Source organism: Lygodium microphyllum, chromosome 8 (genome assembly GCF_053477565.2).
Source record: "Lygodium microphyllum isolate KBCC chromosome 8, Lygodium_microphyllum_v1.1.10, whole genome shotgun sequence".
Lineage (NCBI taxonomy): Eukaryota > Viridiplantae > Streptophyta > Polypodiopsida > Schizaeales > Lygodiaceae > Lygodium > Lygodium microphyllum.
In genome coordinates this window covers 106,908,619-106,980,707 of record NC_141142.1, presented here as the reverse complement: position 1 = coordinate 106,980,707, position 72,089 = coordinate 106,908,619, and the positions used below count along the sequence as shown (strand labels likewise).

The window sequence follows — 72,089 nt, the reverse complement described above, 5'->3', positions numbered from 1 at the left end:
GGCACATCTAGACATTTCACATCAATGATATATCTTATCGCTTCATGAATAGATATTCTCATATATCATAGTGCATTCCAAGAAAGAGAATATAGTCATTAGAACACACATGGATGTGAGTATAATCCAAGTCTTCAAAAGAAGTCTCATATTGCCTTGCTTGGTGCCTTGAAGTTGTCAATCTATTATGACTTGGCAATATCTTTGACAAAATTCTACATACAAAGTGAAAGCTCACTTGAGTACTGCATTCAAACTTGAATTGCTCCATCCATATTTTATAGGTCTAGCAACTCAAGTACATGCATCTCGATAGCTAGGTGTACTTTCTTCTCCTCTTGTTCCCTCTTCCGAGCCTCTTCCACACTCGTATAGAAATTCTCCTTCTTTTATATGAGTAGTAATGAACCTCTCCTCTTGTGTTAGCTTTTATTTTCTACAAAAACAATACTTGTAATTGTAGCTAAATTGTAAATTACATGATGTGATGGCTTTGGTCGAATAGAGAATCTATCATTGTTAGCCCAGGGGGGTGCGAATTATAGAACGTGTAAGATACCATGTGAGTTCAAAAGAAAGGGTGTTTTATTTAGTAAAACTTACTAAATTATATTTATAAAAGGGTTTTTTAATACAACTTAAAAAAATCCATAAGTTCAATGAAGTAAAATGGGTCACTTTAAGTTATTAATACCCTTTAAATGCACATTATATACATGATTTCTTATACATGCACCCTTGAGGTTGTTAGTTTGTGTTTTGCCAAAATTTTGTCATAGGTTTGTTTATTTGTCACTCCCCTATATATACAAGTTCTTGCACACATACATTACCTATTATGGTGATGATGATAAACACTCTCAAAGACATTTGAAAGTCTACCAACAAGATTCATCTAAATAAGAAGAAGAAGATATACATGTGCTAGAAGAGTTTAAGAATATTAGAAATACACAAGCTTAATGGATTAAACTTTAGATGCTTACAAACTCAACCTTTCATGATGCTTGTCCTCTTGATCCAAAATTTAGTGACCCGTGCTATTTCATCTAGATTCACCATGCCTCTTTGTGTTGATAACTATAGATTCCTTTTGCCACATGCTTCTTTGTTTTCTTCAACTCCCCCTTGTGAGTTGTAGTAGGTTGACCTTATGGAGAAATCATGTGCTCTATCCCTCTCTTTTTGGCTAAGGTATGCCTCATCAACAATGAGCTTGTATTGCCAAGGATTGTTGGCACCTTACGAGAGATGTAAAGCCAAAATTTGGCTTCCAACAACCATTTGTGTTTTATAATGTGAAAAAGACTATTGTTTGGTCAATCTTGTTCTTATTTTGTATTTAGATCATATAGTTTCTCATGTCAAGCTTTATTATTTGTTGTAGTTCTCTACCCATTCCATTGTTCATTATGTGTAAATTCCAAATATATATACACCTGCAACCATTTTCTTAATTCACAAAACATGTTTATTTGCCTGCTTGTAGCCCTACATCCCTTGCATTGCTATTATAAAATTCTTTTTTATTAATTAGGGAAAATAAGCGTTGCTTCTCCGATACAAAACTCCAAGTTTTCTTTATGTGCTAGTGAAGATCATTGACATAACATCAATTACTCCATGTTCATGAGAAAAGTGGAGAAGAGAGGAAAGGTAGATGTTTGTGAGAAGGAATAGTTAACAAGGAAGCAATTGATTTTAGAAAGTAGTAGAATGTTTAAAAATGTGTGTGTCTTGGTACAATCTTTCAAAGTGTTTATTGCAATCCAAAAATCTATGTGTACTTGATCCAATGGAAGATCATACTAGATTTTGTAGTGATGAATGGATAACCATTTTGAGTCTTTATATTAAATAAGAAGTGCATGTTATTATTATTTTAGAATGTGCATATGGGGTCCCTGGAGAGTGTCTCTATAGTATTAGCTTACAGGCACATATGTGTGTCCTCCTTTTATATTATACCCTAATGCAGGTCTTCATCATGTCTCTAAGAAACTCAAACTATAGGAAATGGCTAGTATGGTTTGTGTGGGCACACAAGTTGTGCTCGATACTATAGAGTAATAATCCAAATAGATACTCAATGGAGCCAATTAAACAAATAATGTCTAAAGTTATCAAAATAGATCACCGAAATCTTGTTGATATCAAAAGGCACAATATGCACTTGTTGCAAAACTTTCTAACATTAGTATAAGCTCAAGAGTAGTTGCAACAACATAACTACAAGAAACCCTTACAACAAAGTGTGAAATTGGCTTTGCGAGCACCTATAGTATGGCATGACTCTGCTTTAGACCATGTTTACTCATATGTCCAAAGTAATAGCCACATTACACCTACATATGACATCATTCAAAATAACTCAAATCACTCAAAACAACCACATAGCATTATAAAAGTGTTTTGCTTTTGTTGGCATAGAAAAAGATTTCCTTGTGTGTCATATATGCTTACTATGTGGTGTAACAAGGCACCACCAAGAATTTAGAGTGGCTACGCACCACATACTAAAACCCCACCCAGAGTATGGGCATGCACTTATTGAAATTGGGCATGGACATAGGCACAATACCTTCATATACTATATAAAAGGGCACAATTTGCAAAAAAAGTGAAAATTAATAAACATATAATTTTTTAAATTGGTTGCACATGCAAAAAGTGCACCCTTGCCTACCACATTATAAAATGGGCGAGAGAGACTCCTGGTGGTGGATGAGGGAGCTCACCGATTTACCAGGTAAAGAACAGGTTGTGTCCACTCCAGTGTGTAAAGGAGAGCATACACCCAAGCCTTCAATAAGTATTTTGATTGGTTAAAGCTTACAAAGTGGGCATCCATCATTTGGTGTGTAACCAACTTTACAATACGGAAGAAAGGCATACCTATTTCTTATAGTCGGGTAGGTCAAGCTTCCCATTCATCTGCTTCAAGTTACTCGTATTTAGTTGAGACATACATTGGAACATAATTGGGTTTTTTTTTTTCATATACATGCTTATGGTTGATAGGTGGCACAACAAGGCATCACCAAAAACATGCATGATGTGTGATCGTACAGCAAGAGATCACCAAAAACATGGAGAATGGGGCTAGCAAGGAAAGGTGATAATGGATAGGTTTGTAAACGTGGAAGATGATATGGAAGGAGTGTGGTAAAGTGAAAGGGATGGGAGGGTGGGCGTGTGACTAAAGAGGGAGCGCGCGGGCGAGTCGGGGGTGGGAGGCTGGCCAACACACGCCGCCGCCGGCTCTCCCACAGCCTCTATCTCTCTCTCTCTCTCTCTCTCTCTCAGCCACACCATCTTCTTCTCTCTCATACTATCGCATTAGCATCACTTGGGATATCACCTCGCCCTATAAGAGCTGAACCGCCCATGCTGCCTGCCTCCAACAGGTAACTCGAATGCAGACACGCAGTACACACAGACGGAGAGAGAGAGAGAGTGTGTGTGTGTGTGTGTGTGAGTCAGTCACTCAGTCAGTCAGTCAGTCAGTGATCAGTCGGCCATGGCCCGGCGCCGACGTCCTCCTTGCGAATTTGCGCATGATGGGACGACTGCTCTAATTGCAGTCATGCGGCCCCGGTGGAAGTCCGGCGATGGCGATGATGACGATGACCCCCCCGACTATGCCCCTGCTGCTAACCGTCGTCATCATCGTCACCTTCTGCAACAGGAAAGACTATTCCTTTTATCTCCATCCTCACTCATGTAACAACATCCACTTCACACTAAGTATCCTACTCTTCTTCTTCACCTCCTTCTCCTCCTCACCCTCTTTTGCTAAGTTTCTTACCTTCCCCTCCTTCCTGCCACTTGATCACTACTTTCCACACAGCATTGTGGTTCTAGAGAAGGGATATACCTCTCCTTCTCCCAAGTTTGCTTTGCACCTTATCTCTCCTTCCTATACCTAGATCTCTACTTTCCATGTGGCACAATCAGGTTAAACTAGGCTCCTTCATGATATAGATAGAAGAGCAATGTTGCCCAAAGGGTATTTCAAAATATGCAATCAACACAGCAAAAGCATCTTGCCCATAGTCTCATGCCCCAAGCCTCCATTTTGCAGAGTTATTTGCATCCACGCTCCATTTTGCCAAGTAACCTCCATTTTGCATCCACATCCTAGCATAGAAAATTCCTACTTATCTTGAAGTGGGTATCCACACCACAAGTAGATTATTGCTTACCTTAATGCTGATGCATCCAACCATTGCGGCTAGCTAAGTCTCATCTCCCCAGCTACACATTCCAATCCAAACTAGCAACTACAACATCCTTCCGAACAATGGGAAATGTATATCTTGCTTTTTGTACCTAGAAAGCTTACTCCATGAAACTTTTTATGGATAATGTACGTCCAACTTTCTACTACTACTGTTGTAGTTTTAGTAGGCATGATGAGCCATGATAGCATGAGGTACATTTGTGTCTATTTTCCTTCTCCTTGCTTATTTTGTAAAGAACACATATTTGAGCTAAATGTCTCCTTTGTTATTCAATTAGCTACTAATATAAATAATGCATATATTCAATTGAAAATATTAAGTGTTGGGACTCTTGCACAATGTGATGGGTTTCTTATCGTATTAATTTCTCCAAAGTGTAATGTGATGGACTCTCAAAGTACACAAAGTCATTGTCAAGTTATGTGATGACTAACTTGTAGAATAAACAAGTATAATGTATATTGTAGCAAAATGACATCATAAATCAATTAAAATCTCCAAGTATATCCAAAAAATTATCTATTTTTTGTGGAATATCAAAGATCAACCAACATGGAGTAGCATTCAATCAAATGAAACCCAAAGAAGCAACCTTCCATGGGGAAAAAGGGAGAATGAGAAACATTTGTGACAATGAAGACAATATGATTAACATCTTGGCAAGCAAGATCAAAATTGAACTACCATCCATGGTTAAGGTAGTGTAGACAATAAGGTGAACATGAGTCTTGGCAAGGACTGTGGAATTTATCTACCATCAATGGTGTAAACACGAAGAGGGATGGCAAAATGTTGCCACATAAGAACATGGTTGCATGTGCAAGTGGCCATAAACATTTCCATAACTCAATCTTGGGAAGTTTTGTTTTTCAACTCTATAAATTTTATAATGTATACTTCATTAACCAGTGGAAATTTTCCATATAGATATACTTAGTAACTTCCTACATTAGGTGTGTTTGAATCGCGTATCAACAATTCCATGATATACATATTTTAGGTAACTCATAGAACTCCTAATGTGAAAAAAAGATTCATTTTAGTGAAGGGCATCTATGAATATGCTTTTGTTTCTTAGAATTTAACCAACCTCTCCATATGAAAACCCATATAAAGGCATCCCCTATGCAGGTATAGGTCACACTAGTTGTTGTAAAAATATCATCTATTCACCTATGTGACATAATATAGTTGAAAATGTCTTTGCCCTAGGAATAAAAGACAAATCATTTGAGGTTGATTGATTTTTAGGATTGACTATTCTACCTAATAGTATATTTATGCCACCCACAAGGCCAAGCTTATGAGTACTCCTTCACAATATGTGGTCCATAGCCCTAGGGCCAAGCATGAGCTCTTTAAAAATAACATTCACAAGATGGGCCAAGAGTGTCCTCTTTAATAGCAAGTTCATAGGCCCAATATCTCAATTTTGAGACAAAATTGTTTCTCAATGCATACATCTCAATATATGCATAGAATACGCTTAAGCTAGGCTAGAGCATCGGCTAGAGATTTAGAGGTCACAATGATCAAAAGTATACATGTACATCTCAATTTTGAGAAAATTGTGCATCTTGCCCTCTTAATGTGGGCTAAGGGTGTCCTCTTTAATAATAAGCTTACAATCCTTAGTTGTGCCAACTCAATTACTCTTTTAGATTTAACAAACAATCTCAAGAAACATTACCATGGAAATGGGTGCTTAGAGATGATGTAAACTAGAAAAAATCCATATAATGGCATCCTCTGTGTAGGTTACAATAATTAAAAACATATTGTTTATTCACTCACATGACATGACATACTACAAAATTTGACTATCCTAGGGAGTAAAACCATATCATTTGAGGTCCATTAATTTTTAGGATTAGTTGTTCTACTTAATAGAATGCTTTTTCTAGTCATAGGGCCATCCATAAGACCAAGTTTAAGACTCCTTGATAGTATGTTAGCATGACTTATTTACTAATAATGTTTCCAATATGGGTATGAGTCTCAAGAGATACTACCAAGAGCCATGCATAAGGCCAAGTTTAAGACTCCTTCATAGTATGTTAGCATGACTTCTTTACTAATAATGTTTCCAATATGGGCATGAGTCTCAAGAGACACTACCAAGGAAGTGGGCGCTTAGTGACAACATACATTTTTCATCAATTTTTAAAATCCTCACTTAAATTATTCTAACCATGGATTTTATGAGGGAGCCATCACTTAAGCATCAATTAGACCGTCACTAAACATATCACTCAAGGAACACAATATTCAAATATTTTTCTTTTATGAGAGAACCATCACTTAGACCATTGTTAAACATGTCACTTAAGCAATGATATTTTTAGTGTAGTAGTCAATGGTGTTTGCAAACTAAGTTCATGTTTCATACTACAATGCCCATAGTCCATGAGCTAAGATCACAATTAAAGAGCAACTCACTATGTGTGTGTGTGTGTGTGTGTGTGTGTGTGTGTGTGTGTGTGTGTGTGTGTGTGTGTGTGTGTGTGTGTGTGTGTGTGTGTGAGGGAGGGAGGGAGGGAGGGAGAATTAGGGAAAATATGGACTCAAAAAGGGCCCTTTAGCTTAGGAGTTACTAAGTTTCCTAATTGCAAGAGATTTGATAGTGGACCAATAGGAGAGGGGGTGGTGTGTACATTTTTTTCACTTCCTTTTATCCATTAGGCCTACCAATTATAGGCTTATCCCCCTATGTTCCCTTTAAACCCGCCCCCCCTTACCACCCCCATGTGTCAAGTTGGTCCCACATAGCATCCAAAAAGGTGGCCCAAAATTTGAAAATTTTCCTCATCTCCAAAAAGGGATCCCCCCCCCCCCCCCCAAAAAAAAGAAAAAAAAAATCATATATAATAAAAAACTGCATTTTTTAGTTCATTTCTACAAGAAATGCTTCCAATTTAGTCAATCTCTCAACTCATTCCACAAATCTTCTCATCTAATTTCTCCTTCTATGCTAACACTGCCATAGCCACACAATCATCTTTTACACTTCCCCCAACTTCTTCATTTCTTTCATCTCCACTTCTACCACTATTCTAAAGTATTGTTACTTGCATTCCTCTCCTAAGTAGCAGTCTTCTCAAATCTATTCCAATGGCTTTTAGATGTCAAGAAATGTAGTCTTGTGATCCCCTCAATGCTTAATGATGATTGGAAATTCATTACAATATCTTTTAGGCCAGAAGACTTTCTTTTATAAGTTCATGTTGCTAAAATTTAGGAGAGCTTCAAGATCAAGGGGCCTTTCATGGTTGGGTCAATTCATAATTTTTATTATAATTTCAAATACAATAATACACATAATTGTTTCTCCATGTTTATTTGTAAAAATATAAGTGAGTATTTTTTAAATTCTGACTTTGTAGAAGCATGGGATGAGGTGGATGGGGTGCACAAAGATGACATCTTTTTGTATAGAGTGATGTCCCTAATGTTACCTTTCATTACTTGATTGCACATTCATCATTATGCATGTGCTTCTATTACCAACACTAGAGGAAAAAGGCAAGCCCCTTTAGAGTCCACTAAAAGACACGAGACAAGTTTCAACATTCAAATTCATACACCAAGTGGAACATTTGAGTCGGTCTCACAATGAGTGATTATTGGACCTTGCTAAATCTTGGGGACATTTTGTACTAATGGGAAGCATAAGCATGTAGGAGAGCTTTGACTTTCAAATTGTTCATAAGAATGTGAGCCCATTTAATATTAGTATTGTTTTGTTTATGTTGGAATGATTATATCATTGAAACTCATAAAATAATTTTTTTTCAAGTGGTAAAAAGAATAGAGAAAAATCATATGGTATCAAGTGCTTTGTAATAGAAATTATATATAAAAAATTCACGATGAATAGATAAATAGTTTTTATTTTTTTTATTTTAATATGTACTTTTTATTCATTAATGTTATATATTTTGAATAATTCTTTACTTTTTATCTACCTTTAAAAATATTTTTAAAAATCAAGTCAATTGCCTATATAACTCAAAAAAAGTAGCCCTCATTTTCACTTTCTAACTCCAGTCTTTTGTCCCAATATCAAATATCATGGTATCATCTTGTGACATGTTCCAAGCTTATAGCATCCTATCTAATACATGAATGCCTACCTTCGAGAGTTTGCTATAGTCCTTGAACATTCCATTGAGAGGACTAGGTGCCTTGCGATCTTCTTAAGTACATCAACAACATGTGGTCTGTCACAAACAACTAGATCATTTTTGTGAAAATTTCACCTCTGCCTACTTCAAGAATCTCACCCCTATGCAAGTCTAGGGCATACAAAATTGATCAACATGGCACTAACTTCCTCTCTTCGATGGCCATATTTGTGTTACTACCCAATGAAGGTGAGTACCCCCCTCTAGTTACATTGAGTGCTAAAGAGTAGGTGGGAGGGTTGCTAAAAGATGCCCTTGACGCAAATCCTTTACCACTAGGAAAGGCAAAAGAAAAAGCCAAGGCTACATAAGAAGAAAAAGCTCTAGACCTTATGGTCAATAGAGCTATAATGGCCATGGAGGCTAGCATGGGAAGCAACTTGGATGAATGAGGACACCCAATGCAGACTATCACATTGACAACATGAGCAAATTCATCAATGACAATCAAATTGTGCTTCTTGGAGACAAGGAGAAATCTTTTGGAGTGAGGAAGGATGCTTGCCGTCCTTGTGCTTTTTGTTGGGGTGGAGGTTGGGACCAAGGTTGGGTTTGCTTGGTAAGGACTAGTTTTGCAGCAACAATGAGGCCTAGAGGAGGAGGAGAAGGTAAGACAAGATTCTTTCAATGGTGCATATAAATACAAGAAAAAAGGAAAATGGTGAGAGAAGAAAAAGAAGTGAGAAAGAGAAATGATACCTCATGCTTCTTCCATAGCACATAGACAAGTAGAAGAGAAAGAGAAATGATGAGAATGAAAATGAAGGAACAAAAAAAAAAAGCAAACAAAAATAGCAAAATATATGTGAATGTAAAAAAGTGCAAGAATTGAATTTTGAAAAATTAAACTTTTTTTTGAGTTCCTAGTCAAACCTTTTGGTAATGGGTGTATCAAATACAAAAAAAGGAAATAAAGATAAAAGAGAGAGGTGCTACTATTATTTAAAGCTAATTCATGCATAAAATTGGAAAAAAATGAGCAATTAGTAAGATGTCCTTCCTTCCCTATTTTTACCTAGTTAGGATGTGATTACTAATTATTCAAAATCCTTATAGGGCCCTTTGGCATCAAAGTTGATGGTAATGAGTTCTTCCCTTCAATAAGAAACTTCTAAATCGTGTATTTAAGTATATTTTCAAAGATATAGTGACAAGTGTTGGGGGTTAAAGGCCACTTGTGCCTAGCTACCTATATTTATTGTATAGAAACCCACACACATGCATACTGTAAGTAGCAGGCGCCCATCATTGTCACTTTATTATTATTCTTTTAGTTACAAATTTCATAAGGGAAGGCACATCATATTGTGACTATCAAAGTTCCCACATATCAGTCTCTCTTCTTCTTGCTACTGGAACCTCCATAGCTCTTGTGCTCTTCTTGCTTTCACCCATGCTTCCACCTTCTGCTCACCTTTTAACTAGTATTAGAGCTAGCATTTGAGGAGCTTCTTCATCAATTTTGCTTCAGCCCTACAAAGTCCTACAACTTAAAGGTTACATGGCAACTCAATCCTCTTCTTCTCGAGGTAATCATTGAGGCTTGAATTCTCTATGCTTACCCAAGATCTCAATGGGGATGCATTGAGCAATACAATGTGCTCCTTGAGCTTTAGCCTAGCCAGCAAGGCCCTTAGCCTAATGTGGCATGATTGTGCATGCATCCTCCTCCCCTTTTCCTATTTTTGACTCTTACTACAACTCCTAGACCGGTTTAACATTTGAATAAATACTTGAAACTCATTCCAACATTGATTGGTTGCATTTGGTCACTTCTTGAAAGTGAAATACTTCAACCATTAATGGTGAAATAGAGCAAACATGTTGTAAATACTCAATGGCAACATGTATTGAGCTCTCTATTCCTTATGTGATGCTTGGATATTATGGTAATGCCTTGAGGTGCTTATTGGATTTCTTTGAGCTCGAATAGCTTAGTTTGTGTAGGGTTTTACTATTGTATACTATTTGGGCAGCAAGCATTTAACTAGGAAACTCTATGTATTGAAGCCCTACATGCTTCTTGGGTGTGTCACATGCTTATGTGAATCCTTGGACCAATGTATGTGCTAGGATATGACTATGATGACATTTCACGCATGGCTTTGAACTACATTGGAAGTATTTGGGTACTTGCCACTTGATTCAGTATTTATTTACTTGTGGCTTTGAGACATATTGAATTATATGCTCCCGAATGTACATAATGTATCTTGCTTACCTAGATGTCATATACTTGATGAATTGAGCCTTGTTGTACTCTTTTACATTCAAGATTCACTTCAAGTAGGAGCACCTTGGATCTTTTATACAAAGTTTGGTTCTTTGAGACAGTGGAACTCTAGCTTCATGTATATGCTCTCTTGTATGCTATTGAAATCAGTTACTCCCACTTGTGGGCTGATTTGACTTCATATGCTTTGGACACTAGCACTTATCTCTATTAGTAGTTTGTCAGTGATATATACATGTGTATTGCCTATGTACTAAGCCTCATTAGTCTTTGTTCAACCAGTTGTGTATTTGATTGATCTTTGCAGTTGCTCTTGAGATCTCTCATATAAACTATGTCTATGCCTATGGGACATATTGCTTATTGACACTTTGAGTTCGTGACAATCTTTGGTACACTGGTGTTCTTTGCCTATTCACTCCTAGTTGTATTCTGTATATCCCGACCACTATCCACATATCCCTGATAGTGGGTGCTTGCTTTCTTATCTATTTGCCCACAAGTGGATTGATATACACTATTGTATTTATTATAGTAGTACTATAATTACTATTTTAAGCATTTTTCCCACCCTTTTGCATTTAATTGATTATAGTTTGTGGATAATTATAGACTCGTTTATCCCCACCCTTTCCGATCAATTTTGGGGTTGTTTTGTTGTGATTACAACAGCCCTTACTCTTATCTTTTGCAAAAATTTGTAGTCATTATCGTAGATTCTCATGCATCAGTTGATAGTGCTATTTTCAACACTGAAAAGCTTGATGGCAATAATCTCCAATATTGGAAGACATAAATATGGCAAGTTCAAAAGAGCAGCATCAACCATTGAAGGTAGAGAGCATATAGCCAAATCTTTATCATATAGAGTGAGGATTGGGTAAGACTTGATGAGCTATGCAATTCCACTACAATTTTGTCATTATCAAAGAATGTGTATTTCAATGTCATTAACATTGAGGGTGGTGCTTATGCATTCTGAAAAAAGAATTTTAATTTTTACCATAAGCAATGTCCTACATCTCAATTATATTGGTTAAAGAAGCTTCTAGACCTTCGTGTGAAGGAGGACACACTTATGTCTACTCATTTGAATGAGTGCCACTCTATTTTCAACCAGCTTATATTACAAGACATCAAGTTTGAGGATGACATCAAGTCTTTGTTCTTACTTGTCACATTGCATGAGTCATCATTTGAATGAGGTCCACTCTATTTTTAGCTAGTTTATATTGCAGAACATCAAGTTTGAGGATAATATCAAGTCTTTGTTCTTGCCTCTCACACTACCTAAGTGATGGGATATTTTTTGTATTGTTATGAGCGCTAACCCCCTTGAGGGTGGTTTTAAATGAAGTGATGTAGAGAGTGCTCTACTGTTGACAGAAGAAGTAAACAAGAAGAACATTGATATAGCTTGCACTTCTCATGCATTGACTATTAGAGGCAGGAATGGTGGAAATGGCAATAACAACTGTGGTAGAGACTCACAGTCCAATAGGGGTAAATCTCAATATTGTCGAAAATCTCATAGTAAGTCCCATGGATGTAAGTCATCTTTGACATGTCATTATTGTGGGAAACATGATCATATTAGGCTATAGTGCAGGTTGTAGTACCATAAGATGCGCAATGATATATGCAATGAGAAAGGCAAAGGGAAAATATAGGAAAACACAAAGTCCATTGAGATTGTATCTAAGTCTTGTGTGAAGATAGAGATAAATGCATTGGAGTACAATTCTAATTATTACATTTTTGTAGCTTCATCTCTTGATGCTACTCGATTGACCAATGCATTGCCTACTTATTCTCATTGTTGGCTTCTTGATTCAATGACTTATTTCCATGTTAATTTGCATTGCCATTGGTTTCATAGCCATCGTACTATTACGAGTTTTGTTAGATTGGGAAATGATATTACATTGGATATTAATGGCATAGGTGATATTAGACTATAGTTTGGTACTAGTTCTTCATTTGTGCTTAAGATGTATGTCATGTTTCAACTTGAGATAAAAAGCTTTATTTCAACCAGACAATTGGATGATGACTGGTGCCATGCATTATTTGGTGATTCTTCATGGAAGATCACCCATGGTAGTTTGGTTTTTGCTAGAGGTGCCAAGTTTGGCAGCCTCTACCCTTTGCTTGTTTCTGGGTCGATTAACCATGTGGGTGAGCCTTTGGCTCTTGTACATGCAAATATTTGTGGATCCATGCCCTCTCATTCCTTGAGTGGCGTAAAGTAGTTTGTTACATTCATAGATGATTTTTAGTGTAAGGTTTAGGAATATCCTGTAAAGTGAAAATTGGATGTCTTACCTATGTTTCAATGCATTCTTGCCATGGTTGAGAATTAGTTTGGGTATAGCCTAAATGCTTATGGTCTGTAACGATGGGGGTGAATATGTCTTAAAGGCTTTTGAGTAGCTATGTGATGAGAGGGGTACTAAGCATCAGTTGATCACCCAATACACCCCACCCCAAAATAGCATTGCAAAGTGCATGAATAAGACTATTTAGGAAAGAGTCTGTAGTATGCTTAGTCAAGTAAGCTTACTATAGCACACACTTTCGGGCTGAGGCAGTTACTCCTACTATGCATTTCATTAATAGATCTCCATGCACTACTCTTGGTTGTAGAGATGCAGAGGAGGTATGGTCCAGGAGACCTCCCTGGCATGCATACTTGTGAGTCTTTGGATGTGAGGCTTTAAATCATATTCCAAAAAAAAAGTGTAATAAGTTGAATCCGAAGTCTGTCAAATGTATCTTTCTTGGATATGGGGATCTAGGTGAGATAGCCTATCATCTTTGGGATTTGTTAGCTTGAAAGGTTATATACAGCCATGATGTTATCTTTTATGAGGATAAGATACATATACGACTAGAGTATGTGCTTGAGATACACATGGTGATTTGTTCAAAGGGAGTAGCCTACCATAGTGCAACCTATTGCAGTTTATGATGTAGTGGTCAAAGATCCATATGATGTACAAGATCGTGATGTTGGATAGAGAGGATAGGCCATACATGTCCCACCGCCAATTCTGAGATGCTCTACTAGAGTTTCATGTCCTCCTAATTGCTGTGAGCCCTCTATGGCTTATGTCATGGTGATAGACTCTACTAAGCCAAATACTTGTGAGGAGGCTATATGCAAAAAGTGAAAGGGAAGTGGAACCTAGGAGGAAGAAGCTTGGTAGTGAGAGCTATGGCAGATGGAGAGCAAGAGCAAGAGAGAGAGTGAAACTCAAAGTGGGAACTCCAACAAGCACGATGTGTGGCCACAAGCCTTCCTTTATTCAAACTATCACTAACAGAATAAAGAATAAGTGACTGTGATGGGTGCCCGCCACACCTGCAATGTGCAGTGGCGGGTATTCTCAGTGTAGTAATACATGGGTGGCTAGGCGGAGACACCTTTACCGCCAACAACCTCCCACTTAAAGGCGAATCTGCCCCAGTGAGAGAGAAAAAAGAAAAGACAGTACAACATGTACACATATACAACAAGATAATAAAAAAGACGTTATCTCATCCAATGCCCATCAATCTCCCGAGGAAGGCAAAGCCCTCAGTAGTGAGACTCTTCGTGACCAAGTATGCAGACTTCTGCTCAGTCCGGAATCTTGACAAGGTCAACAGACCTGTCTTCAATGACCTTGCAAATGAAGTGATACCTCATCTCAATATGTTTCATCTTCGCATGGAAGACCGGATCTTGGCCAACTAAATGGCACTCATAGATTCCGAATGCAATGTAGGCATAGCAGCTGTCATACCAAGGTTTGCAATCAAATGGCCTAACCAGATAGCCTCCTTGCAAGCCTTTGTGGCTGCAATATACTTGGCCTCTATAGTAGAAAGAGCCGTACACTTTTGCGCCCTGGACATCCAAGAGATAGCCCCTCCAGAATAAGTGAACACATAGCCACAAGTGGACTTCCTACTATCTACATGTCCTACATAATCAGAGTCAGTGTACCCCATGACTCCTATATCTTGGTTGCCATAGCAAATACACATATCTATTGTTCCCTTCAAGTACCTCATGATACCCTTCACGGCATCCCAATGTTACTTGCCAGGTGTAGGCATATAACGTGCCACAACCCCAACTGCAAAAGCAATATCTAGATGGGTGGCTATTATGGCATACATAAGACTGCCCACAGCTGATGCATAGGGAATCTTGGCCATCTCGGCCCTCTACTCATTTGTCTGTGGACAATCAGCCTGTGAAACCTTCACATGAGAAGGTAATGGATAGCCAATAGGCTTAACTGTCTGCGGGTGGCTATCATGGCATACATAAGACTGCCCACAGCTGATGCATAGGGAATCTTGGCCATCTCAGCCTTCTACTCATCTGTCTATGGATAATCAGCCTATGAAACCTTCACATGAGAAGGTAATGGATAGCCAATAGGCTTAACATCCTGCATGCGAAAGCGCTCAAGGACTTTATGAATGCACTCCTTCTGTGATAGATAGAGTAGTCCCTGAGATCTATCATGCATAATGCGCATACCAAGTATATGAGAGACATGTCCCAGATCTTTCATCTCAAAGCTCTTCTTGAGCTGAGCCTTTAGAGCATCTACCTCCCTCTATGACACACATAGAGTAGTCCCTAAGATCTATCATGCTTAATGTGCATACCAAGTATATGAGAGGCCTGTCCTGGATCTTTCATCTCAAAGCTCTTCTTGAGTTGAACCTTTAGAGCATCTAGCTCCTCATGAGCTGTCCCTGCTAAAAGCATGCCATCCACATAGAGTACCAAAATCAGTAAAGAACCGTCACGAGCTTTCTTCGTGTACAAGCACAGATCCATAGCATTGCAGTTGTAGCCCTGTGATTGCATAAATGCATCAAACTTATGGTACCATTCCCTAGGTGCCTACTTCAAGCCACATAGACCCTTCTTTAGCTTGCACACTAGGTGTTCCCTATCAAGGTCTGCAAAGCCCTTAGGCTGCTCCATGTAAATCTCATCATGCAAGTCCCTATGTAAAAAAGTCGTCTTGACATCCATCTGATACAAGTCCAAGTCAAGCTGTGCAACCAAGGCCACGACTAAGTGTAGGATAATCATCTTGACCATAAGAGAAAAGACTTCATCAAAGTCAACACCATGCTCCTGCTTAAAACCCTTAGCAACCAATCGAGCCTTGTGTTGAGATGGCAAGCTCAATACGTGCAGACATTGATGATGGACCGCCTGGCTAGATGAGTCCGCACATCTACACTTAGCACATTGGTGGTCATTATGATACTCACATGGCCACTGACTTATCAATTATTATATTTAGTTTGTTACATCTACCTACAGCTGGCAAAGATATAATGCCAGTCGATTAGTGTAGTCGGTTATGTACTGTTTGACTTAGAAGGACACTTTTCTTTATGATGTATCTTATCTATATTTTTTGTACATTGTATAGTGTGTGGAAGAAGAAGAAGAAACCAACAAGAAAACGTTTAGGCCTCCACCTCTCTTCCTATGTTCTTGAGTGAGCTTCCTCTTGTGTGTACAGTGTGTGTATATAGTATTATCAATCACGCAATTATTGACATGGTATCAGAGCCGTGCCACTGAGAGAGGCTAATTTTGAAGGTTGAAGTGAAGGAGAAGAAGCAAGGTTCAAGCAAGCAAGAAACGGATAAGAAGCTCTCACATTCTTCCACTCTCTCTCTTGGATAGTGCCTGTGGAGGCATCGGAAGCAGGGTAGAGCAAAAATCTTAGATTGCTGTGATATTTTGGGCATCTGAGGCCATTTCAGGCCCTGTTTTAGAGCCGCAAGGTTGTGGACAACAATTTCAGGGTACACTGTGATTTCGGCTATATTGACCGAAAGTGGGTACGCAAGTTACAGATTACAAATCTGTAATTTTTTAGGTGTTTACAGGAAGCAAACATAAGGTTTATCTGCAAACAGGTTGTAGATTACATGTACTATTGAGGAATTCAGTGAAAAAGGTTGCTTGTGTATTGATGTGCACGTGTTGTGAAAGATTGCAGAAGACTAGCTTATTGTATTGTATCCTTGTTTGTGATAAGGGCAGAGAACAGTGGAAATCCCATTATTGAGAAGCTCGACAAGAACAACTACCCTTCATGGAAGTTTCTGTGACAAACTTCCTCATTGGAAAGGGCCTTTATGAGTTTGTTTCAAGTGAAGAAAAGGAGCAGGAGCTGGGTATCCCTTCGACTGCATATGAGTTAAAAGCATGGAAAGAGTGGAATGCGAAAGACAAAAAGGTGATGTACTAGCTATTTGCAGTCATTGATAATACTATGTTGGGACATATCATGAATGCAGAAACTTCACATGTAGCTTGGACAATTTTTGAGAGCATGTTTTCAGTAAATACAAAGGCATAAAAGATTCAACTCAAGTAAGAGTTGAATGCCTTGAAGAAAGGAAAAATGTCTGTCAATGAGTATGTGTTGAAGGTGAGGAGCATTGCAGATGCTTTAGCAGCGATTGATGCAATGCCGGATGATGATGATTTAGTTTCATCCACTTTGAGTGGCCTTAACAATGAGAAGGCATGGAAATCATTTGTTACTTCAGTATATGTACGGAAGCCATTTCCAGATTTTGATGAGCTAATCTCTCTCATGATTACTGAAGAGATCAATATGTAGGGTGATTCGTTTGAAAGAAATGGTGAATAGGTCCAAGCATTTTACTCGAGTTCAGGAAGGGGACGTGGTAGAACTCTTTGAGAGGTCATGGTATGGGACATGCTGGCGATAACCAGCAAAACAGGTTCAATCAACAGTTTGGTGAAATGCAGGTTTCTGGAGGCAGAGGAAACTTTAGGGGCAAGGGGATCTCTAGAGGAAGAGGTGGATGGCAGAACAGAGGCTCTGGAAATTCTGCTATTGTTTGCCATTATTGTGGCAAAACAGGACATATTGTAGCCAATTGTTATGCTAAGAAGGATGATATTTGCAGTGGTAAATTGCAGCAAGGAATCTATGCATCGTCTCCACGACAGAATGAAGACAAAAATGAGCGTCTATTTGTTATGCAGCATATGATGAATGCAATTACAGGAAAGGGGACACATGATTTTCAATGGTATGTCGATTCAGGTGCATCTAATCATATGACCGGTCATATTGAATGGTTTGGAGAGATGCAGGACTTACAAAACCCAGGTTATGTGCAGACGGGTGATGATTCATGCCACCCAATTTCACACATTGGAAAGGTTCCCTTGTCCTTGTATGATGGCCAGACAAAGAGTCTGACAGATGTATTACATGTGCCATCAATTACAAAGAATCTAGTGTCTATTGGACAAACGGTAGAGCAGGGGTTGCATGTCCGATTCAATGCAAAAGGTTGTTTTGTAGAAGACTTGAATGATAAGTGTAAGTTGGTTGCAAAAGGAAGTAGAGTTGGCTAAATATTCACTTTAGATGCTGGAATTCCTGCAATGGATGCTGCTATGTATGCTAAAGGAAAAGGAGTAGTTGCAGATATTGAAATATGGCATAAACATATTGGACATGCAAATGTACAAAGGATGAAATTAATGCAGTCTAGAGGATTGGTTACAGGGTTGCCTTCTTTTAGAGTTGCAGAATTGCATAAAATACAATATTAGTAAGTTTGGGAATCTCCCAATTCTCATTTTTTGAATACTAAAAAGGTGGCACCCAGATAACATGCCCATAAGTTTCTCAAAACTATATGATGTGACCTATCATTGGAAAGTGCTTGAAAAATGGAATCTATTGAGCTATAGAGCGCTTGATTTGGAGTTATAGTGTTCAAGTTATGACAAATCCAAAGATTTGATCATGTGTCCCAAACTTATAGGAAATTTCCATATTCCCCAATATGGTGTTATAAGGTCTGTGAAGCATGCCAGTTTGGTAAGCATGCAAGACAACCCTTCTCGCATGATAGAGAAGTGAGCAGAAATATACTTGATGTAGTACATATAGATGTTTGGGGGCTTACACAAAATGTATCTCTTGGTGGCAGCAAATACTTTGTTACATTTATTGATGACCGTTCAAGGAAGCTATGGATATACTTCATGAAGGAAAAGAGTGATGTGTTTGAGCACTTCAAATCTTTTAAGGTAGCTATTGAAACAGAAACATGCTTAAAAGTGAAGTGCTTGGAGGGGGAGAGTACCTCTCTAATGAGTTCAGTGGCTTCTTGAGGACTCATGGGATAACTAGGCAATTTAGTTGCAGGTATACCCCACAGCAAAATGGTGTTGCAGAAAGAAAAAATAGGCATATTGCAGAAGTTGCATGGGCATTAATGGCTTAAAAAAATATGCCCAAACATTTTTGGTCTAAGACTGTCCATACTACTATCTACATTATGAACAGAACTTCCACAGGTGCAGTTCATGGGATGACTCCTAAAGAATGCTTTACTAGCAAGAAGCTTGATGTATTGCACTTGAAGGTATTTGGCTGAGTTGCATACTTTCATGTGCCAAATGAGCTACGGAAGAAGCTTGATCCAAAGGCAGAAAAATGTGTTTTTATTGGATACTCTTTAGAGTAGAAAAGGTATCGCTATTATAACCCTATCACAGGTGAGTTCAGAGTGAGCATGGATGTTATCTTTGATGAGATGGAAAGTTGGTATATACCTGCTGGTGATGTTTTGGATGATGATAATGATCAGGATAGCTATATGTAGAAAGATAAACAAGAATAACGGAATCTTAGTGGACCAAAAACATCATCTGGTACTACACCTATAGTGAGCCCTTGGTCTGGGAGACTAAGGAGTAGCCCCACATCTTCAAGTGGATCTATAAGTGTTGTAGGGAAGGACAAAGGAAAGAAGAAAGTGTTGGATGGTAATGATGCATCTACCAGTCATTTGGGATTTGATGGAGATTCTAGTGGTTCGAAGAGTTTGGATAATGAGCTTGGCATTCCTTCAGTCAGGACACCAGGTGTACAGAGAGCTCATAGTAATGTAAAGGCTCCATTGAGTGATCCGATGGTATGCAGATCTAGCAGGGTCAGATACCATGTTAAAAGATTTAGTTTTGAAGGTTATGCAACTCACTATTATGCTTATATGGTGAAACTAGTTGAGGATGTTGAGCCCACTTGTTTTGAGGATGTTGTTGGACATGCTCATTGGGATGCAGCAACCAATGGATGAGGAGATGGATGCATTAGAAGCCAATAAGACTTGGGATTTGGTACCCTTACCTAAGGGTAAGAAAGATATTGGTTGTAAGTGGGTTTACAAAGTCAAGCATAATGTAGACAGTTCAATTAGCAGGTGTAAGGCTAGGCTAGTTGCAAAAGGCTATGCTCAAACATATGGCATAGATTATGAAGAGACATTCAGTCCAATTGCTAGGATGGCAACTGTTAGGTGTGTGATTGCCTTGGCAATAGCCAAAGGTTGGAGTTTGCAGCAAACGGATGTTAAGAATGCCTTCTTGCATGGTGAATTGCAAGAAGAAGTGTATATGGAGCAGCCAGTAGGTTATGAGGATTTAGAGCATCTCACATATGTATGTAGGTTAAAGAAGGTGCTCTATGGGCTGAAGCAATCACCTAGAGCATGGTCTAACAAGATTTGAGAGTATCTTGTCAATATTGGATTTTGTATTTCTAATGTTGATCACTCACTTTATGTGAGAAAGGGAGATGCAGGTTTGGTCATCATAGTCATCTATGTGGATAATTTGATTATTACAGGTGATAGTGACAATGGGATTGTTGAAGTTAAGGACTTCTTGAAGAAGAAGTTTGAGATGAAAGATTTGGGTGAGTTGAGATACTTTCTTGGTATTGAGGTGATCAGATGTGATGATTGTATATGGTTTTCCCAAAGGCAGTATGGCTTAAATATGTTATCCAAGTATGGTATGACAGCATGTAAGCCTCTTTCAATACCATTGGAGTAAAATGTGAAGTTGAGTGCTAACATTGGGGATGAGATAGAAGACCCTACTATGTTCAGGAGGATAGTGGGGAGTTTGATTTACATTACTATCACAAGGCCAGACTTGAGCTATGCTATTGGCCTTGTCAGTCAGTTTATGCAGATGCCTAGAAAGCCTCATTTGGATGCAGTTAGACATACATTGAGGTATGTGAAGTCCACTTTACATTATGGACTTTTTTATGAGGCAGGTAAGGATGTACAGGTCTTTGGATACACAGATGTAGATTGGGCTGGTAGCATATCAGACAGAAGATCTACGAGTGGATTCATGTTTTCCCTTGGTAGTGCAGCACTTACATGGAGCAGCAAAAAGCAACCTATACTTGCTTTATCAAGTACAGAGGCTGAGTATAGAGGTGCTACTATGGCAACATGTGAGGTGATATGGCTGCAAAAGTTATTAGGTGATTTGGACATGCAAGGAGATGGCAATTGTCATTCATTGTGATAACATGAGCAGCATACAGCTAGCTAGGAATCCAATGTTCCATGCTAGGACAAAACACATTGAGGTGCACTACCACTTTGTGAGAGAGAAGGTACTTGCAGGAGAGATTAACTTGGTATATGTCAGCATACAGGATCAGATAGCTGACATTTTCACAAAGGCATTAGGTGCAGAGAAGCTTTGAAAGTTCCGAAGCTTACTTGGAGTTGCAGAGATAGAATTGAGCTTGAGGGGGAGTGTTGAGATGGCAAGCTCAACATGTGCGAACATTGATGATAGACCGCCTGACTAGATGAGTCTGCACGTATACGCTTAGCATGTTGGTGGTCATTATGATACTCACATGGCCACTGATTTATCGCTTATTATATTTATTTTGTTACACCTACAGCTGGCAAAGATATAATACCAATTGATTAGTGTAGTCGATTATGCACTGTTTGACTTAGAAGGCCACTTTCCTTTATGTTGTATCTTATCTATATTTTGTGTACATTGTATAGTGTGTGGAAGAAGAAGAATAAACCACTAAGAAAACATTTTAGCCTCCATCTCTCTTCTTGTGTTCTTGAGTGAGCTTCCTCTTGTATATACAGTGTGTGTTTGGCGCAACAGCTCAAGCACATCCCCCCATCACGTGATTCTTGACACCTTGTATGCCGGCTTGGAATGTCCAAGGGTACTTTTCAGCTTGTACACCCACTTGCATGGCAAAGCCTTCTTACCCTGAGGTAAGGAAACCAAATCCCAAGTCTGATTCTTATGCAATGAGTCAAGCTCAGACTGCATAGCCCTCTCCCAAGAGTGACAATCACCCCTGTGCATAACCTCATCATAAGTGAGAGGCTCTCCTACATCTATAACTAGTACATAATCCATAGAGGGCGCAAAACAGTCAGGAGGTCGTCTATCTCTAGTAGAACGCCTCAACCCAGGCTTTGCTGCCTGACCGACATCTTGTCTAACATCAACATGTCTAACATCTGGGCCATGAGCATCAGGTGATGATGCACGCTGTCTAGCTAACCGTGGAGTGGACTGAACGGGAGCAAGTGGCTTCTCCTGAAAGATAACTTTGCGTACCTCAATCACTTTCTCAGGCTGCATATGCATTTTGTCCTCATGAAAGATGGCATCATATGTGCGGATCACTTTTCGCGCATGCGGATCCCATAGACGACGGTAACCTATCTCTCCTACATCTCCATAGCCAATGAAAATGCATTTGACACTTTTAGGATCCAGCTTATTGCGTTTGTCCTTGGGCACATGGTAGAATGCCTCACATCCAAAGACATGCAAATGATCATAAGAGGGGGGCTTGCTTGCCCATACCTCCTCTACAACCTGAAAGTCAATGCCACTGCTAGGCAACCTGTTAATGAGATGCACTGCAGTAGTAACTGCCTCAGCCCAAAAGTGTTGCGGTAAGCTAGCCTGGCTAAGCATGCTGCGGACCCTTTCCTAAATTGTCCTATTCATGTGTTCAGCCATACCATTCTGGTGTGGGGTGTAAGGGGCGATCAAGTGACACTTAATACCCCGCTCATCACAAAATTGCTCAAAAGCACGTGATACATACTCACTCCCATTATCTGACCTTAGACATTTTAGCCTTTTTCCAGACTGGTTCTCTGCTAATGCAGGCCAACACTGAAATGTGTCTAAGACATCGGATTTTCCCTTTATGGGATAAGCCCAAACCTTACATGAGTAATTATCTATGAAAGTAACAAAGTACTTTGCCCCACTAAGTGACTGACAGGGCATGGGCCCACATACATCTGAGTGCACAAGAAGGGCTCACCCATGCATTTCTTACCCATTAGGGCCAAAAACACTTCTAAAAATGCACTTTTGTTAATCATGGGATTAAGAAACAGGCCAAAGAGAGTTTGCCACATGTGTAAGAATATGGTATTCTTGTCTTCTCTTTTTTAGAGATAGTGGAGTCCATTTCGTGATTCTCTCCTCTTTTTTAGCCAAAATCCCCAAAGTTTGACATGTTTTAGAGTCCTAAAGACCTTATTTACTCACAAAATCTAGCATGTTTTGGAGTCCCAAAGACCTTATTTACTCACAAATCTAACAAAATACGTGATAGAGATGTGATGAAATTAATAATGAGTTTTTTGAAAGTCGAGAGATCTTTCAATATTCTTTTTGGCACCCAATACATATTCATTTGTGTTCTTGACGCTACTTTTTAGTTCATTCACCCCTCTTTGAGCTTCTTTCTCTGCGCTTTCATTCTTTTCATGGCTTCCTCTAGGCGCCCTTCTCGTTTAATACACTCTTGCATAGTCTATAGCCAGGGAGCAGATGGAAATTGGGAGCCCAAAACCTTTAGTGTAAACAATTGGGTTATCGTGCTGCCATCTTGCAAGGGCTCTCATAAGGTGAAAAGAAGAAAACAAGATGATATAAAACATCACTAGAAGGGGCATATCATTGCCTTCAAAATTATGCCCGAAGGGTGGTTTGTCAAGGTGCAACATGTTTACATGGCCAAGGATATGCACTTTCCTCCAAACAAACGTGTTCCCCAACAAATACATTGTAAGTTATTTGTTGAATAATGTATGTAATTCTTTTTCATTTAGGCAAGTACTAACAACCGATTCGTCATGGCAGATATCTTTCCGTCAACAAGTATTGAATGGCAACCTGTGGAAAGCCTAAGTGGGACTTTCCATGCCATTCATAAGGTATTGGAAGACATTATTTATGCCGATCAAATTGTGTCTTTTTTTAGTGAATGCAAGGTTTTTATATATTATGCACAGTATGTGGTTCCCTCTAGAGCGGATAGGTATGGAAATATCAAAGATTTTCCATTGCCAAGTCTTTCATCTCTAAACTAGGAGATTCTTGACAAGGCAACGGTGCAGAGTTTCAAATTCAAAATATCTCAGGAATATTCAAAAGCCCATGATAGCTAGAAGGATCACAAGAAGAATACGTTTATCATGGTTTGTACCCCTCCATATCTTCGTGGCTTGCTTCAAAACAACAAATTTACAAAGAACGAAGGTATCCTGGCTAAGTAGAAACTTTTCGAAAGAGGATTTGAACAGCACTATAGGGACGCTTCGGAAATCTAGAGAGTGTGACCATAAGGGTGATATCTTGAGGTGCAGTGCATGCCCTCAATCCTTGGCTTTGGCTTACAGTATCCCTCGCCAAACTCTTGCTTTGGGCTTTGATTACAGGAGATACAAACTAAGATTGGGTATTTGAGCTCCCTTGGATTCCAATACAGATTGCACACCGTATAAACTTGTGGTGCATGTTTTGCCGAATGAAGAAGTAAAGGAAGTGAATGTTACTTCCAATTGGAGTCTGAAAGATGTGAGGGATACCTTGGAATTGCTAGACAATACATTCCCTAGATATAAGTTCAAAGTAAATGGCATAACAATTGGTAAAAGAGTCGAGCGCTCTTTCTCTTGTACGAGTTGTTTGTCTCACACAATTGTGAGTTTTGAGCCTTGAGAATGAAAACTTCGCAAGATTTTATCTTAATTGACTGTCCTTAAGATATTTCTTAGTCATAAGCTATCATGAAGCAAGTTACCTTTAGAACGTATAGAAATAAATGAACATTACATTCGATTTATAAGTGAAAAAGTTCATTACATCATGAGATACAAAAATGTCATATAAATGTACAATGCCAAAATAATAAGGCTTGTGTATGCTTATGTTTGCTCTTTTGATTCTTCTTTATTTGCTGCCTTCGCCTTTGTTGGCTTTGTGGCTTCTTTATCGATTTCTTCAAAGATGTTTTTTCTCACAAGGCCTTTCTTCTTTGATTGTTGAAAGGTACTCTCTTTTCTTGGGGCTTAAGAGGGGATGGATCAAATTTCAGAGGAGAAAGCATTGGTATTCCTTTTCTTTTAGACTCGGTAGCAGTGGTCTTTGTGGTGGCTGACTTACCATTACCATTACCATTGCCATTGCCATTGCCATTGCCTTTTCCCTTGCCCTTGCCATTTCCGTTACCATTGCCATTGCCCTTACCATTGCCTTTGCCCTTTCCCTTGCCATTGCCATTGCCATTACCATTGCCTTTTCCCTTTCCCTTGCTTGTGCCCTTGGCCATTGAAGTTTTGGGAGGAAGAGGGGAGTCAGGATCATATGGTGCGATTGCCTTGTCCAAAATCAACTCAATGCATCTCTCCCTTATCCACTAAACATACGAATCAGGATAGTCTCTACACTGTAAGAATAAAGGTTATAAGTTAGTATGGATGCTTCCTCTCTCAGCAAATCAGATGTATCGGCATCCATGGGCATCAATGCATCGATCATTGCCTCCATCTCAGGCTTCAAGATTTTAGGAAAGTTTGAAAGGCTCCATGTCTCCTCTGGTATTGATGGTATAGACTGGGTAGTGCCTTCCAAGTGGTGGATTGGCTTAGGCACTCCATCCATCGGACACCCACGAACTCTTCTAACTGGCCGCAATAGGTGCACTCCTCCTTGGAATGAGACATTATCTCCCTGTAATAAATTTTACAGCCACATCCAATGTTTTTGTATATGATATTTAATTAGTTTACGAATATAATGCATGATTGATATACACTTTTCTTACCGTTTACTCAAAGTCTGAGATCGCTTGATCAATGATCTCCAATTGAAACTCGCCGAAGCGTCGTACGTGTTCTATAGACAATCGACGTTTTTGTCTAATTGCCAGCTTGTATTGAGAGCAAGGAAACAGGACACACTGATTAAGATACGCCTTGTGATCTTGAACATCACGACCTTCATCATTTTCCATTTGGCTTACGTTACGACAAACAATTTGTTTTTGTTCACATTCTCTTTTTCTTTCTTAAATTGTTTGAGAAGGGATTTTCTCTATTGTAACTCAATAAAATTAACTAAAGTCTTGGTTTTCTCCCCCTTTCTTTGTTTCTCTCCCTTTGTTTGCACCTTTCTTTGTGCTCTTCGTTTAATATTCTCTCCCCTTTCTCTTTCATGTTTTCTTTGTCTTTCACGTTTATTCTCTCTTTCTCGTTCTCTCTTCCTCTTTCTTTCTTCTTCTCCCTCTCTTATTTTCTCTCTCTCTCTCTCTCTCTCTCTCTCTCTCTCTCTCTCTCTCTCTCTCTCTCTCTCTCTCTCTCTCTCTCTCTCTCTCTCTCTCTCTCTCTCTCTTTGTTCCCCCTCTCTTTGTTTCTCTCCACCCCCTTACGGGCGAGCCTACAGTATGTAAAGTCTAATATGCTATACGTGGGAGCGAGGGACTAGCTACCCTACGTCGAAGTATTCCTCGTCTTGTGGTATTGCACCGGACCTCGCCACCTTTTTTCTTTTGTGTATGACTCGATATGCAAAGCATAGGAGGAGATAGCGCAAAGCATGTCAAGAAAACCATCCATTCACCTCCAAGTCCGATCTCTCTTTCGCTTTATTACGCCTAGAGATAGAGGCCTTCCGCACCTTCCCGAAGCGTGGAACACACCCAAGGTGCACCTTTAACAAAACCTCTCTCTCTCTCTATATATATATATATATATATATATATATATATATATATATATATATATATATATATATATATATATATATATATATATATATATACTACTAGTCTACTATTGCTACTATAGCCACCATCCCACCTTTAATATATTTCTCAACAGTTTCAGAACACAAGAGTACAGTAGACGTGACGGCCATTTCTCTCTTCTTCTTCCTTTCTTTTTCTCCCTACCCCATTTCCTATCTTTCTTTCTCTCTATCTCTTTCTTTGTTGCCCCTCTCTTTGTTTCTCTCCACCCCCTTATGTTTTCTCTCATTCTTCTCTCTCACTCCCTCTCTCTCTCTCTTTCCCCATTTCTTTGTTATCTTTCATGTTTATTCTCTCTCTCACTCATTCTCTCTTCCTTTTCCTTTCTTCTTCTCCCTCTCTCATTTCCTGTCATTCTCCTTCAATGCACCACAATCTCCACCCTCTCTTATTTCTTATCTCATTTCCTCTCTTTCTCCCTCAATGCACATCATTGTAAAAAAAATGAACAAAAAAAAAGCAATTAAAGAACAAGAATAAACCCTCTCTTTGTTTTTCTCTACCGCCTCGTGTTTTCTCATTCATTCTCCTCTCTCTCTCTCTCTATTTCTCTCTTTCTTTGTTATATTTCGTGTTTATTCTCTCTTTCTCTCTCGTTCTTTCTTCATTTTTCTTTCTTCTTTTTCCTCTCTCATTTACTCTCTTTCTCCCTCAATGCACCTCATTCTCAACAAAAACAAACAAAAGAAAAGGATAAAGAACAAGAATAAACCAAGAGGAAGCAATGCACTCACCACAAAGGCTAGAGGATGGATTCTTTGTCTCCTCTTCGTGAGAGCGACTCTTCTTCACCCTTCATGCACTTCCTTCTTTTCTTCCCAACGGCAGAGGCAGTAGTGAGAAGCTCTCCTTCTCTCTCGTTCTCTCCCCCTCCCTCCCAAATTTACGATCTACTTCGCTCTCTCTTTCGCTCTTTACGGCAAAATGTCGCTCTCGGGTTTCGACACGTTTTTTTGTCTGAGTACCGTCACTATTTGCGACGCAAATAGCGATGCCGATAATTTGCATCAAACTTGCTCACTATTCCAATATATCCTTATAGTGGGAGTTGTGGCACACTGTATATCTAGCACGTAACATTGGGACATCATGAAGGATATCATGAGATACCTTATAAAGGCACTACAGATATGTGCATCTGCTTTGGTAGCCAGATAACAAGAGTCATGGATTACATTGACTCAAGTTATATAGGACATGCAGATAGTAGGAAGTCCATCATCTCTGGGTATGTCTCACTATGTTGGAGATACTATCTATTATATGTCCAGGAGGATGCAGAAATCCATGGCTACCGAGGCTGAGTACATTGCAGCCCCACTAAGGCTTATAAGAAAACCCTATGGTTAGATAGCCTAGTTGTGGATCTTAGTATGAGTATGACTCCCACACTGCATTTGGATTCAATGAGTGGCATCTAGTTGGCCTATAATATGGTCTTCCATTCAAAGACAAAGCACATTGCGATGCACTATCACTTCATTAGGGAGGTGGTAGAGGAGAAGTCCGTTGAGCTTGTCAAAATTCCTATAAATACGAATCTTGCATATTTGCTCACTAAAAGTCTCAAAGGAACTATATGCCTTTCTTAGGAGGTTGATGGGTGTAGGATAAGATGATGTCTTTCCTCATCCTATTGTACTCTATGCACATGTTGTACTTTTCTCTTTTTCTTTCCCTCTCATTAAGCACATTCACCTTTAAGTGGGAGGTTATTAGGTTTTAAATGCTACCTGTGCTTAGCTACCTGCATTTATTGTATACACATCAGTACACCTATACATAGTATGTGGCAAGCACACATCATTATCACTTTATTTTTTATTCTTTTAGTGACAAACAAAATAAGGGAAGGCAAGTCACACATTGTGACTATTGGAGTTCCCACACACGGGTCTCCCTTCTTCTTGTTTGAACCTCCATAGCTCTTACAATCTTCTTGCTTTCGCTCGTGATTCCACCCTCCACTTACCTTTCAACAAGTTCTAGCCTTTAATTCCTATATGGCTTGAATGATGGCTGTTGTTTCTAACTCACAAGGTTTTTGACTTCTATGCTATTTTGAGTCCCTTGCTAGTATGGTTACTTTCTAGAAGTGATTGTAATTTGATCTTAGAACTGCTTGGTTCTCTTTCTTGTTCTTTGCCCCTTTGTCTTGTATCTCTCAATGTTTCTTGGCTAAATTCAATCCTATTTATTTTCTTTTCTTGAGTATGTCTTTATTTCTAAATCTAGCCTTGCTTTCCTTTTTCTTTTTCTAGCTCTTGCGGATCTCTCAGAGCTATGTTCCTTGAGTTTGAGTTTGTTTGTCTACCTTCCCTAGAAATGTGTTTTTTACTAGGTTTTCAATGTCTTGCATACCTTGTTAAGCACATCTTAACCCAAAATTTCAACTTAAATTAGCTTAAGAAAATAAACAAAAAAAATTAAGCATAATACTTCAACACACTTTAATCAAATACTAACAACACTTGCTTGATTTCTAAAAACAATTCTAGCTCAATCAGTCTAGAGGTTGGAGTAATATGCTAATCAACCTAAACCAGGTGGTCTATAGATTTCAAAAGATAGGTTGGAAACTAAACTAATGCAAAGAATCTTGTATAGCAAGTAAATGGCAAGCAATTATGAAAAAGAAAATAATTTTGTGTAGTCAAGTCCATAGCTATTTCAATCAATTTGTTTCTTGATACAGTTGAGGTGATGAAATTTGGATTTTTGCACTAACTATGATTATCATTTCAATGATTTACTAATTATTACTAAGCTAGGTATAGTTGGCTCTATTTTGAATCAAATACACATGAGTCATACTTTTGAATCAAAAATTATATATGTTTCTATGACTAAGGGTATCTATAGTCAAGGAAATGATGGCTGCAATCGAGAACATGATTTGGCAACTCCTAACACTTGTTGTGAGTCTCCCCTCTATGGTTTTACATCTTCAAGGAGTAAAGGTATGACTAGCTTCATTTTCAATTAGATAGCTCCAAAATCAAACTCTTGAATCAGAAGTTTCATTTGTTTTTGTGAGCAAAGATAGTTATAGTCAAGGAGATGGTTTGGTATCTCCTAGCTCTAGATGTGTGAGCAAGGGTAGTTGTAGATAAGGAGATGGTTTGGTATCTCTTAGCTCTAGATGTGGGTCCCACTAATGAAGTCTCATCACTTGGGGAAATTGAGGTGGCTAGCATGTTATTTAGAAAGTTTCTCAATTGGACTCTTGAATTGGAAGTTATGGCTATTCATGTGATATAGGTCAAGTACAATCTTGATCAATCAAAGTTGTCCTTAGATCCACACAACACAATAATGTCTCTAATACTAGTTTGAAAGGTGATATGACCTTAGTATGCCTAATGGGTCAACTATGTCCAATCAAATTTATTTGTTGCTTTCAAGAGTTAGTCTAGATGGTATCCAAACTCCAAGATGTAGTTGTGGAGATAAAAAGACTTTGACATTGGCATTTCTAGTCCATAGATTGTTGTGGATGCTTGCTAATGATCTCTCAATAACTAAGGGATCAATTTATGATCGCTTCTAGCAAGTGTGCTAACAATTTGGGCTCACAAATTCCAAGTTTTGGGTGAAATTCAATGGCATGTGTCAATCTTGGATTGCACACACTCAATCAAGATGATGATCTCTTTTGGATTGATAGTTATCACCACATATCAATGAAGGTTGTGATTTTGATTAATGTAGAGCTTTATGGATGATTCAAGAAGAGAAAAAGAGAATTTCTAATGCACTCATGATGCATGTATAGAGATACAATCGGTCCACATGCGTGCAAAGCTTCCTTTCAAATCAAATCAATCACTTGTTTCCATTTTCATCTCAATTAAAATCCAATAGTTTTAGCATATTGATGAGAGAAGAGACAATTCAAAAGATCTGACTGCATGTATACAATATGTAGATGGCTTGTAGCCTCTTGGCTTCTAGTGTCTAGATTTTACTCATGATGCAATTCTAAGCAGTTTTTGGCCCTTGTATTGGGTCTTCTATGATCTATCAAGATTAAGTTGCAAGTGCAATATGTTTTATTATATGACATGACTAAAGTTTTATTTGTTTTAGCTCTTTTTATGAGTTATTATTGGAGTGGCCAAGGTGATGATATGGTAGTCATGGAGATCCAAACTAGCTTCATGCTATTTTTAACTTCTTGGTCAAGTGGTGCGTGAAGGTCTATGGGTGTCGTATGTTCTTGGATTTGTTAATTTAGTGTATCGGACGTGATGTTTGTGTCTAAAGATAACAAAAATCTAGTGTACTAAAGGTGACTTTTGTGTCCAAAGACAACAGATTTTTGTTAATTCAGTGTACTCCATGTGATTTTTGTGTCTAAAGACAACAAATTTTAGATTTTCTAAGCAAAAAAATGTAGTAGAGAAGATTTCCTAGCCTAAGTGTAGGGTATTGACCTAAGATGATTGTCTATTGTCCATTCTTAAACTTTGGATGCTCTAGGAGTGATTATTGTATCCTCTGATTTTTTATTTGTTGAGGTCCAAAATGTCAAGTAGTGAAGTAAGCTTGAGGTGGATTTGAAGCCCAAGTGTTGCAATCAACAAGATGAATCAATCACCTTGAGTGGTGTCCTATGATGGTTTTGGAGGGTTACTCAAGGTATTTTGAAAACCTTGAGTGGATTTTCTAAGTATAGATGCTCTATGTGGACTATATGCATGTATGTGCGGGTAACCTTGAGATGGTACATATGCAATCACAAAGATGGAACATCTAAGTGATAAGGTGGGTACGTTACAAATGTAGATGAAATCAAGGAGATGGAGTGGCTTGAGATGGAACTTCTTGAGTGGCTTGAATGATCTAGAAGCAATCAAGGAGATGGAACCTTGAGTGGCAATCAAGGAGGTGGATCTAGGTATAGTTAAGAACATGTGTTTGGATGCAATCAAGGAGATGGAACAAGTTGATTGGAAATCAAGGAGATGGAACTCCTTGAAGTTTTCAGGGTATGGAAGCAATGAAGGAGATATAACTCCTTGAGGGGCAATTAAGAGATGGACCTTAATGTAGTCAAGAAGATGGAATGTTGTGGTTAGGGGAGTCCCCAAGATATATGTCTTGCATTAATGAGTGTTGGCCAAGAAACAAAAAGAAAAGTATTGAGCCTCAAAAACAACAATTGAGGAGATGATATTTAACCTTACAAATGTGGATCTCTTAGGCAAATGTACTACCACCTTCTAGCTTGATGCAAAAGCCAAGGTGCTTCCTAGTGATCATCCCAAGTGCAAATAGTGATTCTATGCCATATTGCAATGCAAAAGGCAACATTGTAATGGCAAAACTAATTCCTTTAAGGTGTTGCAAGGAGGATAATTCCTTTAAGGATATGTAGTCAGAGACTTTCTAGATGATGGAAAAAATAAGGTTTTGTGCTCAAATGACCTAGTATGCTTCCAAATGGCCTCCACTATGTAGAATGAAGTATTTCATGTTTTGTGGATGCAAAAATGATGAATTTCACCCAAAAATCATCAATCAAGGAGATGATGCCTACAATCCGATTCAAGTGCATACACTCTTTTAACCACACTAACATTCAACCAACTATTTCCTAGCTATCCAAGCACAATCTAGGTGATTTGAACGTGTTGTGAACCAAGAAATGATGTTTTCAAGCACAAAATAGCACTAGTGTAGAAGACAATAGATGCAATCAAGGAGATGGTGGCAAATAAGCTTCTGCAAGGTCCCCTCAAGCACTAACTATCCCAATCTAATGCTCACTGATTAGAAAGATAAGTGGTTTCCAAGTGTAAAAAAAACTTCAAAAGCAAAATTTTGCGTCAAAAACCTAGTAGCCAAGCAAATGCCGCATGGTCTATGTTGGTTAGATCATGCAACTAGCATTCAAGAGCACTCAAGAAAAATGAATATTCATTCTATAATAAGCAAGCATCATCTTTACCCATTTCTCTACCACAAAAAATATAAAAAGCCATAAAGAATAGCTTGTGCTAAATGCTCGCAATACCAATATTTTGCATGTTTTTGATTCAAGCTTTATGATTGTTATACACATGAAAACACTACTATTGGTGTAAATATGCAATGGAATGGACATTAGAGATTAAACACTCAAATTGCAAAAAAAAAAAGGAAATTTTCATGGTTTTTAATAATTTCCATAAGGAAAATGAGAAGATGAAAACTCATAATCTACTTTACTTTCCACTCTATCCAACAAGCCAATTGTCTCTCACTTGGCCTTACTACCTAGCCATGTGTATTTTGGAAGGGTTATTTATTTGCATAGCCAAAAGCTCAATCCTTTCAACTAGGTCAACCTCTTAATCTTTCACTATGGGATTTCCTAATCTATCTATTTATTTTTTAAAGCAGCCATACCTTTTATATTCGGAATAGAGCCAAAAATGTTAGCCTCCTAGGGAGCTCAATAATGTGGGACTTTGTATGGACACATATTTAATCATGTCTATAATCTATGCTTAAGACAAGACTATCTCACTTAGTCGACTCATACTCTATCACCAAGCCACCAACCCTCTATCTCTCAATCCCACAAAACAAAAGAAATAAGGGCTCAATGTTTATAGTAGCATTACATATTACTCACCTTCTCATTTTAGTTTGTAGCACCTAACAAAGTGGTAAATGGCCTCACGATTCAAATCTATGATCCTTGTATGTAAAGCTCTCAATCTAGTACTACAATCACCTTGCTGCACTCCAAGTTGTTAAGAGGATGTGGACAAGCAAAAGAGGAGAAAAAGCTTCTCCTTTGTTGTCCCTCACTTTCTCATTCTCTTGCAAGCTCTCAAATAAAATGGGAGGGAAAGAAGAAGAGAAGTAGATGAATGGAACGCAAGAGCGAGCTTTACTCTCCAAGTCCCTCATGAACACACACATGTGCACATGTGCACACACACACACACACACACACACACACTCTCTCTCTCTCTCTCTCTCTCTCTCTCTCTCTCTCTCTCTCTCTCTCTCTCTCTCTCTCTCTCTCTCTCTCTCTCTCTCTCTCTCTCTCTCTCTCTCTCTCTCTCTCTCTCTCCAACTTCCTTCCGCATCCTCTCAAGGCCTCTTGTGCATCCTGCAACAACTGAGTAAAGGGCATGCCTTTTTATGGGCTGAAGGGAGTGCAGGCTGCCTCTCCCTTCCCCTCTCTTTTCTATCCTGTTTGGGCAAAGACAACTCCTCCACTCATAGTAGGGAGCTTCTTTCACTCCTTTTTTTATTTTATCATTTCTAATTTTTTTGAATTACAAAAAGGAGTGGATATTCTGAGGCTTGAGGATGTCAATGCCTATAAATGGAGGTTAAAGGAGATATTTAAGGTAAAGAGTATTTTGATAATGATGAAGGAGATGATGACAACAATGAAAGATGATGATGGTGATGATGACGATGTTGATAATGGTGAGGCAACCTTTACGACAGTCATAATCATTGTTTTTCTTCTTTTTATTAACATTAATAATTAACATTAGTTTAGTTAGTTTTATTAAAGTTATTTTTAAATCGTTTCATTATTTTCCTAACGTTAGTTTTAGTTAGTAACTAACTTATCTAACTCTAACTTACTTACTAACTCTTAACTAATTTTACTTACTAACTACTAACCTTACTAACGTATGACTAACTAACTTTTATAAATTTCACAAAAATATTACACTGTACTAGCTACTTCTATGTGCATGATAGCCCCAGCACATGATGGTTGATCAAAGTGTGACTATAAATGTCTAAGTGGAACTAGGAATCCATTCAGGCACACAAGACTATTGTACCACCATGTAAAGATTGATAATTAAGCCATGATTCTCCCATGGCTAATGCTTTTATAGCACAACTAAGCGTAGCTCCTTTAAATGGAGAGTCCATCCCATAACCCACAGCCTGACACTGCAAACTCTACGCTCTCCTCTACTATTGTGCCTCTTATGCACTCCTCTACTACCCCTGCCCGGCACCTTGTTCTTCTATTTTGATCTCTATTACACTTGCCTACTGTCCTACTGTTCTTCTTGGACCTCTCCTACTCCTGCTCAACACCTTGTTCTTTTGCTTCGACATCATCTTTTGCTTGCTGACCTATTCTCCTATCCACATATACACCCCTGCAAGACTATTTAGATTTATTCAAATTCCTTCATCTCTACACTCTTATCCTAATAATTACAAAGGTTCCATTCTTGCCTACACGTCATGGGTCAGCCCTTCAATGTGGTGTTGAGGGAGGCTCTATCTCACTACCTATTATTCTTGGCATATTCTTCTATTTCTTCCTTGTGTTTCCCACATTTGCGCAAGCATTAGCTTCCTCAAGCGCATTGCATCATGATTGGTGGGTGTTTCTAAGGCAACACACATTTTGACTTCATGTTCAACAAATAATATGGATTTGTGAGCTAAATGCATGAGATGAGATTTTTTGCATAAGATTCAAGTTTCATGATGCCACATTTCAACAACTATTGTAGGTGCTACACTCTCACTGGCCTCAAAAAGGCGATTGAATTTTGTTCACACCCTTATTGAACTTGAAACAGCACTAAGTTGTTTGCTCATTTAGCTGGTCCATAACCACTTGGCCCATCACATTGCCAATACTTTTGGTATATGTGAGTCAAAAATTTGCAAATTCTACCACATTGTTATTAATATCCTTGCAACCAACTCAAATCATCTTACATCTCCATTCCAAACGGTGAGCACCTTAGAAATGTCATTGTGGACTTCTAGACAATCACTTTGCTACCAAATGTGTGCAGTGCAATCAATGACACTCACATCAAGTTGGCACACAAGCCCAACATTGAGTAGATCCTAGTGCAATACTAGTATAGGCATCATTTCCACTCTGTTCTCATGCAAGCTATTTGTGATAACAAGAAAGAATTTGGGATGTTTGTATTTTGGCTCTAGGTGGAACAAATGATGTGACGCGCTAGAAGGCCTCTCTACTTTACAAGCAATATCCGAATAAGAAAATTTTGCAAGATCCAACCATTAACATTCGAGGTATTGGGGGTAAAGGTGCCTATGCCTAGCCGTCCGTGTATTACTACACTAGCAGTATCTACACACATGTACACTACAAGTGACACGTGCCCATCACTGTCACTTCATTCTTTATTCTTTTAGTGACATTTGAATAAAGGGAAGGTCAGTCACACATTGTTACTATAGGAGTTCCCACATCTTCTCTCTCTCTCTCTCTCTCTCTCTCTCTCTCTCTCTCTCTCTCTCTCTCTCTCTCTCTCTCTCTCTCTCTCTCTCTCTCTCTCTCTCTCTCTCTCTCTCTATCTTGTTTCTTCCACCATAACTCTTGTTTTCGCTTGTGTGCTTGCACTTTAGAATCACTCTTTTCAACCGATATCAAAGCCAACCATTCAAGGAGCTTCTTCATCCTTTGCTTCAGCATGAATTTAAAGCTTCAACTCAAGGTTTCATAGTAGCCATTATTTCTTTCTCTCAAGATATGCATTGAGTCGTTTCCTTCTTTCAACTTACTCTACACTTATTGCAAAGCTTCCCACAGCTTAGCTAAGCCTTGTTGAGTACTTATTGAACTAAGGAGCAACCATTTTATCTATTTTGAGCAGATATAGAGCATGATGTAGAAGTCCTAGACATCTATGGCAACTTGACAACATTGTCGTATTTTGGGCAGCATAACTTTTGCATACGATATCCAATTTAGACATTCTATAGCTAGAAACAAAGAGCACGATGAGATCTATAAATCAGGCACTCACAAAGTTGATTCTGTGTAGTTTTCTATTCTTTGTTTCACATAAAACAGAATTCTTCTAGTTTGGACAGCAAACAATAAATTCAATCATGCATGTTTGACGCTTTGGGAATACTATTTGGTGCTTGGATGGTATGGTTATGCTTTTGGGCTGATTTGAGCACACAGTTTGTTGAAAGATTTCATTATTGTAATAACAAGGTTGAATGTCATTTACTAGTGAAAAGCTAATGCCTAATGCTCATTGATGCTTTAGAGGATACTCGGTGGATGTACCACTACTTCGATTGTTATGTATACCTCTCAATATGCTATGGCATACTTTTGAGCTGGGATTTAAGCTTCGTTACATTGATATTAGGTGTGGTTACATGCATTGGTTACTTCAACAGCTTATGCAATTACAAGCTTGAAGAATCTATTGGATTTTGTACTCCTAGCTCATGCTTCATGTATCTTGGATACTCGAATGTCATTCACATGATTGTTTTGAGCTTTTCTTGCTCATTTGGCATTCTAATATTTCTTTAGGGAAGCTACTTGGCTTTGTGTATTGAGCCACATTGGCACTTGGATATACTACAGACCATTTGGTTTATGCTGTTGATCTTGAGCTTATTATAGTGAGATAATGGGACTCATTGTAACATGTAAATGCTCTCTTGATATGGATACAATTACCCTATTGTGGGCTGATTTGATCTCTTGGCTTGGACCTAGTACTTATGTTTGTCAAGGTGTTTTCAGTGGTATTTATGTGCTTCTAGGTTATGTATTGAGCTTTGCTCAATGGGTTATCCATATGACAGTTCTCCTCATTTACGCTTGAGAACTACCCTAAGCATGATATCTATGCCTATTGCATGTATGGTTTCTGACACATTGCAATTATGACAATCTTCAGTGTTGGTTGTTCTTGGCTTCTTCCTTCTTGGTTGCTCACAGTTGGTTGTTTGCATATTGCTACACTTTATTATAGCAACCTGTCATTTCAGCCCTATGCATTCTATTTGAGGGCAATCAACTTGACTTGACAATCTTTTGCTTACAGTTTGTGTGGACAACTCATTACTTTGGCAGTATCTCTTGTCTCCCACTTAATTTAGCTATGGTTTTGGGGTTGATTTGCATGGTATTACAGTAGCCCATCTTGCCCTTCTTTATACTTGCTTGCTCTCAATATTGCTTGTAGTTCTCGAGTGGTTCTCAGGACAATGCTATCTTTAATATTGAGAAATTGGATGGGACTAATTATAGCTATTGAAAGATCTAGATATAGCAGGTTTTAGTGTAGAAATTGCAAGTTAGACCACTAAAAAATGGGGGTGCCAAACCCGAAAACATTACAGCCAAGGATTGGGATGAATTGGATGAACTATGCAAGTCCACAATCATTTTATCACTCTCTAAGTAGGTTCACTACAATGTTGTAATCGAAAATCAAATTGCATATAAGCTTTGGATGCAAATTAAGAATCTTTTTGATAAGCAGAGTCACTACGATGTTGTAATCAAAAATCAAATTGCATATAAGCTTTGTATGCAAATTAAGAATATTTTTGATAAGCAGAGGCATGTATCTCTAATGTATTGGCTGAAGCAATTGATGAATCTTCGCATGAAGGAAGTGACTTCTATGTTTATACACTTGAATGAGTTTCACTCCATCATCAGTCATTTAGCTTTGCAAGACATTGAGTTCAAGGATACTTTGAATCCTTTCTTTCTGCTCGGTACTCTACCCAAGTCATGGGACACTTTCCTTACAGCTCTTTATGCGAGGGATTGACTGAAATTGTAGGATGTTGAGAGTGTCCTCTTGACAGAAGAGTTGAACAAAAAGAATGTGGATCCTTCATGTATATCACATGCATTGACTGTGAGAGGTCGACAGAATGAAAATGATTGTGGTAGAGACTCTAACAAGTCTCAGTCTAGAACACGTGGAGAGTCTCATGCAGTAAGTCCCATTGCTATAACTTCGGTCTTACTTATCATCATCGTGGGAAAGCAGGACATATTCGGCCATAGCACCCTAAATGATGTAAAGACAAGCACAAGGAAAAGAGAAAGGGTAAAGTGCAAGACAAGAATGATGGTCACAGTATTGTACCTAGCAAGTCCAGTGTCAAGTTTGAGGATTAATGTGGTGCAACCTGATGTATCTAATGAATTTATCTTGACAGCTCCTTCTTTGGATTCTTCATAGCTAACTATTACTTTGTCAGGATATACTCAATGTTGGTTAATAGGTTCAAGGGCTTCTTCATAGAGAGAGATTTCACTCCCATCGCAATATGATTGGATCTTTCCATTCGGGTAATGACCTAACACTGAAGATAGTTGGTAATGGTGATGTCCAACTGTGTTTTGGTTCAAGCAACATATTCACTTTTCATTATGTACATCATGTACCAACTCTCACAAAGAGCCTTATCTTTGTTGGCTCCTTGGATGATGCCAGTTATATTGTCTCTTTTGGTGATTCTTCATTGAAGATTTCCCATGGGAATTGTGTTATTATACATGGTGCTAAGTCTACTACCCTCTATCCTTTGCTTGTATATGGGTTAGTTGACCTTGTTTGATTGTGGCTATAGTTCAACATATATCTCTTTGTCATCGTCACCTTGGGCACATGTCTTTCCAATTTGCAATATCTTTTGCCCCTAGACTATAACTGTTTTGAGTGTTGTGATCATTGTTTATATGGTAGACAAACACGTAGTATGCATGGGAAGTCCAACATGAAGAATATGGGTGATCCTTTGGCTCTTGTTTATTCGAATATATGTGGTCCCATGCCATGTCAATCACTAGGTGGTACGAATTACTTTATCACATTCATTGATGATTGCTCACATAAGGTTTGGGCTTACCCTACACAACAGAAATCAGATGTCTTGTCTACCTTTCAACATTGGCTTGCCCTTGTTGAGAATGAGTCTGGGTATAGGCTGAAATGCCTAAGATCTGATAATAGGGGTGAGTATGTCTTGAAATCTTTTGGACAATTTTATAATGAGCAGTGTATTAATCATCAGTTGACCGCCCCTTACACCCCTCCCCAAAATGGTATTACCAAATGCATAAATAGGATGATTCAAGAGAGAGTCCGCAATATGCTTACCTAGACAATCTTACCACAGCACTTTTGGGCTGAGATAGTTACTAACACCATACACTTGATTTACATGTCCCCTTGCACTAATATTAATTGCTACGGTGCAAAGGAGGTATGGACTGGAAAAACTCTATCATATGCTCATCTGCGTGTCTTTGGTTGTGAGGCATTTCACTATGTCCCCCAAGGACAAGCACAATAAGTTGGATCTTGAGTCCGTGAAATGAATCTTTCTTGGTTATGAGAATGCAAGGAAGAAGGGCTATCACCTATGGAATCCACAGGCTCATAAGGTTATCCATAGCCATGATGTCGTTTTCCATTAGAAAAGGATGCATACATAATCTGAGCTGGTGGTTAAGGTACATAGGGTGATCTTTTAGAAGGACCCTCCTACTCCTATACATCCAACTAGACAATCTATAGCAATTGATGCTCCAGTGACCCAGGATGATCTGCCTGTTGTGCAGAATCGGCCTGCTCTAAGACGCTCTACTAGAGCTATACATTAGCCTTAGTGCTTTTTTACGCCCTCCATGGATTATATTATGATGAGGCCATGCATAGAAATGATAGTCACTCATGGGGCAAAGCTATGCAATTGGAGTTTGACTCCTTACTGCTAACCATACATGGGATTTGGTTTCTTTGCCTAGTGGCAAGAAGACATTGCCATGCAAGTGGATATACAAGCTGAAAAGTATCGTTGGATACTCCAAGCCTACTTATAAGGCCAAATTGGTAGCTAAGGATTTCAAATAAAAATATGATATTGACTTCAATAAATTATTTTCTCGTGTGGTCAAAATGACAACCCTATGCTTGGTACTAGCATTGGTTGCTAGCTAGATCTGAACCTTTATCAAATGGATGTAAAGACGACTTTTTAACATGGAAACTTGCATGATGAGACCTATATGTAGCAGCCTAAGGGCTTTGAAGAGAAAGGCAAGGAACACCTAGTGTGAAAGTTGAGAAAGAGCCTTTATAGCCTTAAGCAAGCACCTAAGGAATAGTACCACAAATTTTATGATTTTATACATCGCAGGGATACAATTGTAGTGCTATGGATCCGTGTTTATACATGAAGAAGGCTCATGATGGTATCCTTATGATTTTGGTACTATATGTGGACAATATGCTTATTGTTAAGAGAGTCATGACTAGCTGAATGCCTTGAAAACTCAGCTCAAGAACTTTGAGATGGACATAGGACAGGCCTCACATATTTCATGACTTAGAGGAGTTAGTGTCCTTCTTTTACTTTGGGATTACGTATCCTTTTTTGGATTGTCTTGCTTGTATCCCCTTTCACCTATCAAGCAATACACATTTTTAGCACCTAATAGTATAGCTTCCACCATTGCCGCTTCTGCTCCCTTTTTGCATGTGCTTCTCCTCCAACACAATGTGACACAACTTCACTTAATCCATGGAAGATCCCGAAGCATGTATCATCCTTCGCTTCTTTGTCTTTTGCCCACAAACATCGCGTGCAATTGCAAGGCCTAGAACATTGTTGTCATTGTTTGCCTCATCATCTATCTGAATGGGAGTACCCACCCCCCCTTCATCCACCTCTATCTGAATGGAAGCTCTGATCCCCTCCCCTTCTACCATGAGCACATCCTCGTCTTCTACTAGCGGGACTCCCGGTGATACAACATAGTCCTCTCCAGTGAAGTCATCATTCAAGCCACTTACCTTTGGTGTTCCTTTAAGGACATTAGACATCGTGGTGAAATATTCCCATCAAGAAGGCTCACTACCTAAGCAAGACTCTTTTTGCTTTTCTTTCATAAAGGTTTTTTTTCATATTCTCCCATTGGTACTTGCATTGGTTATTTGAGAAGCCTATATGCACTTCCGATTAAAATCACATGCAACATATATACCCAGTGCTTTGCTTTGAATTTCTACCTATTGAGAGATATCCATTTGTCCTCATGCAAGTCAAGGAGGGCACCAACTTGATGTGGAGACCGAATTTCAGTGCTTTTTCTCTTTCTCATGGAGGTTTGATCGATTGGGTTGACCTACCTAGTTGCAAGAGATGGAGCTTGAGTAGTTGTTTCGGGCTCTGTGAGTCCTTGTGCAAGGGGGTGTCTTTCTATACCTCTGGATAGAGGTGGAGATGGCAAGATGCATTTACTGTCTACTATCACCAAAGATGATGCTGCCATAGGTGGGGGGCTCCAAGAGAGCTTTGTGCATCAAAGTCTAGAAGGAAGACCCATGAGGTGATGGAGCTTGTGAGCATGGGATGGGGCATTTCTAAGGCATCAGTGCTACTGCACATCGCATGACTTTCACCTTGCACTGCGAACACGGAATCTCCCGTGGTTATTGGGGGACAGTCCAGTTCACTGAGATGCAGTCGAATATCCACTGTCATGTCGATTGTCTAGTCACTGCAGTTAACCCCCAGGGCTATGGATTCTCCAATCAGAGGGGGCAACGGAGCAAATATACTACAGCGGCAAGGGATTCTACGAAGTGGTGTTAGAGGCGCTACCAGGAAGATTCAAAGTCAGGGCATGGATATGTTGTATGCCATGGCTTGGCAACCTATTGAGATTGGAAGGGTTTCTTGGGAATGCCTGGAAGAAGTAATGCTAAAGATGGGCTTCTGTTGTAGGATCACCAAGCTCCCATTTGTGTTAGGTGAAGATGCAGAGGCACTGGTTTTGATGAATAGCAAGGTCCTTCAACCTTTGCTTGTAAAGAGGGGTGTTACCCCTGTTATTTGCATTAGCCACACACCCCTTATTCTGCTTAAATAGATCATTGTATGAAGTAATGTCAACTACAAGGGATCAAATATAGGAACAAGCAGCCGGTTGGGCAAGGCTGCCCAGATGATCTACTTGTGATCCCTCAAGCTTTGTAGAAAGTAGTATTTATTAATATAAATATTATATATGTGCATGTCTAAATCAATTTTTAATACTATACATATCATACCTTGAATGTTTAAGTAATGTTGATATAGAATTGGAACTTTTTTTAAAATGATGCACATACTCATAATATTCATGAGAAAAGTAAGCATTTACAACATAATTGCATGCATCCAAGCTTAGGCCTAAGAACTAAGCTAACACCAAAATAGCTTTAACACCTAGTATTTCAGCCTAAGTGGCTTTAAAATCAAAAGATCTTCAAGTAAAAAACCAACTAGACATGCATTCGGGGGTGCACATGCCCCTCACTTAAATACAACATTTCTTCTTTGCCATATGAATTTCATGACTACCCTAGAAACCACACTAATAAGCTTCTAGCTAGCCTCATCTAAGTTGGCTCTGTCCACAAAGAAGGTAATTGTTACTCCAAAATCCTTCCTTAGATTAGCATTATACATCCACTATTTGAGTTTCCTCCACACTAGGCATTAATGTAGGCATTCCCAAAACAAGTGTTTCTCACTCTCTTTTGATCTTTTGCAAAAGGGGGAGATATGGGGATGTACTTGGACAATCTTTTCCAACGAGGGAGCCTTTTTAGAGTCAAACATCATATGAATACATTAATGCAAAAAGAGGGGATTGCTTTCCATATGCTTTTCAACCTTCGCTTTCAAGTATCGATCTTAGTTGTAGGAAAGACCTTAGCCCACTTCCTTTCAACCCCCATAGGGATCATGCATCTGGGTTCCCTAAAATCCCTCTTTTTCTTACAAAATATCAAAGGCTTACTAGAAGGGGATACCAAGAACAAAGGATGCTTGCTTGGGTGACAATTGGGGAGGTGGGCCATTTCTCCTTAACACCTTGTAGAATACCTTCCAACCAAGTTCTTTCGCCTTCAACTAGTTCGAATTTATGTTCAATCCATTCTATAGTATGGAATTTGTGAGAATCTGAATTCTAGATGTCAAGCCAAGTTCCTAGTCCCTTCATGTGCATATTACAGGGTAATGCAATAGAGCTATCAATAGGATCTTTGAGGCCTCGTACATGTTTGGGAAGAGCCATAGATTCTTGGAGAGGCAGGGGTCTTGTGATCTGGGGTTAGTTGAAGACCAGCTAGCTTGAGCCAACATTGTTTTCCATGATTTAATGAAGGCCAGAGGAGCTGCGGAATAAGGCATTCTAACTTGCAACAATGGGGAGCGAACTACATTTTGCCAGTCAACACTAAGCCAAGGCTTCCCCTTGATAGGATCTTGAGTGATCCAACTCTCGAGTATTGTGGCCCAAGGCTACATTCTATCAAATCTTTTCAAAAGTAAGCCTTGGAGAATTTTCCTATAGACTTTCAAGGCCAGCACTTCCATCGACTTTATCTTCAATAAGGGTATCCCATCCAATCTAAGAGTGGCCAAGGTTCCCATTAGAGGATCATATGAAGATTCTTATCATCTTCTGAATTCTTTGCCACACTTATTTGTTGAATGATAACAAGACTCCTATGTAGACAAAAGCTTAAGTCAAAATGGTTTTTGATACTACCAACCATCTTGTGAATGTAAGCCTTTAGACGGCACCTGGTTGTCCACAAAGTGCTTCTCTGTTGCCACCATGCTCACATTGTCATCAACAAAGAATTTGCTACCAAGTTTGAGCCATCTAGTAAAGGGAGTCCCTTAATTGATCCCTCTTGGATCTTCTTGCCAATCTTTCTCAATAGGGGGTCCACTATCAATGCAAACAACAGGGGGGGCGAGGGGGCACCCTTGTTGAATGGACCTCCTAAGACGAGGGTCTTGACATAAAGCCATTAATATTAATTCTTACTATGGCATTTTCAAAAAGCATGTTGATCAACCCAATGAAGATGGGACCAAATTTAAATGCTGTGAGAACATGCGTGACAAAAGTCCACCCAACCCTATCATATGCTTTGTCCAAATCCATGTTGATCAATTGTAGGCTCACTACATACTCTAGGGAGAAACTTATTTTCTCCCTAGAATTGTAATTTGAGCCAAAGAATAGTTTTGAGTTAGCAAATACAAATATTTAAAAGACGTGCTTAGAGGACTTCAAAGCAACACACAACATTTCTCATCTCAAAGAGACTCGGATACAATGATAGATCTAGGATTTTGAAAATTGAAAACCTCCTTTTACTATGCTCAACCTACACTGAAGTTAACTTCGTAAGGTCGATCCCATTTCAAAATTGGAAACCTCTTTTTCAATGTGTTCAGCTTGCACTAAAATCAACCTGCTACTTGCAAGAAGCATTAAATACTAGAAACTCTCAAAAACCACCCCAACCCAAGCCCCACATTTCATTGTACATTCCATGTTCTAGCTTCAGAGAGATTTCCCACAACGAATTAACTTGTTAACACTAGTTTTTAAAAGGTATTTCCATAAAAACCAATAAAACACAAATCACTTCTTGACATCTCGAATGAAGCTTATAACGTTGCATATTCAAAGAGAATTGTTGCCTCCTCCAACTTACTTTGACTTGGTGATTACTTTGCATTGCATCTGTACAAAGGTGCATCATCCAAGAGATGTGCCATAGACTATTTAGTTTCCATGGAAATGCCCAAGTGCTTTGATCTTGTGGGATTGTACATGGGTGCATTATCCAAGAGATGTGCCATGCCTTGGTATATTAGTTTTCATGCAAATGCCCAAGTACAGACCTTGTGATGTACATGGGTGCATGAGTTCAAACTTTGGATACATCCTTGGGAATCTTTCAAACTTCAAGTCTTCCCAACAAAACAAAACAAAAAAAAAAAGATATGCACATATTAGTTGCTATAGAAGGATGTTCAATGTTTTGTGCGTTCACATAGATCTGCATGCATCTGAAATCATGCACATGTTGGTCATTACTACAGCACTGTACAAATGTCAAACCCATACGCACCTCACTACAGCTTGCACATGCCAGTACTCATTACAGCACTAAGAAAATGTCAGACCCATATACAGCACTATAGCTAACAGAAGTAATAGGGAGCACTGCTTATATATCATATGATTGAGATACTGACGCTATAAATAGCCCCTTCAAGCACTATATATCAAAACTTCAACACTCTACACAAGGGAAGCCACACTTCTAAGCTAGCTCCATATTAAAGCTTCAAGATCGTACAAGCATTGCAGAAGCCAAGCCATTAGGCTACCTACCAAATCACACACAGTACCACAAGTTATTTCCTCATTACTCTCCAAATGATATCGCGACATGAAATAAGTGAGCAAATTGTAGTGCCCTAATCCAAAGTGTCAAGTTCTCTTTTTGATTGTTCTCAACAGAAGTATTGTTATAGTTCAAGTAGTGGGCAATGCACAGAGCTCTGCATGTTACCATCTTTCATCCATTACATAAATTCCAATGATTCCAATAGACCAAAAAAACTTAACCCTCTCAGGTTGAGACCTGATACAATATTACAAAGTAGGAGCTCCTTTCCAGGGAATAATGTTGACTAAATAAGCATGTACAACTCTTAAGAATCTTTTATTCCATATGATTTCTCAAGTGGCATGAAAAGCCAACAATGTACACTGAACTAAAGGAATTGCTGGTAGGGGAGAACTCCCACAAAAATAGCATTGCATGCCTATTACTGCAGTTGAGACGTTATTTTTCCCACTCAAAATGTCTCTCATACCGCTTGGCTTTCTCTCCTGACTTGTGCTCATAATACTCTATTGCTGCAGCTCCAGCTAGAGCTGCCAGAGTCAATGCCTGAGAATGAACCCTGCAAACCACCAAAAGAATTTGAGTCGCCAAAAATTTCAGAAGTATCCCAAAGTGAAAACCAAACAGACCCAACACTTACCTGGCATGAAGAATCTTTACGCTTGTCTTCATGTGTGGTCTTGACCAGTTGTATGCCAATGAGGTTGCTAAACCAGATACCCAGAGCGTACCTGCAAATCCAGATGATAACAGAGTTGGCATATCATTCAAGATTGGCACATTGTAAAGTAAAGCAGCAGGTCAATGTATACACAAAGTAGGCAGTGCCGTAAGAACATGGACACATACCAATAATGACATTCCCAATCAAGAGAGACACGCAACAGACTCACCATGAAATGCAAATGAATGCATCTCAATGCTCACTCTCAGCAGTTCAATATTTGATTATCGATATCTGCCTATGCAGAGTGTATTGGCAGATCAAACTCATGTTGCTGCATAACTGAATTAAGCAGATAAGTTATTTATATCAGTCGTCAAGTATTAAACATCCATAATCTGAGTCACTGCCGCATACAAATTATATATTCTCCACAACCGTCTCTTGCACTGATCATACTTGCATATGTGATTGGCTGCATATTGAAGGGTTCAAATGTGGTAACAGAGTTGTACATTTTACTTTCATCATGCCCAGATGTCAGTATATCAGGCGTAAACAAATAAAGCTTGGGACCACACCTTTCCTCATGCCAACAAGCAGTGGAGAGGCTAAACTCTAGGCTTGCACATGCAAGAAACTCTATTACAGGAATTCTAGCTTGAGGGTTGTTAAGGCTGTTCTCTGCCAGAGCGGCAATAACAACAATAAAAACATCTCAACCTGGATAGTCTCATTGCAACAGTACGGCAGGCCTGTTTCTAGATAGGTGGGCACTCAAAGTACAGAAGTAGTCCAGATACATTGTGGCACATCCCACAGGTATGCACAGTGACTGATGGGTGGCATAATGCACTCTAATTCTAATCTCAATTTCTCACCTCCACCATATACAGCTGAATTCATTTTAGATGGAACAAAGTGTGTGGTGGAAGCCTGCAAGGTCAGCTCCAGATATGTGCTTACCTTGACAGAGCTGCGAAAACGGTGCTGTCATTGCCTCAAAATAGTCTAGAGTGCGTATCTGCAGCTATTTTCACAATGCTATTGGCTTTCTTCACTATCTATCTTACTTATCATGCTGTTTCTTCAAAATTTCCGTATTTGCATACCTCCCTATTCATAGCTTCCTGGTCACATTGGCAAATTTGGCCGAGTCTAATTCAGAGCTGAACATAAGCATAAACAGTCTCCAGTAGCAATAGCCGCGTTCACAACAGAGTTTGATATTGAATTTTACCCCTCGCACCAAAAGCGCACAAGTCAGATCCTCACACAGTAAACCCCACATGAACTCAAGCATGTCTCCACAAGAACACCTCACTCAGGTTCCAACAACCCACAGGTTTGACTTCATCAGGAAGATTCAGGTCTCAGAAAAGTCCAACTTAAGAGATGGTGCCGTAGGCCATGTCTTACAGGAAAACACTACCATTCATAGAAGAACATGCGGATCCAGAGCACGAGGCACACTGATTCTGTACCAGCCTAATAACACCTTTGGCAAGAAGCTTTGCGATTTTTCCACTTCTTTGAAATCAGGCATTAGATAAAAAGCTAGAGAAAGAAATTCATTTTCCCCCAAAAAAGACCCTGAAGAAAATGCTTCTAAGGTTTTTCCTTTCACACAAGAAAGCTATGCGAGTACAGTGCTTTGAGGAAAGGTGCAATGGTAACATTTCTCATTGCCTTATTGTAGGACCAGTTCCTTAATGCAGAGCTCAGAAAATGACATGAGAACCCAAATGTGGAAATGATCCTCTAATCATACATTGCAGCAGTAACATCAGTATGTACAAGGTATGGGCTGCCAGCAGCATATCCACACTGCATTCTGACCCCATGTGGTATCCAATCAGGACAGCCCTTACAATCAGCCTTCAAGTGGTCTCAGTCAGCCGTGAACACACAATCTACCTGTAGCCTCACCAGAGTTATCACAATCAGTCAGATTCTGTTCCCTGTTGTAGAAGATCAGGTCGGCACAATCAACAGTCCACAAGATTTGCCATCTCAACCAAAGCATTGGTGCAAATTTGATCTCTATGCTAGTGGACCTCTTTGGGAGGGCTGCAGCCACCTATCCATCTACATAGGATCCCTTCATGCTACAAAGGAAACATGCTGCATGCTTTCATCTTGGCTGAAATGTAGCATATCTTGAATGGATTCTGAGATCTCAAATCAACTTATTCACAAAGCCATTGCCAATCTGAGCTATACAGCATTTCAGGGCATACACAAACACCCTGAGCTAAGAGAAACCTCTCATGTTTGCTTCTTTTCAAGTAATGCTGATATAATTCATTCTTTTGTTTGGTTGCATGTGCTGTCCCACATACAATTTTCATGATCAATGAGCTACGTAAGGAGAGACGCATCTCAGAGTAAATCACACTCAGCTATGTAAGTAGAGAAGACTTAGGAGCAAAGCCAATACTTGCAGATTATATTGACCAGCACATGCTGCCAGCAATTTTCAGATGCATAAATTGTTGATGGTTTGCAAACGTTCCATATAGAGGTTCCCTACATAAGATCTGGAGTGAAGCCTACCTAAAACCTAAAGGTAATCAAAAGCTTTGAAACTTGGCCTTGTAAGGAAGGTTTGAGGAGCAGGCCTTGGGAGGCATTTCCAACAGACATCCCAAAATTCTCAATCCAAAAAAGAAACAAACAGTTGGTTTTCCCAAAATAAAAGCTCCATCCCCACACATGACAATAATATAGAGAAGCTGGCACAGTTAAGACAGTTTGTTCCCTTAACGCCTTCTCCTTTTAATGAATATGTAAACTCTCAAGACAAGCAAAGTTAGTATCAACCCTGCACTTTCTTGCATACATGCATCTTCAACCTAGATCTTGCCCATAAGGCAAGCATCGTGTAGGTTTTGGCAAATTAATAAAACGCGGTGATAGATGTACGCAGACACCCATTCAAAACCTAGGATGCTTGTGCTTACTTCAAAACCTCTTTGGTAAAGAGAGCATATGAATTGAAGGTGACCATGCTTACAGAAATTAACAAAATTCAGGCATGCTGTCCAGACTAGGCGCTGACTCATAAAAACGAATAACTAAAAAGGCTTGATTGCGAAGACTCATAGTCAATTTCTACCCTAATTTGCACACATCGGAAGGAAAGAATACACGGGAGGGGGGGAAAAACAGCAAGGATGGAGGAATCGTACCGACAGCTTGCAGCTTGTGCTGAGAAACCCAATGTCTTACTGCCTGCAAAGTGCCCTGCTGATGGCCCTCCGCCATGGCCACGAATCTTGGAGACCAGAAGGGATGCCTGTCTGTATGTGTGTCTGATGGAAGACGCGACCGATGAAAATCCCTCTCTCAAGTCAGTTTTTTCTCTCCCTCCTGTCAGAGTGTGTGATTCTCCGCGTGTGTGTGTGTGTGATTCAATGCCGGGAGTCCTCGGGTGTCTTTGGCTGGTTAAATAGGGCCAACGCACACGTGTGCCTGCTAGAATCCACACGTGTTCTCTTTTTCTTTACTCTCAAGGAAATTTCTGAAGTAGTGTAAAATTTTTAAAGATGTATGTCCAAATTGCTCAATTTGCAGATTTAAGGAGGGTCCAATGAGCTAAAGCTGAGAAAATAAAACCAATGGGAACTGGGATTTGTAGTCTAGGTACTTGTGGATGGAGCTACAAAGCTCCGAACTCATCAAGAAGAGGGATGGGGGAAAGAAAAAAATTTCATGATAGAGAAGAGAGAGAGGCGAAGCCTCGAGAGCTTTGCAACAATGATGCCAACTGCACTAATATACCTTATAAGTATTGTAACTAATGCACTAATTATTCTTTTTCCCATCAAAGTTAAGAGTTATACAAAAAGATATCCTTTAACATTGCAAAATTTAGACCATAAAAGACATATTCTATAATGCCACAACTTGAAGGTGTTGGAAAGTTTTTATTTATGTAATGCTACAACTCAAAGGTGTTGGAAAAGTTTTTATACACACTTTGAGCGTCAAACATACATATACAGCCACCTAGCCTACCCCCATACCCCACACAATGGATATTACAAATGTCATAATAAACTACATTGAGAGAGAGAGAGAGAGAGAGAGAGAGAGAGGATAGGTGGCTGTGTTAGGAAAAACTTGAAGTAAGCAATGCAAGCTAGACTAACTAGTCACATTTAGAGGAGCATTAGGACGAGAGAGAGAGAGAGAGAGAGAGAGAGAGAGAGATAACACTACTTTTATGTGAGTGAGTGAGTGAGTGAGTGAGTGAGACAAAGATAGACAGACACATGTGCATACAGGCACACACACACAGGACAATACTTTTTCAATGAGAAGGTCAAGGGAGCCAATAGTTAAAGGTGTTTCCTCTAATTTTTTAAAGGCACAAAAAGGGGGGCGCCATCTTCCCTTAAACAATTTATGGCAACATCTTCGTTCTCTCAAGGGGTGTTGTCATAAATTTAGCCAAAAGGGGGGCGCCCCCCTCTTTGGCCTAAAAATTGTTGGGATAACACCTTCAATTTGTAATCCTTATCTTTTTATTTTGAAGATTGCTTTTAAATATTCATGGCAAGACCTTCAAAGAAAATCTCTCTCTCTCTCTCTCTCTCTCTCTCTCTCTCTCTCTCTCTCTCTCTCTCTCTCTCTCTCTCTCTCTCTCTCTCTCTCTCTCTCTTAACTAGAGTTTTAGTTTTACTTCTCTAAAGTCATTTCTTCTCTATGAGACTTATACTAGTAATTTTGCTTAGGAGCAACTTCATTCTAGAGTGTAAAGCATGTTGTATTTAAAAGTAATCAACTAAAGGGTGCGCTAATTCAACATATGGTTAAAGAAAATGAGTTGTGTATGATTCTTAAGGCATTAAATACACAAAAATAGTGCCTTTTTGAGTTTGAGAATGTTGGTTTTGACAAAGCACTCTTTGAAAACCTTTCTAGAATGTTTTAAATAATAATGAAATACAATAATAAAAGAGGAATTCCATTGTTGATGCTAAATAGGTGAGGTGAACAAGCTGAGCTTCGAGGAAGTCACTTCTATGCTATAATGTAGCACAAACATATTCTTTGGAAAACTTCAAAAATCAAGAGTTAAGGATCCACTCTATGGTAGACCTTTTGAATTGCCTTATCAATTTATTAAGCAGCTATTTAGAATTTATGATCTACCTTTTGATACTATGTTGTGACTAATCGAGACTCTAAAAGTTTAGAATGCATTTTGGTAGGGATCTTTGAAGAATTTTAAAAACTATTCCCACCATAAGTTTTTTTTAATATATAGTCTAATGGGCAAATAGAGCATGTGAACTATGATTTAGAGGATATTTTGTGTGTGTGTGTGTGTGCATGTGTGTGTGAGAGAGGAACGTAAGTAGGGAAAGAGAGTTTCCCTAGATAGTTAGTAAATGGAAGTTGGAGGAGGAGTTTGGAGAGAGAGAGAGAGAGAGAGAGAGAGAGAGAGAGAGAGAGAGAGAGAGAGAGAGAGAGAGAGAGAGAGAGAGAGAGAGAGAGAGATCATGTGGGGAGAGAGATCATGTGGGGAAGAGGAGTTGCAAATAGAGAGAAAAAGAGGGAGAAAAATGAAAAAAGTAGGTTGAGGAGGGGAAAAAAAAGGGGAAAAACAATATGCTAGTGGTAGTGGTGGTGGTGGTGGCAACGGCAATGCAATGGTGGTGGTGATGGTAGCAATGGTAAAGGGTGGAATAAGTGAACTATGTGGAACAAAAATAGGGGGTTGCCAAAGAAAATTTGCTCCTTGCACACACTGCATCTTCACAGCTTTGTGCTTCTCAATCTTCATGAGCTTCATGCATGAGACAACAGCCTCTACACCATGTTTCTCCATGCCATGACAAGCTCTGTGTGTGTGTGTGTGTGTGTGTGTTAAATCTCTATAATAAAACCTCTCTCTCTCTCTCTCTCTCTCTCTCTCTCTCTCTCTCTCTCTCTCTCTCTCTCTCTCTCTCTCTCTCTCTCTCTCTCTCTCTCTCTCTCTCTCTCTCTCTCTCTCTCTCTACACACACACACACACACACACAAATAATAACAAATGAAAGAAATCATAGCATAAAAGCAAGTAAGCAAGTAGATGGAAGGTGGTCTCCTTCTCACAATACACCTAGGGGATAACGATGCCCACTTCTCATTGATGGTGAGCTCTTAGGTGAAGCAATAGAGAATATAAAAGCAAGAGAAAGATAAGCTATGTTTAACTTTGAAGCCATAATAAAGATTTTTTTGATTGATTTTCCACTTTAAATGTGAATTAGGCTTTTTACATGTGGATAGCACCACTTTCTCTTGGGCAACCAGCTCTTTGATGCATAAAACCTTCGAGTTTTCATTAACTCATCAACCACATCTAAATTTAATTTAACTAGCGCGTATACATGTAGCACCTTTATGTGGTGTAAGTTTAGTTTATAGTTTGCATAGAAGTGAGTCTTATGCTCGAAATGATACTACAAAGTGTACTCATGGGTACTAGACATTAAATTTAATGGGGCACCTGACATCTACATGTCATTTCTAGCTTTTTGGGTTCCGAGAGTGCTTTTCCACTTCTAACTTCAGTTTTTATCACTTGGCTAATATCAATGTACTTATGGATACCTTCATGTCACATTTTGGCATCTGTTTACTCATTTTGGCTATTGTAGCTAAGTTAAAAAGGGTTAATATTACTCCCCTCACTATTGAGTGCTAGTCCTTAGTCACTCACCATTGAAGGTAGCATGCTATAGCATACTTTGTAGATGTGGAATACTTGGGATAATTATGAGGTGGTCCTTTGGAGGAGTAATAGTTTTAATTGCTAGTGAGGATGAAAACTTTCTTGGTATGTGGTGGATGGTGGTTGAAGTTGTTGTTACTGACAAGGCTTGGGGATGATGACATGGCTAATGTTGATACATCTAATTCATGGTCTCTTGTTGTTGGATCAGACTTTAAAGGGAATGGATAATGGATTGGAGGTTGTAGAAGATGGGATTTCTCTTATTGAAGTAGGGGTTCTGGATAGTTTCTCCATGAACTTCTATACCTTCAAAGTAAAACCTTGCGCACGTTCTTTTCCTAAGGGAGTGCTAGTCTTCTTTTGCACATGCATAGAATATATATTGTTAGATTGGGAGATATTTCAAACTCCTAACAAGCTCGGGGTGTTGTCCCGCACTTGAAATCCCCAATTCTTTATAGATTATGTAACAATTATTATACAATTACAATGTGTGTGCAAGGTCTTACATAGGTTATTACTTCCTTAGAAGACATTTCCAAGGGGTTCTTCTTGTCAACTGGAAAAGTTGTCATTGCTAAGAAAAAGGGATGCTTGAAGAAGATCATAGGGAGACTTGAATGGTAGGATGGACATTCATGTAGAGAGACCTAAAGGGTAGGATGGACAACCAAACCTCGAAGGAAGGGTTCTCTAATGGATCAATAGCTAGTAGTTGTTGAAGTAATTGGTCTCTTCTTATTCAAATTCCTTTTCCACCTTGCATTCGAAATGGATGTTTGGCAGCACTAGGTGAAGGGAATGAAGAATAGGAAGGAAAATGTAAGTGACTTAAAAAGACAAGCCTAACCATAGGTGAATTAAGACTCCCTAGGCATGTCTTGCCCCTGATGGGCCCTATGTAGATGGTGAAAAAAACTGAAAAGAGAAGCTAGGGACACACACAATATGCACAAGAAAAGGCTCACTCAAGAACACAAGAAAAGAGATGGAGGCCAAAAAATTTTCTTATTAGTTTTTCTTCTTTCTTCGTCACACAATGTAGTGTACACAAAGTATAGATAAGGTACAATATAAAGGAATGTGGCTGACTAAGTCAAACATTACATTACCGACTATACTAATCGATTGGCAATATAAGTATTGAAAGGTAGAGCCCAAGTGGAAGCACACAAGTGAAAGCAAGAGCAAAGCAAGATCTATAGCAGATGGAGCAAGAGAGCAAGAGAGAGACACACACCATATGTGGAAACTCCAACAGACACAATGTGTGATTAGCCTTCCCTATTTCAGTGAAAAACTAAAGAATAAAGTGACAATGATGGGTGCTCGCCTCACTTGCAATAGACAAGTGTGTAGTCACGGTGTGTGAAATAAACATAAAGTAGCGTAAGCACAAATACATTTGCCTCCCAGAACCTCCCACTTAAATGTGAATGCGTCTCTAGTGAGGAGAGAACACGAAAAAATAACAAAGTATAAATGTATATAAAGTACAACAAGATGAGGAATAGAAGTCATCTCATCCTAGGCCTCTCATCTTCCTAGGGAAGGCAAAATATTCTATTGAGATACTTTTAGTGAGTAGATCTATAGGATTCTTATCACTTGAAATCTTAACAAGCTTGATAGACTCATCCTCTACCACCTCCCTAATGAAGTGACAGCACACCTCAATGTTGTTTGTCTTTATATGGAAGATCAGCGGATTATTAGCCGATTGAATAGCAATCATAAAATCCACATGTAGTATAGGAGTAATAGTAATACCAAGGCCTATCATATATTACCTAACCATAGGGCCTCCTTGCAAGCCTCAATAGTGGCTGCAACATACACTGCCTGAGTAGTAGATAAGGTTGTGTATTTTTACACCTTAGACATCCAAGAAAGAGCATCTCTAGCAAAAGTGAAGATACTCCCAAAGATGGACTTTCTTCTATATATGCATGCCCTACATAGTCGGAGTAAGTGTAACCTACAATTGTAGTATTCAGATCACCATAGCAAATGCTCATATTTACAGTGCCTTTCAGATACCTCATCATACCCTTCATAGCATCTCGATGTCATCGGTTAGATGTAGCAATATAGTGTGCTACAACTCCCACTACAAATGCTTAACATATTGTATATGAAATCATTCAAGGACCTTCTAGATGTACTCTTTCTGCAAGAAGTAAAGGAGCCCCTTAGAGTGATCACATGTGATATGCATGTCGAGAATATGTGAGACTTGTCCCATGTCCTTCATCTCAAAGCTCTTCTTGAGCTGACTTTTCAAGGCATCCAACTCATCATGAGCTCTCCCAGCAATCAACATAGCATTCACATAAAGTACTAAGATAATAAGGCTACCATCATGAGCCTTCTTCTGTACAGATATCAATCCATATCACTATGTGTATATCCTTGTGATGCATGAAAGTATCAAACTTGTGGTACCATTCCCTAGGTGCCTACTTAAGGCTATAAAGGCTCTTTCTCAACTTGCACACTAGGTGTTCCTTGCCTTTTTCCTCAAAGCCCTTAGGCTAGTGCATATAAATCTCATCGTGCAAGTCTCCATGTAAGAAAGCCATCTTTATATCCATCTAATAAAGGACTTGATCTAATTGTGCAACCAAGGCGAGTACTAAGCATGGAATAGTCATCTTGACAGTATGAGAGAAGACCTCATGAAAGTCAACACCATGCTCCTACTTAAAACCATTTGTAACTAATTTGGCATTATATGCCGACTTGGGTGTCCTCAACTTGTATACCCACTTGCATGGCAAAGCACACTTTTCACTAGGCAAAGGAATTAAATCCTATTTTGCAATGAGTCATACTTTGACTATATGGCCCTCTTCCAAGAGTGACTATCACCTTTGGACATGGCCTTATCATAGTTAAGAGGCCCACTAGCATCTATCACCATAACATAAACTATGGAGGGAGCAAACCGATCCAGCTAACATATATATCTAGTAGATCATCACAAAATAGGCTTTGAGGCCTATACATCTTATCCAACATCATGATCATGGGCCACTAGAACATCAATTTTTGCAGGTTGTCTAGCCAGTTATATAGTAATAGGAGGCACCTCTTGAAATAACACTCTACATACCTCAACTACTTGCTCATGCTATTTATGCATTTTCTCCTCATGGAAAACAATATTATGGCTAGAGATGACCTTCCTAGCCTACAGATTCCATACGTGATAGCCCATCTCACTCGAATCTCCATAGCTAAGAAAGATGCATTTCATTGATTTATGATGCAGCTTATTGCATTTTTCCTTGGAACATGGCAAAAAGCCTCACATCCAAAGACATGCAAATGAGTATGTGATGGAGATTTTCTAGACCATGCCTCCTCTGTAACGTGACAACCAATAGCAATGTATGGGGATTTGTTTATCAAGTATACAATAGTAGTTACTGTCTTAGTCTAATAATACTATGGTAAGCCTACTTGGCGGCTAAGCATACTATACAGACTCTCTCTTGAACCATCCTATTCGTGCACTTTGCAACACCATTCTGGGGTGGGGTATAAGGGGCAATCAATTGACACTTAATACCCCACTCATCATAAAAATACTCAAATGATTTAGAGACATATTCACTCCCATTATATGACCTTAGGTATTTCAACCCATACTTAGACTGGTTCTCAACAAAAGCAAGCTAACACTAAAAGGTAGCCAAACCAATACATCCAATTTCTACTTTATGGAATATGCCCAGAACTTATGCAAATAATCATCAATGAAAATCATAAAGTACTTCATGCCACCTAGTGATTGACAAGGCATGGAAGCACATACATTAAAATGAACAAGAGCTAGAGGCTCACCCATACACATAATACTAGACCTCTTATGAGAACTATGTGTCTGCCTGCCATAGAGACAATGATTACATGAATCAAAATAGTTGTAGTCAAAGGGTAGAAGATACTACAAATGAGAAAGCATTTTAATTTCTTTTAAGGAGATGTGCCCAAGGTGATGATGGTATAAAGATACATGTGGTATGTCAACCACAACCAAAACATAGTCAAGAGAACTAGATCCAAGCAAGGGATAGAGGCTACTAGCCTTAGCACCTCGAGCAAAGATAAGATTCCCACGGGTAATCTTCCATACGAAATTACCAAAAGATACATGATATCCTACATCATCCAATTGTTGAGCACAGAGAGTAGACTTTTAGTCAAATTCGGAACATGGTGTACATCATGCAAAACAAAAGGGCTACCTGAAGCAAACTACAATCTAGCATCACCAATACCAATTATATCCAATGACAAGTCAATTCCTAGTCTCACAGAACTTGTCATGTTGTGATAGGAACGAAACCAATCCTTATGCAGGGTAACATGAAAAAAATTCCCCCAAATCAAGTAGCCAACATTGAGAAGAAATGGATGAGGCAACTAATTAGCATCATGAGAAGAAGCTAGCAAGATATAATCATCATCAAACTCAAGCTCCAAGGCGTTTATCACCTCAAATTTTTCATTGTACTAACTAGGAATAATACTAGATCATCAAACTTATCCTGCACTTTGCTCTTATCTTTCTTCTTGCGCTTATCAACATGCTGGCATTGTGGCCTAATCTTTGGTCATAGTGCAAAGCCTAACCTTTAGGTCATATTAGACCACAGTGTAAAGGCCTCAATATGGCACTAAAAAGTATCGAGCTATCCACTAACTACAAGCATTATATTGCCAAAGTATAATGTCTTCTCTCCAAAACAATGCTAAAAACTAGAATTATATCAATATTGAAATAAGAATAGGAGTATGTATCAATCCAACTCTAGGAAAATAGCCAAGAAAGTAAGCTCCCACTACCATAGATATTCAAGTAGCGGCCAGGATATACAAAGAATGCAACTAATAGTAGTGACTAAGAATAGACCACAAATATCAAAGACTATCACAAACTCAAACTATCACTAAACTATACATCCCATAAGCCTATATATCACATATAAAATACTGGTAGAGGTAAGTGTCAGTGTCCAAAGCATACAGAATCAAATCAGTCCACAGGTTGGGGTAACTATGTCCAATAGCATACAAGAGAGGATAGACATGAGCCAAGAGTCTCACTATCTCAAAGAGCCAAGCTCTACTGAATAAGTAAAAGCATCTCCCACTACAAGCAAATTCATAATGAAAAGTGAGTAAGCAAAGCTCAAGAGATATGCATCAAAGCATCTGAAAAGCCCAAGCACATCACAAATATATCTGAGAGTATAAGTGTTAAATGAAGCTGCAATATATATAAGTGAGTAAGCATAAAAGCTCAAAGCAACTCACAAAGGCCCAATTACATCAAATGTAGCTCAAATCCAAGTGCCACAACATGTCATAACCATATCTTGCCTCATACATCTTTGCTAGACATCACTGCAAACATGTAGCATACAGAAATACCATGTAGGAGTAATAGTCATTCAAATCATGAAGTTCATTGTTGTATGCTTAATATCCAAACTATTATGAAAGTAATAAGCCTCTATAAAACCAAGTGAATCAAGCTCTAAAAAATCTAAATAGCATCCCAAAAGCATAACCATACCATTTGGGCATCAAATTGGCATCCCAAAAGCATCAAACATACATTATGTAATTTACAATTTGCTATCCAAACTAGAACTGTTTTGTTTTATATGAAATAGACAACGGAAAACTTCATAGAATCAACTCTAAGAGTATTCAAATTTGCAGCTTTTGTTTTGCTCTTTGTTCTAACTATAGAATGCTCGAATCTAATACAGTATGCAAAAGTTATAGCAAAATATGACAATTCTAGTTAGCATAGCTATCTATGACTTCTATAGCATGCTCTATATCCACCCAAAAATGGACGGAATGACTGCTCCTTAGCTTAAGAAGCACTCAACGAGGTTGTACTAAGCCTTGGGAAGCTTCTCAATAAGCCGAGAGTAAGGTGGAACAAGCTGGAAGAAGGAAAGATGCAATGCATACCTCAGGGAGGAAGAAACAATGGCTACCATGAAACCTTGAGTTGAAGCTTTAAATTCGAGCTAAAGGAAAGGATAAAGAAGCTCTTTGAATGGTTAGCTTTGATATCAACTGAAAGGTAGAGCTCAAGTGGAAGCACACAAGCAGAAGCAAGAGTAGAGCAAGAGCTATGGTGGATGGAGCAAGAGAGTAAGAGAGAGAGACATTGTATATGGGAACTCCAATTGTCACAATGTTTGATTGGCCTTCCCTTATTCAATAGTCACTGAAATAATAAAGAATAAAGTAGCAGTGATAGGCATTCAATACTTGCAATGTATAAGTGTGCAATTACATGTCAGTGCCTACCTAACAAATCCTTGGCAGCACGTTTTAGTGGTCCATCGAGGAACTATCCTAGATGGCTTTGCCCGGCACTCGGCACGAGAATGCACCAAGTCTATCATCTAGGTTTCCGAGAACCCCATAACGGAAGGTACCACCTGTCCCCACAAGGATCAACCTGCAAGCTTGGGGTCCTAATTTGACAACTGAGGTCTTGATACATCAGCTAGCTCCATCGAAGGTGTCCCACAAGGGCTTTCTCGTTCGATTAGAGCAATCATAGTTACCCTTGGTTCATGCAGTGTAATGCTTTTTTCCGATAACTAGTTAGGATTCAAGGAACCTTAACGGAGTTCTAGCACAACCACCGCACCTTTCCCCTAAGTTAAATTTTTATCAAGGTTTTAAGACCTAACCCTAAGTAAGTCAACGCTCAACTCTACCTAATTTTTCCTAATTAACGTTTTGTTCAATCTCTTGAGAGAAGCTCCCAGCTTACCATGAACACCCATCCGCAGGACAGATCTGTCATCAGGGATCTCGCCCACCCGCTTTCCACAAATGGTTTTATTTAGTTTTCTAATTACCTATCACATTAAGTTATGGCATATAAAAGCAACTTCGTTAATTAATCCATTATCACATGTTCCTTCGCGTAATTTTACGGCACAACAAAAAGACAGAGAAAACAATCTTTTGGCAAAATATATTTATTTATTATTTTGTAAAGTTATTTACAATGATTTTTTCCTTCTGTGCCTATGTAGAAGATAAACCTCCATTCACCGGAAAATCCCTTATGTCTGCGTAAAAGAAAGAAACCCTCCAAGATTTCAATCCCTTCACTAGTACTAGGGACTCCATGATCCCATCCTGATTTGTATGAAGGTCAAGTAGTTCCTAGGAGCAATTGAGAGATTTATGGCTAAAGTCCCCCTGGCACTCCTAACTCCTCCTACCTAATTGATTTCTCACCAAGCGACCTCTCGCCATTGGGGCTGGGGTCCAAAGCTCCTCGTAACAGTACAAAACAATCCCCCTTTTGGAGCAGGGTTCTGCGTCTAGATGTGGGGGACGCATAGCGCGATCTTTCTTCTTATTATCCTGATTATATATTTACAATCAATTCTAACTGCTGCAAGCACAATCAATCTTTCATTTGCAACCATCAATGCATACACAAATCAAAAAGAAATAGCAACAAGTGTTTTTAGCATAGGAAGTAGCCCCACCCAAATCTAGGGTTTCTCTTTTAAGTTATCACCTTATTCTTAAGGTTTTGCTTGGATCTCCACCCTAAAAGATAATATGGATATTTATACCTTTGGCAGGTAATTCATGTGTTGTCCTACCCTAACCCACGCTCATCAGGATTTTAAATGCTTTTCCAAGACTCTTTAGACTTTAGAATTTGTATCAACAAATTCTTATCAATGTCCAACAAGTCCTACAAACTTCTGATATTTATTTAATTTCTTGATACTAATAGTTTGAGGGTTATCGAGTATTTCATACTTGTTTTTGCTTCAACATTCTTTATATTTTAGGTTAGATTTTCTTGCTGATTCATACGTGGGTCAACTCATGATATTGACGCTCTCGCTAATATAATCATTAATACTAACATTGCATATGTTTTCAGCAAGAAAATAATTTTTATTTTATTATACTCATATTCTATGGTTTAATCAACAATGTTCGACCATTTGTCAAACTTTCAACGCTATCTAGAAAGATCAATTTTCATTTAGCTATGTCCTAAGTGTAATGCTGATTATTTTTTTGAAAACTTTATCTTAGGCAATGCAAAAATCATAAGTGCAATTTTTCTTTCATCTTTCAAACATGGAATTATATTACTATGCACCTAATTTATGTGCATCTAGTATATATTTTCCTAAACAGTTTTTGTTGATATAATGCATCGATTATTTCATGGTATTATCTAAATAATTATCTATAAATTATTATAAAATTCATATGCTTCTATTTATCATTAGCAAAATGAAATAGAGATAGTCACTTTCAAGGAAATTTTATAAAATACTCCCTTGCCTAACAACGTCTATCTTTTTTTTGTTATTATGTTCACATGTGTCATTTATGAAATAACAATAAATATCATAAAATAAACCATAATTACAATATTTTCTTAATAACATACATATAATCATTTTCCAAGTGAAATAGTCTTTTCACTAAATAGTTAAATATTATATTACTTAGGTTGTTTTCCTAAAGCAACGGTTCCGTGCATTTTCTTTAAAATGTGTTTATAATCGTTTAAAGCCAAATATAGTGATAAGCTTATAAAACATTAATTTTTCCCAAACCGAGGAGATGTTACCTCTACCAGGTTTGTAGTTTTGATGGGGTTTTGCCAATTCCTACCTCGTCATTTTCTCCATCGGCCGCATTCCTTGCTTCCCTTGCTTCAAATGGGCTTTTTGAATTTCTGCAACCTCATGGAGCCGTTGGGTGTCAGGCAAAAATGACGTGGTAGTTCAAGGAGAGTTGATGGTTGTCCACAAAAATTTCACCAACATTTTGCTTGGCAATATGGCTGTATGGGACGAAGACGTAATAGGGGATAGAGAAAATGAAAATGAGGTAGAAGGGGGGTATTTTCCTCTTTCAAGCTCAAAGCTTCAATGGATAAGAGAAGTAGAGAAAATTTTCCATCATCAGGAGGTCCTCCTTCTTACTTTCTTTCTGAACGAGAGGGGGTGTATTTATAGGCATGAGGGGGAGCATGCAGTTGACTCATTTTTTTGGCAACTTGCCAAGAGCCAATTGAGCTTGATTAAAAATGCATTTTGATAGCCTACTTGTTGGATGGTGGCATGGGGATGATTATTTTCTGATTTCTCTCTCTCCACGCCTTAATAACGTCATGAATTTTGGCATATTTTTTCAAAAACATCTTTTTTTTCTTCAAAACGACTTGATCTGGTGGTTTTTGGCCACGTTACCTCATGACTTATCTAGTTTATAAAGTCATGTCATAATCTTTGATACTTAACTCATTCAGTATCATGCTCATTCTTGCGTGTTCTTCATCTACCGATTAAGGCTTTTGCGAATTGTCTTGCGGTTACGAAATCAATGCAATCTTTGACGCATTAAAAGGAGTTGAGAATGCTAAATCAAATATAATGCATGAAAAATTATTATCAAGTTACTGTAATATTATTTACGAGGCGTCTTTGCTTTTTGTTAGATGGGAACATTGAATTGTCTTCTCTTGTTGGATTGTGTAATTGATTTAATGCAAGACTCAATATTAAGAAAATTACATGCGGTCACTTATGTGATAGCTCGACAAGTCATTTTTAAAACACCTAAAGCTCGAATTTGTTTCTTGATATAAAGTGCTGTGCCGGGAATATTACATCCTCTCCTTCTTAGAGGAATCGAGATGTCCTCATCTCAAAAAGAATTAGGGAAATTGTTTTTTTAGAGCTATCTCTTCTACCCAGATGGCATCCTCCTCAGGATAGTCTTTCCACTAGATAAGATACTCTCTAATGGTTCTGTTTCTCAGAGGTTTCTCTTTTACATCTGGAATCTTATCAAGCACTAGAGGTCAAGGGCTCCTTGACCGGGCATTACAATTTGTTGGTCATCAAGAATATGATCTTGATTTGCCACATAAGTCGTGTTTGTGTTTCTCTTCCTTTGTGCACTCTCCTAGATGCTTGCGCTTGGACATGGAGAGAGGTTGCTTTGTTCTTGCTTCCTCCTTGCTATGGTGATGGCTATTGCATTTGCTTTGGATGCACACTAGTGGAGTCAACTCCATTGTTCTCATTTCTGTTTATATATTCATGTGTTTTATTTGGTCTATGGCTTTCATTGCCATGTTGTGTCATTCTAACAATTTGTTGCCGTGTTGCTTTGTTGCTTTTCATTGCAAATGTTTGCATGTGTCTCTCTAGTTTCATTTGTTATTTTTCCCTAGAAGACTGAGGTTCGGTTAATAACCACCTCAGTCAAAAGAGGCCATGATAAAGTACAATACAACCCTTGTATAGGACAACAATTGTATATCACAATATAGCAAAAGAGAGTCTAATACAAGGGCCATATGAAAATGGAATCAAGTCTGCGACAATGCTCCACTGCCCTATTGTATGAGCATGGCACCTAGAGGCTAGCAGTAAGCACATGACCTTAGGTAGCTCTGCATCATAAGCATCTTTGCTTGCACATTTCACCACCTTCATCAAGCATTTTTATCTAACTTATAGGAGGATATTGTTAAAAGAATAACATAGTGCACATGTGAAGAAGATTGTAGAATCATTGCTAGGGTTTGCACTAAGGAAACATAGAGTGTAAATCTACAACAAAAGCACAAGGAGACAAACGCAGACACAGAAAGCAAAAAACTCAAACCCTAAAACGCAAAACTCAAAACTCAAACATAGAAACTCAAACACAAATTGAAGAAGGCAAAGAAAGAACACAACTCTGAAGCGAATGAATGATATAAATGAATGTAAGAGTATATAGTGTGCCCAAGGGCAGAGTAGAGTATCGGAAAGTGACATCCATTGTAGATGGATCCCAAGTCTATGACCACGAGTCGGAGTGCAGGACGAAGAGGATGTTGTAAATGCAAGTGTCAAAAGGGCATGGAGTACCAAACGCAAGTAGGAGAGGTGTGGAAGATGGAAGGCGGCCCCTATATGAGTGTAGACGCAAGCTGAAGATGCCGCCAAGATGAGAGCACCAACACCTGTCACCTAGAGGGAATGATACCAAATGCAAGCAATTGGAGTGTGTAGGAACTAACACGTGGCTAGTTTGGAACCAAACGCAAGCTGCAAAAGGTGAGGAAGATGGTGGTGATGGGTGGTGGATGCCAAACATAGCTTGGAAGAGTGTCTCTCAGTGGTGGGTGGCAGCTATAGCAAGGGACTCCATACATTAGAGTAGCAGCAAATGGAGTGCCAGTAATCAATGGAGCTGGACAACCACGTGTGTGTGGACTGATGGCTAAAATTTGCACTCAATGGTAAAAAACCTACACAAATGGGATTGAGATTGAATGGGCGCAGCCTATCTATTTATAGATGAGAATGGACACTTCCAAATTAGGGTTTCCCTAAACTCTCTTGAATCGCACCCCATTTTAGGGTTTTCATTAAATCAAGCTTTCAGAAGACTAATGTGAAATACATTATGGACTTTCACATGATCAGGAACTTGCAATTTGTAGGCATAAAATCCTAAGTGTTTGAGCACCATGTATGGTCCACAATACCTTGGACTCAACTTTTTGAACTTTCTTAATGACAAAGAACCCTTCATTGGGCGTACATGGATGAAAACCATGTCTCTCTCTTGGAAAATACACTCCTACCGTCCTAGATTAGCATAAGCTTTCTGGAGGTCTTTGGTAGCTTGAATGTCTTGTCATTTCATAGTTTTGACCCAATCATCCATGTCTTCTAGCATTTTCTTAGAAGCCTCAACCTTTAGGTTTGGATCAGAGAAATTTAGTGGCATCAAACAATCTTGCCCATACAATGCTTGAAACAGAGTCATTTGAAAACTCTGGTCATATGACGCATTGTAGGAAAATTCTACTAGGGGCAAATACTGTATCCACCTTGTCAGTTCTCTGGAACAGTAAGCTCTTAGTATATCTTCAATGACTTGATTAACCCGCTTTGTTTGACCATCAGTTTGGGGATGGTAAGCTATGCTAAAGCAAACCTAGGTTCCAATTGCTTCAAATAGGATTCTCCATAAATGTGAGTTGAACAGAGAGTCATGATCACTAACGATCCATTTAGCCAATCCATGAAGCCTAAAGATTTCTTTGACAAATAGGTGTGCAATATCTGAAGCTTTGTAGTTGGTCTGATTTGAATAAGATGAGTGACCTTTGTTAGCATATCCACAATCACCATGATTGAATTATATCCTCCTTAAGCAGAAGGTAAGCCAACTAGGAAATCAATATCGATGAACTCTCATTTCATCTATGAAATGTCAAGTGGCTGGAGCTTGCCTAGCATTTTGACATGATCAACTTTCATTCGCTGGCAACTTAGATATTTAGTAACATATCTCAATACATCATGCTTCGGTCTTTCCTAGTAGTAACTTTTCTTGATTGCATTAAGAGTTTTTGCATAGCCAAGGTGTCCTGAAAACGTGGAGTCATGGGCTTCCCATAATATCTTCTCTTTCAGCACTTGACTGAGAGGAATGCAAAGCCTTGTCCTAAAATAGACAAGTCCATTATCCATAGTGAAATTTTGGTATTTGACTCCGAGCTTAGGATCAGTGTCCTTAACTAGGATTTCTCTGAGCATTAATTGATACTTAGGATCCTTGTTTGCCCCTTCGTTGGCTAGCTCAATGGAGTGGATTGCTAGGCATCGATACGATGGTAGCTAAATTCTCTCCTTTAGATGGCTTGTCCATGATAAGTGCATTCAGAAAAAATTTACGACCTAATGCATCAGCAATCACATTCTCCTTTCCAGGTGTGAACTTGATTTCAAAATCAAATGCTTTCAAGACTTCAATCCACCGACGCTGCCTCATGTTGAGGTCTGGTGCTCGAGTAAAGATCCATTTGAGACTTTTGTGGTTAGTGACCAAAGTAAACTTGCTTCCAAGTAGATAGTGTCGACACAATTTGAGAGCATGGATCACAACTAATAGATCAAGATCATGGGTGGTGTTATTCCTCTCATGGATTTTCAGTTTCCTTGAGGAATAGGCTATATAATGACCTTATTGCATAAGCATACAACCTATTGCAAGAGAACTTGCCTCTGTTACGACCTCAAACTCTTGCCTTATCTCAAGTAGCTTTAAAATGGGTATTGTTACCAATATTTTCTTGAGCTACTCAAAATTGGCTTGCTCAATGGGCATCCAAACAATAGCAGTTTGCTTTTTCAACAAATTAGTGAGAGGTGCAACTATTAGAGCGTAAATTTTTATGAAATTTCTATACCATCCAATCAACCCTAAAAAACTTCTCACTTCCTTAACTACCATTGGAGGTTGCCACTCTTGAACATCTCTAACTTTGGTTGGGGGTCCACAAAGATTCCTTTAGCAAATACTATGAATCCAAGATATTCCATCTATCTTTTGAAAAATGCACACTTCTTTTTTTTCGCATAGAGCTTGTGCATCCTCATTGTGTCTAGCACAATGTGCAATTGTAGCTCATGGTCTTTGTCTCTCTTGGAGTATGTTTGATGTTATCAAAGAAGACTAGGACAAACTCATCAAGATAAGGCCGAAAAATGTCCTGCAGTAATGTGTTAAATGTAGCATGGGCATGAGTTAGATCGAAAGACATCACAAGAACTTCAAAATTACCATATTTGGTATTGAAGGCAGTTTCGAGAATATCTTCTTCCTTGATGCTTATTTGGTAATAACCAGATCGGAGATCAATCTTGGAAAATACTTTTTCCCCTTGCAGCCTTTCAAGTAGCTCATCTATTCTTGGGATCAAATACTTGTTCTTGATTGTTACCTGGTTTAGATCTCGATAATCAATGGAAAGGGAGAGAGTTCCGTCCTTTTCTTTTGAAACAGTATTGGGGCTCCCCATGGCGGATTATTGGGTCTGATGTATCCTTGCTCTAGTAACTACTTGAGTTTCTCTTTTAGCTCAATTGATTTAGAGATAGATATATTATACGGACTCATAGCAATTGGAGTGGCTTATGGTTCAAGTCTGATCTCGTGATCGACTTCTCTTCAAGGTGGTAGTTCAGTCAGCTTTTTTGGGAAGATGTCATTATATTCCTTCATCCAATATGGCTCTCCCTTGTCTTGATTATTCTACTCAACATTATTTAATTTTATGAGATACACAGGTAATCATTTTCTTAACCCCTTGGCTAAATGTCACTTTGCAAGTTTGCTGAGTAGATAGGATTTCTTTTCCATTAGCAAGTTTCACGAGTAACCTAGATGTAGGTATTGTATCTATACCTAATTTCTTGGCACACTTTGGTGATATGAACGAGTGTGTGCTTTCATAGTCAATCAGAATCTTAAAGGACTTACCCTAATATTATGCTGCTGTTTGAATCACTGAAAACTGGCGATTTGGGCCTTTCTTATGGAGGGTGAGGTGAACTGATGCCTTCTCCATATCACCTTCCATAGTTTGGTTTCCCTCTTCTTCAAGCTCTTTAAGAATTCAACATATGCTTTTCCTTTTGCAATTGAAGCTTGGTTTTGACCTCTGTATTGTCCTTAGCGAAGAATTTAGCCAAGCTTTGGACACTATCTTTTAAAGTGGCATGGCTCATTACAGTGGAAACACCTAGGTACTCCTGAATTACTTCTCATAGGTATGAAGTTTTCAACTGCATTTATTTTTGCCCTCCTTCCTTAACTAGGCAAACGTTGACCTTGGGCTAGCTTAACTTATCCTTGTGAAGTCCCTTTGTTTTGATTCCATGGCCTATTATTCATTGGCTTTGACTAAATCTCATGAATAAGAGATGTTGCACAAATCAAAGCATCTTGTAGATCGGTTGGGCGCATAGATTCAAGGTGGGTGTTCAGAGTAGCATTCAATCCATGACAAAACTTAGATACCTGCTGAGCAATAGTCATGGGAGGCACATATTTAAGTAGTGAGATAAACTGAGTAATATCCCCTTGAGGCTCATTCCTAGCTATCTTAAGTTTAAAAACTCATTCATTTTTAGTGTGTGATAAGCTGGTGGCAAATATTGACCATACACATGTTCTTTCAGCTTTTCCAAGCTAATAGCTGTCTCAGCAAGTCCTTGGTCTTTACACCAGTGTTTTCACCATCGGCATGCCTCACCAATCAATTTCAACTTGGCGATCATAGCCGCATTAGCAAGGGCAATTCTCGCAAAAGTAAAGTAGTCCTCCACGGTCTCAATCCAAATCTCTACCTCGGCTTCAATGTCTTTGCCCTTACCATCAAATTTCGGTGGCTTAACCTGCTTAAGGAGATACTTCTTCTCCTGAATTTCAATCGGACTAGCAATAGTTGTATTACCCTGGGTTTTCATAAGTTTCACAAATTATTTTAGCACTTAAACTCTTCGGCTTCATTTCCACATTAACATATTTTACTAGTTTTTTAAAACAATGATGGGCCAAAGAGCACAATATTTTTACAAAATCTAGTCGTTGTTATATTTTATTATCAGTAGCCATAAGCTATGATTTTTACAAGGGATATTTATAGATGGCAGATATGTACAAGTAGAGATACATCAGCATCGATAGGATAGGCTGGATGCTATGTACAATTTTCAAAATAGGATATCATTATATCTTTCTTTTTCAGGGCTAGATATCTATTACATTCATGTAGAAGAAAGCAGGCCAATTGCTGTCTATGTCCAGAAACCTATCATGTGGAAATGGAAAATCTCAAAAACCATGGATACAGTAATCTTAATACTTGCGACGTCCTTGGATTATAATCCTATCGACTAATTACCTTCAGTACATTGTCATAGACATAACAATCTAGATGTATCTACCGACCACTAGTAATCATAAGTGGATTCCTTCTAGATGATAGATAAAAGATAAAGGCCTCAACTACTTTTAAATTTTACATCCATTCAAGGCGTTTCAAAATAGTCTCCATGTTGAAGAATTGATTGACCTCGATGTAACAATAACGTTCATCCCAAAACCATCTTCTTTCGCAATTCATAGGGGATGGATCACATAAGTGATCGAGTATTCTCATCATTTCTCTTCTCCACTTGTCATCCGTGGAGTTCAGTGTAGATGTGTATATTGCTGAAAAACAAGGAACTGGTTCTAGGCTTCATTATTCTGCCAAAGTTTATCCCTTAACAATTAGCAGGCTGATTATTACTTAGAAGAGTGTCTAAAAACCATAGATATTTTTCATTTCAATTATGCTTTAATACGATGTGTCAGGTGCCTACCTAACAATTCCCTAGTAACATGTTTTAGTGGTCCATCGGGGAACTATCCTAGATGGTTTTGCTCGAAAGTCACGAGAATGCACAGGGTCTATTGTCTAGGTTTACCAATGCCCAACTCGTAATGGAAGCTACCAACCGTCCCCACGAGGATCAACGTGCAAGCTTCGGGTTCTAATTTGACAGTTGAGGTCTCAATACATTAGCTAGCTCCATAGGAGGTGTCCCACAAGGGCTTCTCGTCCGACTGGAGCGATCATAGTTACCCTTGGTTCATGGAGTGAAACACTTTTTTACATTAACTAGATAGGATTCAAGGAACCTTAACAAAGTTCTGGCACAACCGTCACACCTTGCCCCTAAGATAATATATGATCAAGGTTTTAAGACCTGACCCTAGGTAAGTCAACGCTCAACTCTACCTAATTTTTCCTAATTAATGTTTCATTCAATCTCGTGAGAGAAGCTCCCAGCTTACCAAGACTACCCATCCGTAGTGCAAATCCGTTAGGGATCTCATCTACCTACTTCCCACAAAAGGTTTTCTTTTCTAATTACCTATCACATTAAATTATGGCATATAAAAGCAGCTTTGTTAATTAACCTGTTATCACAGGTTCCTTCGCATAATTTTATAGCACAACACAAAGATAGAGAAAATAGTCTTTTGGCAAAACATGTTTATTTATTATTTTTCAAAGTTATTTACAATGATTTCTCATTTTGCCTATGTAGAAGATAAACCTCCGTTCACTGCAAAATCCCTTATGTTTGCGTAGAAGAAAATAAACCCTCCAAGATTTCCATCCCTTCACTAGTACCGAGAACTCTAGGATCCCATCCTGATTCGTATAAGGGTCATGCAATTCCTAGGAGTGATCGAGAGATTTATGACCAGATCCCCCCTGGCACTTCTGCCTCCTCTTGCCTAATGGATTCCTCACCAAGTGACCTCTCACCGTCGGGGCCCAGTCCAAAGCTTCTTGCGACGGTACAAAACAATCCCCCTTAGGGCAAGGTTCCATGTCTAGCCATAGCACAATCTTTCCTCTTATTATCCTGATTATATATTTTTACAATCAGATCTAATTGTTGCAAGTACAATCAATCTTTCTTGTGCAACCATCAATGCATGCACAAATAAAAAAGAAACATCAACAAGTGTTTTTAACATAGGAAGCAGCCCCACCCAAATCTAAGGTTTCTTTTTTAAGGTCCCACCTTATTCCTAGGGTTTTGCTTCCTCCTTGCAACTCTTTTTTCGGGATTTGCAGGTTATTATGCAAATTTGAAGTCTATTTTATCCTTACAAAAAATTTGGTATTTTCACCCTAAAAGATAATATGTGCATTTTTACCTATGGCAGGCAATTCATGCATTGTCCTGCCCTAACCCGTGCTTAGTAAGATTTCAAATGCTTTTCCAAGTCTATTTAGATTTTAGAATTTGTATCGACAAATTCTTATCAATGTCCAACAAGTCTTACAGACTTTTGATATTTATTTAATTTCTTGATACTGATAGTTTAAGGGTTATCAAGTATTCCATTGTTGTTTTTACTTCAGCATTCTTGATATTTTAGGTTAGGTTTTCTCACTGACTCATACGTGGGTCAACTCATGATATTGACTCTCTCACTAATATAATCATATATTAACATTACATGTGTTTTCAGCAAGAAAATAATTTTCATTTTATTCTACTCATGTTCTATGGTTTAATCGACGATGTCCAACCTTTCAATGTTATCTAGAAAGATCAATTTTCATTTAGTTATATGTCCCAATGCTGATTGTTTTTCTAAAAGATTTATTCTAAGCAATGCAAAAATTATAAGTGTAAATTTTATTTCATCTTTTAGACATCGAATTACATTACTATGCACCTAATTTATGTGCATCTAGTATATATTTTTCTATACAATTTTCTATTCATTTAATGCATTGATTATTTTATGATATTATTAAAATGACTTTCTATAAATTATTATAAAATTCACATGCATCTATTTATCATTAACAAAATGAAATAGAGATAGTCACTTTTAGGGAAATTTTATCAAATACTCCCTTCCTTAACAACGTCTAGCTTTTTTGTTATTATCATCACATGCATCATTAATGAAATAACAATAAATATTACAAAATAAACCATAATTAAGATATTTTTTAATGGCAAGCATATAGTTCTTTTCTAAGCAAAAGAGTCTTTTCGCTAAATAGCTAATTATTATATTACTTAGGTTATTTTCCTAAGCAGTAATTCATATACATTTTCTTTAGAATACATTTATAATAGTTTAAAGCCAAATATAGCAATAAGCTTATAAAATATTATTTTTTTCCAAACCGACAACATGTTACCTCTCTCAAGTTTGCTGTAATGGGGATTTTGCCAATTCCTACTGTGTCATTTTCTCCATCAGCCGTGTTCCTTGCTTCCCTTGTTTCAAATGGACTTTTTGAATTTCTGAGATCTCGTGGAGCCATGGATGTTAGGTGAAATTGACGTGGTAGTTTAGGAAGAGTTGCTAGTCGTCCAAAAAAAATTTGCCAGCATTTCACTTAGCAATATGGTCATATGGGGTGAAGGCATAATAGGGGGTAGAGAAAATGAAAATGAGGTAGAAGTTTAGCAAGAGGGGATCAAAATGGCCTTTGCCCCTAACATTTGAGAAGGCCTATCACCCTCCCACACTCTTACTCTCCAATTTCCACAATATGATGGCCTATGAATTCTCTCTCTCTCTCTCTCTCTC

The 72,089-nt window shown here is 38.6% G+C and overlaps 1 protein-coding gene across 1 annotated transcript; it reads right to left on the bottom strand.

The window, feature by feature from the left end:
* Nucleotides 1–45,830: 45,830 nt before the first annotated feature.
* LOC148032702 (uncharacterized) lies at nucleotides 45,831–49,787 on the bottom strand. The gene is made up of 3 exons (XM_087683336.1): nucleotides 49,534–49,787; nucleotides 46,319–46,409; nucleotides 45,831–46,237 (listed from the first exon to the last, which is right to left on the bottom strand). Exons 1-3 carry the CDS (start codon nucleotides 49,607–49,609, stop codon nucleotides 46,117–46,119), a joined length of 288 nt encoding a protein of 95 aa, XP_087539462.1. The 5' UTR covers nucleotides 49,610–49,787; the 3' UTR covers nucleotides 45,831–46,116.
* Nucleotides 49,788–72,089: the final 22,302 nt, after the last annotated feature.

Bases quoted from the DNA above. Each gene is read 5' to 3' on its own strand.
- LOC148032702 (XM_087683336.1), bottom strand. From the start codon at position 49,609: ATGGCGGAGGGCCATCAGCAGGGCACTTTGCAGGCAGTAAGACATTGG. The intron at 46,410-49,533 runs GTACGATTCCTC...CTGGATTTGCAG, and splicing joins GCACAAGCTGCAAGCTGTCG to GTACGCTCTGGGTATCTGGT. The intron at 46,238-46,318 runs GTAAGTGTTGGG...GGTGGTTTGCAG, and splicing joins GTAAAGATTCTTCATGCCAG to GGTTCATTCTCAGGCATTGA.